Consider the following 72,089-nt stretch of genomic DNA (forward strand, 5'->3'; position numbering starts at 1 on the left):
GTAAAGAACAGAGTTTCAAAGTAAAGATTCTTCTTATAATGCATTCCCTTTTAGTCTAAAACACAATCTCTTGCCCTGAAACAGTGTTTAAGGTGAATACAAAGCTGTTTCATAGAGTGAAAAAGGTAAAGAACAGAGTTTCAAAGTAGATATTCTTCTTATAATGCATTCCCTTTTAGTCTAAAACACAATCTCTTGCCCTGAAACAGTGTTTAAGGTGAATACAAAGCTGTTTCATAGAGTGAAAAAGGTAAAGAACAGAGTTTCAAAGTAGATATTCTTCTTATAATGCATTCCCTTTTAGTCTAAAACACAATCTCTTGCCCTGAAACAGTGTTTAAGGTGAATACAAAGCTGTTTCATAGAGTGAAAAATGTAAAGAACAGAGTTTCAAAGTAGATATTCTTCTTATAATGCATTCCCTTTTAGTCTAAAACACAATCTCTTGCCCTGAAACTGTGTTTAAGGTGAATACAAAGCTGTTTCATAGTGTGAAAAAGGTGAAGAACAGAGTTTCAAAGTAAAGATTCTTCTTATAATGCTTTCCCTTTTAGTCTAAAACACAATCTCTTGCCCTGAAACAGTGTTTAAGGTGAATACAAAGCTGTTTCATAGAGTGAAAAAGGTAAAGAACAGAGTTTCAAAGTAAAGATTCTTCTTATAATGCATTCCCTTTTAGTCTAAAACACAATCTCTTGCCCTGAAACAGTGTTTAAGCTATTCAATTTGGTTAAATACAATATTTCTTGCTCTGAAACTATGTATAAGCCAATTATAATGCGTGGAAACGTTGCCTCCTTGTGGTTAGAGGTGTAAAAACAGAGTTGCAGTTACTTTCAAGGGTCACATTAGAACCATGTTAAAACAACTTGTTCTCCCCTGGATAAACTCTTTTCACTTGAAATATGTGTTTTCTTAGGATATTGTAAGTTATTCAGTTTGGTTAAAAACAAGATGTCTTACTCTGAAACGGTGTATAAGCTGATTACAAAGCATGGAAGCCCTGTTTCTTTGTGGTTAGAGGTGTACAAACAGAGTTGCAATTACTTTAATTGGTCATATTACAAACAACTTGTTTCACCCCTGTATAAACTCGTTTCACTTGAAATATGTGTTTTCTTCAGAGTTTGAAACATAGTTTCAAAGTAAAGATTCTTCTTATAATGCATTCCCTTTTAGTCTAAAACACAATCTCTTGCCCTGAAACTGTGTTTAAGGTGAATACAAAGCTGTTTTATAGTGTGAAAAAGGTGAAGAACAGAGTTACAAAGTAAAGATTCTTCTTATAATGCATTCCCTTTTAGTCTAAAACACAATCTCTTGCCCTAAAACAGTGTTTAGGGTGAATACAAAGCTGTTTCATAGTGTGAAAAAGGTAAAGAACAGAGTTTCAAAGTAAAGATTCTTCTTATAATACATTCCCTTTTAGTCTAAAACACAATCTCTTGCCCTGAAACAGTGTTTAAGGTGAATACAAAGCTGTTTCATAGTGTGAAAAAGGTAAAGAACAGAGTTTCAAAGTAAAGATTCTTCTTATAATGCATTCCCTTTTAGTCTAAAACACAATCTCTTGCCCTGAAACAGTGTTTAAGGTGAATACAAAGCTGTTTCATAGTGTGAAAAAGGTAAAGAACAGAGTTTCAAAGTAAAGATTCTTCTTATAATGCATTCCCTTTTAGTCTAAAACACAATCTCTTGCCCTGAAACAGTGTTTAAGGTGAATAAAAAGCTGTTTCATAGAGTGAAAAAGGTAAAGAACAGAGTTTCAAAGTAGATATTCTTCTTATAATGCATTCCCTTTTAGTCTAAAACACAATCTCTTGCCCTGAAACTGTGTTTAAGGTGAATACAAAGCTGTTTCACAGTGTGAAAAAGGTGAAGAACAGAGTTTCAAAGTAAAGATTCTTCTTATAATGCTTTCCCTTTTAGTCTAAAACACAATCTCTTGCCCTGAAACAGTGTTTAAGGTGAATACAAAGCTGTTTCATAGTGTGAAAAAGGTAAAGAACAGAGTTTCAAAGTAAAGATTCTTCTTATAATGCATTCCGTTTTAGTCTAAAACACTATCTCTTGCCCTGAAACAGTGTTTAAGGCGAATACAAAGCTGTTTCACAGTGTGAAAAAGGTAAAGAACAGAGTTTCAAAGTACAGATTCTTCTTATAATGCATTACCTTTTAGGCTAAAACACTATCTCTTGCCCTGAAACAGTGTTTAAGTTCAATACAAAGCTGTTTCATAGAGTGAAAAAGGTAAAGAACAGAGTTTCAAAGTAGATATTCTTCTTATAATGCATTCCCTTTTAGTCTAAAACACAATCTCTTGCCCTGAAACTGTGTTTAAGGTGAATACAAAGCTGTTTCATAGTGTGAAAAAGGTGAAGAACAGAGTTTCAAAGTAAAGATTCTTCTTATAATGCTTTCCCTTTTAGTCTAAAACACAATCTCTTGCCCTGAAACAGTGTTTAAGGTGAATACAAAGCTGTTTCATAGAGTGAAAAAGGTAAAGAACAGAGTTTCAAAGTAAAGATTCTTCTTATAATGCATTCCCTTTTAGTCTAAAACACAATCTCTTGCCCTGAAACAGTGTTTAAGGTGAATACAAAGCTGTTTCATAGAGTGAAAAAGGTAAAGAACAGAGTTTCAAAGTAGATATTCTTCTTATAATGCATTCCCTTTTAGTCTAAAACACAATCTCTTGCCCTGAAACAGTGTTTAAGGTGAATACAAAGCTGTTTCATAGAGTGAAAAAGGTAAAGAACAGAGTTTCAAAGTAGATATTCTTCTTATAATGCATTCCCTTTTAGTCTAAAACACAATCTCTTGCCCTGAAACTGTGTTTAAGGTGAATACAAAGCTGTTTCATAGTGTGAAAAAGGTGAAGAACAGAGTTTCAAAGTAAAGATTCTTCTTATAATGCTTTCCCTTTTAGTCTAAAACACAATCTCTTGCCCTGAAACAGTGTTTAAGGTGAATACAAAGCTGTTTCATAGAGTGAAAAAGGTAAAGAACAGAGTTTCAAAGTAAAGATTCTTCTTATAATGCATTCCCTTTTAGTCTAAAACACAATCTCTTGCCCTGAAACAGTGTTTAAGCTATTCAATTTGGTTAAATACAATATTTCTTGCTCTGAAACTATGTATAAGCCAATTATAATGCGTGGAAACGTTGCCTCCTTGTGGTTAGAGGTGTAAAAACAGAGTTGCAGTTACTTTCAAGGGTCACATTAGAACCATGTTAAAACAACTTGTTCTCCCCTGGATAAACTCTTTTCACTTGAAATATGTGTTTTCTTAGGATATTGTAAGTTATTCAGTTTGGTTAAAAACAAGATGTCTTGCTCTGAAACGGTGTATAAGCTGATTACAAAGCATGGAAGCCCTGTTTCTTTGTGGTTAGAGGTGTACAAACAGAGTTGCAATTACTTTAATTGGTCATATTACAAACAACTTGTTTCACCCCTGTATAAACTCGTTTCACTTGAAATATGTGTTTTCTTCAGAGTTTGAAACATAGTTTCAAAGTAAAGATTCTTCTTATAATGCATTCCCTTTTAGTCTAAAACACAATCTCTTGCCCTGAAACTGTGTTTAAGGTGAATACAAAGCTGTTTTATAGTGTGAAAAAGGTGAAGAACAGTTACAAAGTAAAGATTCTTCTTATAATGCATTCCCTTTTAGTCTAAAACACAATCTCTTGCCCTAAAACAGTGTTTAGGGTGAATACAAAGCTGTTTCATAGTGTGAAAAAGGTAAAGAACAGAGTTTCAAAGTAAAGATTCTTCTTATAATACATTCCCTTTTAGTCTAAAACACAATCTCTTGCCCTGAAACAGTGTTTAAGGTGAATACAAAGCTGTTTCATAGTGTGAAAAAGGTAAAGAACAGAGTTTCAAAGTAAAGATTCTTCTTATAATGCATTCCCTTTTAGTCTAAAACACAATCTCTTGCCCTGAAACAGTGTTTAAGGTGAATACAAAGCTGTTTCATAGTGTGAAAAAGGTAAAGAACAGAGTTTCAAAGTAAAGATTCTTCTTATAATGCATTCCCTTTTAGTCTAAAACACAATCTCTTGCCCTGAAACAGTGTTTAAGGTGAATAAAAAGCTGTTTCATAGAGTGAAAAAGGTAAAGAACAGAGTTTCAAAGTAGATATTCTTCTTATAATGCATTCCCTTTTAGTCTAAAACACAATCTCTTGCCCTGAAACTGTGTTTAAGGTGAATACAAAGCTGTTTCACAGTGTGAAAAAGGTGAAGAACAGAGTTTCAAAGTAAAGATTCTTCTTATAATGCTTTCCCTTTTAGTCTAAAACACAATCTCTTGCCCAGAAACAGTGTTTAAGGTGAATACAAAGCTGTTTCATAGTGTGAAAAAGGTAAAGAACAGAGTTTCAAAGTAAAGATTCTTCTTATAATGCATTCCGTTTTAGTCTAAAACACTATCTCTTGCCCTGAAACAGTGTTTAAGGCGAATACAAAGCTGTTTCACAGTGTGAAAAAGGTAAAGAACAGAGTTTCAAAGTACAGATTCTTCTTATAATGCATTACCTTTTAGGCTAAAACACTATCTCTTGCCCTGAAACAGTGTTTAAGTTCAATACAAAGCTGTTTCATAGAGTGAAAAAGGTAAAGAACAGAGTTTCAAAGTAGATATTCTTCTTATAATGCATTCCCTTTTAGTCTAAAACACAATCTCTTGCCCTGAAACTGTGTTTAAGGTGAATACAAAGCTGTTTCATAGTGTGAAAAAGGTGAAGAACAGAGTTTCAAAGTAAAGATTCTTCTTATAATGCTTTCCCTTTTAGTCTAAAACACAATCTCTTGCCCTGAAACAGTGTTTAAGGTGAATACAAAGCTGTTTCATAGAGTGAAAAAGGTAAAGAACAGAGTTTCAAAGTAAAGATTCTTCTTATAATGCATTCCCTTTTAGTCTAAAACACAATCTCTTGCCCTGAAACAGTGTTTAAGGTGAATACAAAGCTGTTTCATAGAGTGAAAAAGGTAAAGAACAGAGTTTCAAAGTAGATATTCTTCTTATAATGCATTCCCTTTTAGTCTAAAACACAATCTCTTGCCCTGAAACAGTGTTTAAGGTGAATACAAAGCTGTTTCATAGAGTGAAAAAGGTAAAGAACAGAGTTTCAAAGTAGATATTCTTCTTATAATGCATTCCCTTTTAGTCTAAAACACAATCTCTTGCCCTGAAACTGTGTTTAAGGTGAATACAAAGCTGTTTCATAGTGTGAAAAAGGTGAAGAACAGAGTTTCAAAGTAAAGATTCTTCTTATAATGCTTTCCCTTTTAGTCTAAAACACAATCTCTTGCCCTGAAACAGTGTTTAAGGTGAATACAAAGCTGTTTCATAGAGTGAAAAAGGTAAAGAACAGAGTTTCAAAGTAAAGATTCTTCTTATAATGCATTCCCTTTTAGTCTAAAACACAATCTCTTGCCCTGAAACAGTGTTTAAGCTATTCAATTTGGTTAAATACAATATTTCTTGCTCTGAAACTATGTATAAGCCAATTATAATGCGTGGAAACGTTGCCTCCTTGTGGTTAGAGGTGTAAAAACAGAGTTGCAGTTACTTTCAAGGGTCACATTAGAACCATGTTAAAACAACTTGTTCTCCCCTGGATAAACTCTTTTCACTTGAAATATGTGTTTTCTTAGGATATTGTAAGTTATTCAGTTTGGTTAAAAACAAGATGTCTTGCTCTGAAACGGTGTATAAGCTGATTACAAAGCATGGAAGCCCTGTTTCTTTGTGGTTAGAGGTGTACAAACAGAGTTGCAATTACTTTAATTGGTCATATTACAAACAACTTGTTTCACCCCTGTATAAACTCGTTTCACTTGAAATATGTGTTTTCTTCAGAGTTTGAAACATAGTTTCAAAGTAAAGATTCTTCTTATAATGCATTCCCTTTTAGTCTAAAACACAATCTCTTGCCCTGAAACTGTGTTTAAGGTGAATACAAAGCTGTTTTATAGTGTGAAAAAGGTGAAGAACAGAGTTACAAAGTAAAGATTCTTCTTATAATGCATTCCCTTTTAGTCTAAAACACAATCTCTTGCCCTAAAACAGTGTTTAGGGTGAATACAAAGCTGTTTCATAGTGTGAAAAAGGTAAAGAACAGAGTTTCAAAGTAAAGATTCTTCTTATAATACATTCCCTTTTAGTCTAAAACACAATCTCTTGCCCTGAAACAGTGTTTAAGGTGAATACAAAGCTGTTTCATAGTGTGAAAAAGGTAAAGAACAGAGTTTCAAAGTAAAGATTCTTCTTATAATGCATTCCCTTTTAGTCTAAAACACAATCTCTTGCCCTGAAACAGTGTTTAAGGTGAATACAAAGCTGTTTCATAGTGTGAAAAAGGTAAAGAACAGAGTTTCAAAGTAAAGATTCTTCTTATAATGCATTCCCTTTTAGTCTAAAACACAATCTCTTGCCCTGAAACAGTGTTTAAGGTGAATAAAAAGCTGTTTCATAGAGTGAAAAAGGTAAAGAACAGAGTTTCAAAGTAGATATTCTTCTTATAATGCATTCCCTTTTAGTCTAAAACACAATCTCTTGCCCTGAAACTGTGTTTAAGGTGAATACAAAGCTGTTTCATAGTGTGAAAAAGGTGAAGAACAGAGTTTCAAAGTAAAGATTCTTCTTATAATGCTTTCCCTTTTAGTCTAAAACACAATCTCTTGCCCTGAAACAGTGTTTAAGGCGAATACAAAGCTGTTTCACAGTGTGAGAAAGGTAAAGAACAGAGTTTCAAAGTACAGATTCTTCTTATAATGCATTACCTTTTAGGCTAAAACACTATCTCTTGCCCTGAAACAGTGTTTAAGTTCAATACAAAGCTGTTTCATAGAGTGAAAAAGGTAAAGAACAGAGTTTCAAAGTAGATATTCTTCTTATAATGCATTCCCTTTTAGTCTAAAACACAATCTCTTGCCCTGAAACTGTGTTTAAGGTGAATACAAAGCTGTTTCATAGTGTGAAAAAGGTGAAGAACAGAGTTTCAAAGTAAAGATTCTTCTTATAATGCTTTCCCTTTTAGTCTAAAACACAATCTCTTGCCCTGAAACAGTGTTTAAGGTGAATACAAAGCTGTTTCATAGAGTGAAAAAGGTAAAGAACAGAGTTTCAAAGTAAAGATTCTTCTTATAATGCATTCCCTTTTAGTCTAAAACACAATCTCTTGCCCTGAAACAGTGTTTAAGGTGAATACAAAGCTGTTTCATAGAGTGAAAAAGGTAAATAACAGAGTTTCAAAGTAGATATTCTTCTTATAATGCATTCCCTTTTAGTCTAAAACACAATCTCTTGCCCTGAAACAGTGTTTAAGGTGAATACAAAGCTGTTTCATAGAGTGAAAAAGGTAAAGAACAGAGTTTCAAAGTAGATATTCTTCTTATAATGCATTCCCTTTTAGTCTAAAACACAATCTCTTGCCCTGAAACTGTGTTTAAGGTGAATACAAAGCTGTTTCATAGTGTGAAAAAGGTGAAGAACAGAGTTTCAAAGTAAAGATTCTTCTTATAATGCTTTCCCTTTTAGTCTAAAACACAATCTCTTGCCCTGAAACAGTGTTTAAGGTGAATACAAAGCTGTTTCATAGAGTGAAAAAGGTAAAGAACAGAGTTTCAAAGTAAAGATTCTTCTTATAATGCATTCCCTTTTAGTCTAAAACACAATCTCTTGCCCTGAAACAGTGTTTAAGCTATTCAATTTGGTTAAATACAATATTTCTTGCTCTGAAACTATGTATAAGCCAATTATAATGCGTGGAAACGTTGCCTCCTTGTGGTTAGAGGTGTAAAAACAGAGTTGCAGTTACTTTCAAGGGTCACATTAGAACCATGTTAAAACAACTTGTTCTCCCCTGGATAAACTCTTTTCACTTGAAATATGTGTTTTCTTAGGATATTGTAAGTTATTCAGTTTGGTTAAAAACAAGATGTCTTACTCTGAAACGGTGTATAAGCTGATTACAAAGCATGGAAGCCCTGTTTCTTTGTGGTTAGAGGTGTACAAACAGAGTTGCAATTACTTTAATTGGTCATATTACAAACAACTTGTTTCACCCCTGTATAAACTCGTTTCACTTGAAATATGTGTTTACTTCAGAGTTTGAAACATAGTTTCAAAGTAAAGATTCTTCTTATAATGCATTCCCTTTTAGTCTAAAACACAATCTCTTGCCCTGAAACTGTGTTTAAGGTGAATACAAAGCTGTTTTATAGTGTGAAAAAGGTGAAGAACAGAGATACAAAGTAAAGATTCTTCTTATAATGCATTCCCTTTTAGTCTAAAACACAATCTCTTGCCCTAAAACAGTGTTTAGGGTGAATACAAAGCTGTTTCATAGTGTGAAAAAGGTAAAGAACAGAGTTTCAAAGTAAAGATTCTTCTTATAATGCATTCCCTTTTAGTCTAAAACACAATCTCTTGCCCTGAAACAGTGTTTAAGGTGAATACAAAGCTGTTTCATAGTGTGAAAAAGGTAAAGAACAGAGTTTCAAAGTAAAGATTCTTCTTATAATGCATTCCCTTTTAGTCTAAAACACAATCTCTTGCCCTGAAACAGTGTTTAAGGTGAATACAAAGCTGTTTCAAAGTGTGAAAAAGGTAAAGAACAGAGTTTCAAAGTAAAGATTCTTCTTATAATGCATTCCCTTTTAGTCTAAAACACAATCTCTTGCCCTGAAACAGTGTTTAAGGTGAATACAAAGCTGTTTCATAGAGTGAAAAAGGTAAAGAACAGAGTTTCAAAGTAGATATTCTTCTTATAATGCATTCCCTTTTAGTCTAAAACACAATCTCTTGCCCTGAAACTGTGTTTAAGGTGAATACAAAGCTGTTTCATAGTGTGAAAAAGGTGAAGAACAGAGTTTCAAAGTAAAGATTCTTCTTATAATGCTTTCCCTTTTAGTCTAAAACACAATCTCTTGCCCTGAAACAGTGTTTAAGGTGAATACAAAGCTGTTTCATAGAGTGAAAAAGGTAAAGAACAGAGTTTCAAAGTAGATATTCTTCTTATAATGCATTCCCTTTTAGTCTAAAACACAATCTCTTGCCCTGAAACTGTGTTTAAGGTGAATACAAAGCTGTTTCATAGTGTGAAAAAGGTGAAGAACAGAGTTTCAAAGTAAAGATTCTTCTTATAATGCTTTCCCTTTTAGTCTAAAACACAATCTCTTGCCCTGAAACAGTGTTTAAGGTGAATACAAGCTGTTTCATAGAGTGAAAAAGGTAAAGAACAGAGTTTCAAAGTAAAGATTCTTCTTATAATGCATTCCCTTTTAGTCTAAAACACAATCTCTTGCCCTGAAACAGTGTTTAGGGTGAATACAAGCTGTTTCATAGTGTGAAAAAGGTAAAGAACAGAGTTTCAAAGTAAAGATTCTTCTTATAATGCATTCCCTTTTAGTCTAAAACACAATCTCTTGCTCTGAAACTGTGTTGAAGGTGAATACAAAGCTGTTTCATAGTGTGAAAAAGGTAAAGAACAGAGTTTCAAAGTAAAGATTCTTCTTATAATGCATTCCCTTTTAGTCTAAAACACAATCTCTTGCCCTGAAACAGTGTTTAGGGTGAATACAAGCTGTTTCATAGTGTGAAAAAGGTAAAGAACAGAGTTTCAAAGTAAAGATTCTTCTTATAATGCATTCCCTTTTAGTCTAAAACACAATCTCTTGCCCTGAAACAGTGTTGAAGGTGAATACAAAGCTGTTTCATAGTGTGAAAAAGGTAAAGAACAGAGTTTCAAAGTAAAGATTCTTCTTATAATGCATTCCCTTTTAGTCTAAAACACAATCTCTTGCCCTGAAACAGTGTTGAAGGTGAATACAAAGCTGTTTCATAGTGTGAAAAAGGTAAAGAACAGAGTTTCAAAGTAAAGATTCTTCTTATAATGCATTCCCTTTTAGTCTAAAACACAATCTCTTGCCCTGAAACTGTGTTTAAGGTGAATACAAAGCTGTTTTATAGTGTGAAAAAGGTGAAGAACAGAGTTACAAAGTAAAGATTCTTCTTATAATGCATTCCGTTTTAGTCTAAAACACAATCTCTTGCCCTGAAACAGTGTTTAAGGTGAATACAAAGCTGTTTCATAGAGTGAAAAAGGTAAAGAACAGAGTTTCAAAGTAGATATTCTTCTTATAATGCATTCCCTTTTAGTCTAAAACACAATCTCTTGCCCTGAAACAGTGTTTAAGGTGAATACAAAGCTGTTTCATAGTGTGAAAAAGGTAAAGAACAGAGTTTCAAAGTAAAGATTCTTCTTATAATGCATTCCCTTTTAGTCTAAAACACAATCTCTTGCCCTGAAACTGTGTTTAAGGTGAATACAAAGCTGTTTTATAGTGTGAAAAAGGTGAAGAACAGAGTTACAAAGTAAAGATTCTTCTTATAATGCATTCCGTTTTAGTCTAAAACACAATCTCTTGCCCTGAAACAGTGTTTAAGGTGAATACAAAGCAGTTTCATAGAGTGAAAAAGGTAAAGAACAGAGTTTCAAAGTAAAGATTCTTCTTATAATGCATTCCCTTTTAGTCTAAAACACAATCTCTTGCCCTGAAACAGTGTTTAAGGTGTATACAAAGCTGTTTCATAGAGTGAAAAAGGTAAAGAACAGAGTTTCAAAGTAGATATTCTTCTTATAATGCATTCCCTTTTAGTCTAAAACACAATCTCTTGCCCTGAAACAGTGTTTAAGGTGAATACAAAGCTGTTTCATAGAGTGAAAAAGGTAAAGAACAGAGTTTCAAAGTAGATATTCTTCTTATAATGCATTCCCTTTTAGTCTAAAACACAATCTCTTGCCCTGAAACAGTGTTTAAGGTGAATACAAAGCTGTTTCATAGAGTGAAAAAGTTAAAGAACAGAGTTTCAAAGTAGATATTCTTCTTATAATGCATTCCCTTTTAGTCTAAAACACAATCTCTTGCCCTGAAACTGTGTTTAAGGTGAATACAAAGCTGTTTCATAGTGTGAAAAAGGTGAAGAACAGAGTTTCAAAGTAAAGATTCTTCTTATAATGCTTTCCCTTTTAGTCTAAAACACAATCTCTTGCCCTGAAACAGTGTTTAAGGTGAATACAAAGCTGTTTCATAGAGTGAAAAAGGTAAAGAACAGAGTTTCAAAGTAAAGATTCTTCTTATAATGCATTCCCTTTTAGTCTAAAACACAATCTCTTGCCCTGAAACAGTGTTTAAGCTATTCAATTTGGTTAAATACAATATTTCTTGCTCTGAAACTATGTATAAGCCAATTATAATGCGTGGAAACGTTGCCTCTTTGTGGTTAGAGGTGTAAAAACAGAGTTGCAGTTACTTTCAAGGGTCACATTAGAACCATGTTAAAACAACTTGTTCTCCCCTGGATAAACTCTTTTCACTTGAAATATGTGTTTTCTTAGGATATTGTAAGTTATTCAGTTTGGTTAAAAACAAGATGTCTTACTCTGAAACGGTGTATAAGCTGATTACAAAGCATGGAAGCCCTGTTTCTTTGTGGTTAGAGGTGTACAAACAGAGTTGCAATTACTTTAATTGGTCATATTACAAACAACTTGTTTCACCCCTGTATAAACTCGTTTCACTTGAAATATGTGTTTACTTCAGAGTTTGAAACATAGTTTCAAAGTAAAGATTCTTCTTATAATGCATTCCCTTTTAGTCTAAAACACAATCTCTTGCCCTGAAACTGTGTTTAAGGTGAATACAAAGCTGTTTTATAGTGTGAAAAAGGTGAAGAACAGAGTTACAAAGTAAAGATTCTTCTTATAATGCATTCCCTTTTAGTCTAAAACACAATCTCTTGCCCTAAAACAGTGTTTAGGGTGAATACAAAGCTGTTTCATAGTGTGAAAAAGGTAAAGAACAGAGTTTCAAAGTAAAGATTCTTCTTATAATGCATTCCCTTTTAGTCTAAAACACAATCTCTTGCCCTGAAACAGTGTTTAAGGTGAATACAAAGCTGTTTCATAGTGTGAAAAAGGTAAAGAACAGAGTTTCAAAGTAAAGATTCTTCTTATAATGCATTCCCTTTTAGTCTAAAACACAATCTCTTGCCCTGAAACAGTGTTTAAGGTGAATACAAAGCTGTTTCAAAGTGTGAAAAAGGTAAAGAACAGAGTTTCAAAGTAAAGATTCTTCTTATAATGCATTCCCTTTTAGTCTAAAACACAATCTCTTGCCCTGAAACAGTGTTTAAGGTGAATACAAAGCTGTTTCATAGAGTGAAAAAGGTAAAGAACAGAGTTTCAAAGTAGATATTCTTCTTATAATGCATTCCCTTTTAGTCTAAAACACAATCTCTTGCCCTGAAACTGTGTTTAAGGTGAATACAAAGCTGTTTCATAGTGTGAAAAAGGTGAAGAACAGAGTTTCAAAGTAAAGATTCTTCTTATAATGCTTTCCCTTTTAGTCTAAAACACAATCTCTTGCCCTGAAACAGTGTTTAAGGTGAATACAAAGCTGTTTCATAGAGTGAAAAAGGTAAAGAACAGAGTTTCAAAGTAAAGATTCTTCTTATAATGCATTCCCTTTTAGTCTAAAACACAATCTCTTGCCCTGAAACAGTGTTTAGGGTGAATACAAGCTGTTTCATAGTGTGAAAAAGGTAAAGAACAGAGTTTCAAAGTAAAGATTCTTCTTATAATGCATTCCCTTTTAGTCTAAAACACAATCTCTTGCTCTGAAACTGTGTTGAAGGTGAATACAAAGCTGTTTCATAGTGTGAAAAAGGTAAAGAACAGAGTTTCAAAGTAAAGATTCTTCTTATAATGCATTCCCTTTTAGTCTAAAACACAATCTCTTGCCCTGAAACAGTGTTTAGGGTGAATACAAGCTGTTTCATAGTGTGAAAAAGGTAAAGAACAGAGTTTCAAAGTAAAGATTCTTCTTATAATGCATTCCCTTTTAGTCTAAAACACAATCTCTTGCCCTGAAACAGTGTTGAAGGTGAATACAAAGCTGTTTCATAGTGTGAAAAAGGTAAAGAACAGAGTTTCAAAGTAAAGATTCTTCTTATAATGCATTCCCTTTTAGTCTAAAACACAATCTCTTGCCCTGAAACAGTGTTTAAGGTGAATACAAAGCTGTTTCATAGAGTGAAAAAGGTAAAGAACAGAGTTTCAAAGTAGATATTCTTCTTATAATGCATTCCCTTTTAGTCTAAAACACAATCTCTTGCCCTGAAACAGTGTTTAAGGTGAATACAAAGCTGTTTCATAGTGTGAAAAAGGTAAAGAACAGAGTTTCAAAGTAAAGATTCTTCTTATAATGCATTCCCTTTTAGTCTAAAACACAATCTCTTGCCCTGAAACTGTGTTTAAGGTGAATACAAAGCTGTTTTATAGTGTGAAAAAGGTGAAGAACAGAGTTACAAAGTAAAGATTCTTCTTATAATGCATTCCGTTTTAGTCTAAAACACAATCTCTTGCCCTGAAACAGTGTTTAAGGTGAATACAAAGCAGTTTCATAGAGTGAAAAAGGTAAAGAACAGAGTTTCAAAGTATATATTCTTCTTATAATGCATTCCCTTTTAGTCTAAAACACAATCTCTTGCCCTGAAACAGTGTTTAAGGTGAATACAAAGCTGTTTCATAGAGTGAAAAAGGTAAAGAACAGAGTTTCAAAGTAAAGATTCTTCTTATAATGCATTCCCTTTTAGTCTAAAACACAATCTCTTGCCCTGAAACAGTGTTTAGGGTGAATACAAGCTGTTTCATAGTGTGAAAAAGGTAAAGAACAGAGTTTCAAAGTAAAGATTCTTCTTATAATGCATTCCCTTTTAGTCTAAAACACAATCTCTTGCCCTGAAACAGTGTTGAAGGTGAATACAAAGCTGTTTCATAGTGTGAAAAAGGTAAAGAACAGAGTTTCAAAGTAAAGATTCTTCTTATAATGCATTCCCTTTTAGTCTAAAACACAATCTCTTGCCTGAAACAGTGTTTAAGCTATTCAATTTGGTTAAATACAATATTTCTTGCTCTGAAACTATGTATAAGCCAATTATAATGCGTGGAAACGTTGCCTCCTTGTGGTTAGAGGTGTAAAAACAGAGTTGCAGTTACTTTCAAGGGTCACATTAGAACCATGTTAAAACAACTTGTTCTCCCCTGGATAAACTCTTTTCACTTGAAATATGTGTTTTCTTAGGATATTGTAAGTTATTCAGTTTGGTTAAAAACAAGATGTCTTACTCTGAAACGGTGTATAAGCTGATTACAAAGCATGGAAGCCCTGTTTCTTTGTGGTTAGAGGTGTACAAACAGAGTTGCAATTACTTTAATTGGTCATATTACAAACAACTTGTTTCACCCCTGTATAAACTCGTTTCACTTGAAATATGTATTTTCTTCAGAGTTTGAAACATAGTTTCAAAGTAAAGATTCTTCTTATAATGCATTCCGTTTTAGTCTAAAACACTATCTCTTGCCCTGAAACAGTGTTTAAGGCGAATACAAAGCTGTTTCACAGTGTGAAAAAGGTAAAGATCAGAGTTTCAAAGTACAGATTCTTCTTATAATGCATTACATTTTAGGCTAAAACACTATCTCTTGCCCTGAAACAGTGTTTAAGTTCAATACAAAGCTGTTTCATAATGTGAAAAAGGTAAAGAACAGAGTTTCAAAGTAAAGATTCTTCTTATAATGCATTCCCTTTTAGTCTAAAACACAATCTCTTGCCCTGAAACAGTGTTTAAGGTGAATACAAAGCTGTTTCATAGTGTGAAAAAGGTAAAGAACAGAGTTTCAAAGTAGATATTCTTCTTATAATGCATTCCCTTTTAGTCTAAAACACAATCTCTTGCCCTGAAACTGTGTTTAAGGTGAATACAAAGCTGTTTCATAGTGTGAAAAAGGTGAAGAACAGAGTTTCAAAGTAAAGATTCTTCTTATAATGCTTTCCCTTTTAGTCTAAAACACAATCTCTTGCCCTGAAACAGTGTTTAAGGTGAATACAAAGCTGTTTCATAGAGTGAAAAAGGTAAAGAACAGAGTTTCAACGTAAAGATTCTTCTTATAATGCATTCCCTTTTAGTCTAAAACACAATCTCTTGCCCTGAAACAGTGTTTAAGGTGAATACAAAGCTGTTTCATAGAGTGAAAAAGGTAAAGAACAGAGTTTCAAAGTAGATATTCTTCTTATAATGCATTCCCTTTTAGTCTAAAACACAATCTCTTGCCCTGAAACAGTGTTTAAGGTGAATACAAAGCTGTTTCATAGAGTGAAAAAGGTAAAGAACAGAGTTTCAAAGTAGATATTCTTCTTATAATGCATTCCCTTTTAGTCTAAAACACAATCTCTTGCCCTGAAACTGTGTTTAAGGTGAATACAAAGCTGTTTCATAGTGTGAAAAAGGTGAAGAACAGAGTTTCAAAGTAAAGATTCTTCTTATAATGCTTTCCCTTTTAGTCTAAAACACAATCTCTTGCCCTGAAACAGTGTTTAAGGTGAATACAAAGCTGTTTCATAGAGTGAAAAAGGTAAAGAACAGAGTTTCAAAGTAAAGATTCTTCTTATAATGCATTCCCTTTTAGTCTAAAACACAATCTCTTGCCCTGAAACAGTGTTTAAGGTGAATACAAAGCAGTTTCATAGAGTGAAAAAGGTAAAGAACAGAGTTTCAAAGTATATATTCTTCTTATAATGCATTCCCTTTTAGTCTAAAACACAATCTCTTGCCCTGAAACTGTGTTTAAGGTGAATACAAAGCTGTTTCATAGTGTGAAAAAGGTGAAGAACAGAGTTTCAAAGTAAAGATTCTTCTTATAATGCTTTCCCTTTTAGTCTAAAACACAATCTCTTGCCCTGAAACAGTGTTTAAGGTGAATACAAAGCTGTTTCATAGAGTGAAAAAGGTAAAGAACAGAGTTTCAAAGTAAAGATTCTTCTTATAATGCATTCCCTTTTAGTCTAAAACACAATCTCTTGCCCTGAAACAGTGTTTAGGGTGAATACAAGCTGTTTCATAGTGTGAAAAAGGTAAAGAACAGAGTTTCAAAGTAAAGATTCTTCTTATAATGCATTCCCTTTTAGTCTAAAACACAATCTCTTGCCCTGAAACAGTGTTGAAGGTGAATACAAAGCTGTTTCATAGTGTGAAAAAGGTAAAGAACAGAGTTTCAAAGTAAAGATTCTTCTTATAATGCATTCCCTTTTAGTCTAAAACACAATCTCTTGCCTGAAACAGTGTTTAAGCTATTCAATTTGGTTAAATACAATATTTCTTGCTCTGAAACTATGTATAAGCCAATTATAATGCGTGGAAACGTTGCCTCCTTGTGGTTAGAGGTGTAAAAACAGAGTTGCAGTTACTTTCAAGGGTCACATTAGAACCATGTTAAAACAACTTGTTCTCCCCTGGATAAACTCTTTTCACTTGAAATATGTGTTTTCTTAGGATATTGTAAGTTATTCAGTTTGGTTAAAAACAAGATGTCTTGCTCTGAAACGGTGTATAAGCTGATTACAAAGCATGGAAGCCCTGTTTCTTTGTGGTTAGAGGTGTACAAACAGAGTTGCAATTACTTTAATTGGTCATATTACAAACAACTTGTTTCACCCCTGTATAAACTCGTTTCACTTGAAATATGTATTTTCTTCAGAGTTTGAAACATAGTTTCAAAGTAAAGATTCTTCTTATAATGCATTCCGTTTTAGTCTAAAACACTATCTCTTGCCCTGAAACAGTGTTTAAGGCGAATACAAAGCTGTTTCACAGTGTGAAAAAGGTAAAGATCAGAGTTTCAAAGTACAGATTCTTCTTATAATGCATTACCTTTTAGGCTAAAACACTATCTCTTGCCCTGAAACAGTGTTTAAGTTCAATACAAAGCTGTTTCATAGTGTGAAAAAGGTAAAGAACAGAGTTTCAAAGTAAAGATTCTTCTTATAATGCATTCCCTTTTAGTCTAAAACACAATCTCTTGCCCTGAAACAGTGTTTAAGGTGAATACAAAGCTGTTTCATAGTGTGAAAAAGGTAAAGAACAGAGTTTCAAAGTAGATATTCTTCTTATAATGCATTCCCTTTTAGTCTAAAACACAATCTCTTGCCCTGAAACTGTGTTTAAGGTGAATACAAAGCTGTTTCATAGTGTGAAAAAGGTGAAGAACAGAGTTTCAAAGTAAAGATTCTTCTTATAATGCTTTCCCTTTTAGTCTAAAACACAATCTCTTGCCCTGAAACAGTGTTTAAGGTGAATACAAAGCTGTTTCATAGAGTGAAAAAGGTAAAGAACAGAGTTTCAAAGTAAAGATTCTTCTTATAATGCATTCCCTTTTAGTCTAAAACACAATCTCTTGCCCTGAAACAGTGTTTAAGGTGAATACAAAGCTGTTTCATAGAGTGAAAAAGGTAAAGAACAGAGTTTCAAAGTAGATATTCTTCTTATAATGCATTCCCTTTTAGTCTAAAACACAATCTCTTGCCCTGAAACAGTGTTTAAGGTGAATACAAAGCTGTTTCATAGAGTGAAAAAGGTAAAGAACAGAGTTTCAAAGTAGATATTCTTCTTATAATGCATTCCCTTTTAGTCTAAAACACAATCTCTTGCCCTGAAACTGTGTTTAAGGTGAATACAAAGCTGTTTCATAGTGTGAAAAAGGTGAAGAACAGAGTTTCAAAGTAAAGATTCTTCTTATAATGCTTTCCCTTTTAGTCTAAAACACAATCTCTTGCCCTGAAACAGTGTTTAGGGTGAATACAAGCTGTTTCATAGTGTGAAAAAGGTAAAGAACAGAGTTTCAAAGTAAAGATTCTTCTTATAATGCATTCCCTTTTAGTCTAAAACACAATCTCTTGCCCTGAAACAGTGTTGAAGGTGAATACAAAGCTGTTTCATAGTGTGAAAAAGGTAAAGAACAGAGTTTCAAAGTAAAGATTCTTCTTATAATGCATTCCCTTTTAGTCTAAAACACAATCTCTTGCCTGAAACAGTGTTTAAGCTATTCAATTTGGTTAAATACAATATTTCTTGCTCTGAAACTATGTATAAGCCAATTATAATGCGTGGAAACGTTGCCTTCTTGTGGTTAGAGGTGTAAAAACAGAGTTGCAGTTACTTTCAAGGGTCACATTAGAACCATGTTAAAACAACTTGTTCTCCCCTGGATAAACTCTTTTCACTTGAAATATGTGTTTTCTTAGGATATTGTAAGTTATTCAGTTTGGTTAAAAACAAGATGTCTTGCTCTGAAACGGTGTATAAGCTGATTACAAAGCATGGAAGCCCTGTTTCTTTGTGGTTAGAGGTGTACAAACAGAGTTGCAATTACTTTAATTGGTCATATTACAAACAACTTGTTTCACCCCTGTATAAACTCGTTTCACTTGAAATATGTATTTTCTTCAGAGTTTGAAACATAGTTTCAAAGTAAAGATTCTTCTTATAATGCATTCCGTTTTAGTCTAAAACACTATCTCTTGCCCTGAAACAGTGTTTAAGGCGAATACAAAGCTGTTTCACAGTGTGAAAAAGGTAAAGATCAGAGTTTCAAAGTACAGATTCTTCTTATAATGCATTACCTTTTAGGCTAAAACACTATCTCTTGCCCTGAAACAGTGTTTAAGTTCAATACAAAGCTGTTTCATAGTGTGAAAAAGGTAAAGAACAGAGTTTCAAAGTAAAGATTCTTCTTATAATGCATTCCCTTTTAGTCTAAAACACAATCTCTTGCCCTGAAACAGTGTTTAAGGTGAATACAAAGCTGTTTCATAGAGTGAAAAAGGTAAAGAACAGAGTTTCAAAGTAGATATTCTTCTTATAATGCATTCCCTTTTAGTCTAAAACACAATCTCTTGCCCTGAAACTGTGTTTAAGGTGAATACAAAGCTGTTTCATAGTGTGAAAAAGGTGAAGAACAGAGTTTCAAAGTAAAGATTCTTCTTATAATGCTTTCCCTTTTAGTCTAAAACACAATCTCTTGCCCTGAAACAGTGTTTAAGGTGAATACAAAGCTGTTTCATAGAGTGAAAAAGGTAAAGAACAGAGTTTCAAAGTAAAGATTCTTCTTATAATGCATTCCCTTTTAGTCTAAAACACAATCTCTTGCCCTGAAACAGTGTTTAGGGTGAATACAAGCTGTTTCATAGTGTGAAAAAGGTAAAGAACAGAGTTTCAAAGTAAAGATTCTTCTTATAATGCATTCCCTTTTAGTCTAAAACACAATCTCTTGCCCTGAAACTGTGTTGAAGGTGAATACAAAGCTGTTTCATAGTGTGAAAAAGGTAAAGAACAGAGTTTCAAAGTAGATATTCTTCTTATAATGCATTCCCTTTTAGTCTAAAACACAATCTCTTGCCCTGAAACTGTGTTTAAGGTGAATACAAAGCTGTTTCATAGTGTGAAAAAGGTGAAGAACAGAGTTTCAAAGTAAAGATTCTTCTTATAATGCTTTCCCTTTTAGTCTAAAACACAATCTCTTGCCCTGAAACAGTGTTTAAGGTGAATACAAAGCTGTTTCATAGAGTGAAAAAGGTAAAGAACAGAGTTTCAAAGTAGATATTCTTCTAATAATGCATTCCCTTTTAGTCTAAAACACAATCTCTTGCCCTGAAACAGTGTTTAAGGTGAATACAAAGCTGTTTCATAGAGTGAAAAAGGTAAAGAACAGAGTTTCAAAGTAGATATTCTTCTTATAATGCATTCCCTTTTAGTCTAAAACACAATCTCTTGCCCTGAAACTGTGTTTAAGGTGAATACAAAGCTGTTTCATAGTGTGAAAAAGGTGAAGAACAGAGTTTCAAAGTAAAGATTCTTCTTATAATGCTTTCCCTTTTAGTCTAAAACACAATCTCTTGCCCTGAAACAGTGTTTAGGGTGAATACAAGCTGTTTCATAGTGTGAAAAAGGTAAAGAACAGAGTTTCAAAGTAAAGATTCTTCTTATAATGCATTCCCTTTTAGTCTAAAACACAATCTCTTGCCCTGAAACAGTGTTGAAGGTGAATACAAAGCTGTTTCATAGTGTGAAAAAGGTAAAGAACAGAGTTTCAAAGTAAAGATTCTTCTTATAATGCATTCCCTTTTAGTCTAAAACACAATCTCTTGCCTGAAACAGTGTTTAAGCTATTCAATTTGGTTAAATACAATATTTCTTGCTCTGAAACTATGTATAAGCCAATTATAATGCGTGGAAACGTTGCCTCCTTGTGGTTAGAGGTGTAAAAACAGAGTTGCAGTTACTTTCAAGGGTCACATTAGAACCATGTTAAAACAACTTGTTCTCCCCTGGATAAACTCTTTTCACTTGAAATATGTGTTTTCTTAGGATATTGTAAGTTATTCAGTTTGGTTAAAAACAAGATGTCTTGCTCTGAAACGGTGTATAAGCTGATTACAAAGCATGGAAGCCCTGTTTCTTTGTGGTTAGAGGTGTACAAACAGAGTTGCAATTACTTTAATTGGTCATATTACAAACAACTTGTTTCACCCCTGTATAAACTCGTTTCACTTGAAATATGTATTTTCTTCAGAGTTTGAAACATAGTTTCAAAGTAAAGATTCTTCTTATAATGCATTCCGTTTTAGTCTAAAACACTATCTCTTGCCCTGAAACAGTGTTTAAGGCGAATACAAAGCTGTTTCACAGTGTGAAAAAGGTAAAGATCAGAGTTTCAAAGTACAGATTCTTCTTATAATGCATTACCTTTTAGGCTAAAACACTATCTCTTGCCCTGAAACAGTGTTTAAGTTCAATACAAAGCTGTTTCATAGTGTGAAAAAGGTAAAGAACAGAGTTTCAAAGTAAAGATTCTTCTTATAATGCATTCCCTTTTAGTCTAAAACACAATCTCTTGCCCTGAAACAGTGTTTAAGGTGAATACAAAGCTGTTTCATAGAGTGAAAAAGGTAAAGAACAGAGTTTCAAAGTAGATATTCTTCTTATAATGCATTCCCTTTTAGTCTAAAACACAATCTCTTGCCCTGAAACTGTGTTTAAGGTGAATACAAAGCTGTTTCATAGTGTGAAAAAGGTGAAGAACAGAGTTTCAAAGTAAAGATTCTTCTTATAATGCTTTCCCTTTTAGTCTAAAACACAATCTCTTGCCCTGAAACAGTGTTTAAGGTGAATACAAAGCTGTTTCATAGAGTGAAAAAGGTAAAGAACAGAGTTTCAAAGTAAAGATTCTTCTTATAATGCATTCCCTTTTAGTCTAAAACACAATCTCTTGCCCTGAAACAGTGTTTAAGGTGAATACAAAGCAGTTTCATAGAGTGAAAAAGGTAAAGAACAGAGTTTCAAAGTATATATTCTTCTTATAATGCATTCCCTTTTAGTCTAAAACACAATCTCTTGCCCTGAAACTGTGTTTAAGGTGAATACAAAGCTGTTTCATAGTGTGAAAAAGGTGAAGAACAGAGTTTCAAAGTAAAGATTCTTCTTATAATGCTTTCCCTTTTAGTCTAAAACACAATCTCTTGCCCTGAAACAGTGTTTAAGGTGAATACAAAGCTGTTTCATAGAGTGAAAAAGGTAAAGAACAGAGTTTCAAAGTAAAGATTCTTCTTATAATGCATTCCCTTTTAGTCTAAAACACAATCTCTTGCCTGAAACAGTGTTTAAGCTATTCAATTTGGTTAAATACAATATTTCTTGCTCTGAAACTATGTATAAGCCAATTATAATGCGTGGAAACGTTGCCTCCTTGTGGTTAGAGGTGTAAAAACAGAGTTGCAGTTACTTTCAAGGGTCACATTAGAACCATGTTAAAACAACTTGTTCTCCCCTGGATAAACTCTTTTCACTTGAAATATGTGTTTTCTTAGGATATTGTAAGTTATTCAGTTTGGTTAAAAACAAGATGTCTTGCTCTGAAACGGTGTATAAGCTGATTACAAAGCATGGAAGCCCTGTTTCTTTGTGGTTAGAGGTGTACAAACAGAGTTGCAATTACTTTAATTGGTCATATTACAAACAACTTGTTTCACCCCTGTATAAACTCGTTTCACTTGAAATATGTGTTTTCTTCAGAGTTTGAAACATAGTTTCAAAGTAAAGATTCTTCTTATAATGCATTCCGTTTTAGTCTAAAACACTATCTCTTGCCCTGAAACAGTGTTTAAGGCGAATACAAAGCTGTTTCACAGTGTGAAAAAGGTAAAGAACAGAGTTTCAAAGTACAGATTCTTCTTATAATGCATTACCTTTTAGGCTAAAACACTATCTCTTGCCCTGAAACAGTGTTTAAGTTCAATACAAAGCTGTTTCATAGTGTGAAAAAGGTAAAGAACAGAGTTTCAAAGTAAAGATTCTTCTTATAATGCATTCCCTTTTAGTCTAAAACACAATCTCTTGCCCTGAAACAGTGTTTAAGGTGAATACAAAGCTGTTTCATAGTGTGAAAAAGGTAAAGAACAGAGTTTCAAAGTAGATATTCTTCTTATAATGCATTCCCTTTTAGTCTAAAACACAATCTCTTGCCCTGAAACTGTGTTTAAGGTGAATACAAAGCTGTTTCATAGAGTGAAAAAGGTAAAGAACAGAGTTTCAAAGTAGATATTCTTCTTATAATGCATTCCCTTTTAGTCTAAAACACAATCTCTTGCCCTGAAACTGTGTTTAAGGTGAATACAAAGCTGTTTCATAGAGTGAAAAAGGTAAAGAACAGAGTTTCAAAGTAAAGATTCTTCTTATAATGCATTCCCTTTTAGTCTAAAACACAATCTCTTGCCCTGAAACAGTGTTTAAGCTATTCAATTTGGTTAAATACAATATTTCTTGCTCTGAAACTATGTATAAGCCAATTATAATGCGTGGAAACGTTGCCTCCTTGTGGTTAGAGGTGTAAAAACAGAGTTGCAGTTACTTTCAAGGGTCACATTAGAACCATGTTAAAACAACTTGTTCTCCCCTGGATAAACTCTTTTCACTTGAAATATGTGTTTTCTTAGGATATTGTAAGTTATTCAGTTTGGTTAAAAACAAGATGTCTTACTCTGAAACGGTGTATAAGCTGATTACAAAGCATGGAAGCCCTGTTTCTTTGTGGTTAGAGGTGTACAAACAGAGTTGCAATTACTTTAATTGGTCATATTACAAACAACTTGTTTCACCCCTGTATAAACTCGTTTCACTTGAAATATGTGTTTTCTTCAGAGTTTGAAACATAGTTTCAAAGTAAAGATTCTTCTTATAATGCATTCCCTTTTAGTCTAAAACACAATCTCTTGCCCTGAAACTGTGTTTAAGGTGAATACAAAGCTGTTTTATAGTGTGAAAAAGGTGAAGAACAGAGTTACAAAGTAAAGATTCTTCTTATAATGCATTCCCTTTTAGTCTAAAACACAATCTCTTGCCCTAAAACAGTGTTTAGGGTGAATACAAAGCTGTTTCATAGTGTGAAAAAGGTAAAGAACAGAGTTTCAAAGTAAAGATTCTTCTTATAATGCATTCCCTTTTAGTCTAAAACACAATCTCTTGCCCTGAAACAGTGTTTAAGGTGAATACAAAGCTGTTTCATAGTGTGAAAAAGGTAAAGAAAAGAGTTTCAAAGTAAAGATTCTTCTTATAATGCATTCCCTTTTAGTCTAAAACACAATCTCTTGCCCTGAAACAGTGTTTAAGGTGAATACAAAGCTGTTTCATAGTGTGAAAAAGGTAAAGAACAGAGTTTCAAAGTAAAGATTCTTCTTATAATGCATTCCCTTTTAGTCTAAAACACAATCTCTTGCCCTGAAACAGTGTTTAAGGTGAATAAAAAGCTGTTTCATAGAGTGAAAAAGGTAAAGAACAGAGTTTCAAAGTAGATATTCTTCTTATAATGCATTCCCTTTTAGTCTAAAACACAATATCTTGCCCTGAAACTGTGTTTAAGGTGAATACAAAGCTGTTTCATAGTGTGAAAAAGGTGAAGAACAGAGTTTCAAAGTAAAGATTCTTCTTATAATGCTTTCCCTTTTAGTCTAAAACACAATCTCTTGCCCTGAAACAGTGTTTAAGGTGAATACAAAGCTGTTTCATAGAGTGAAAAAGGTAAAGAACAGAGTTTCAAAGTAAAGATTCTTCTTATAATGCATTCCCTTTTAGTCTAAAACACAATCTCTTGCCCTGAAACAGTGTTTAAGGTGAATAAAAAGCTGTTTCATAGAGTGAAAAAGGTAAAGAACAGAGTTTCAAAGTAGATATTCTTCTTATAATGCATTCCCTTTTAGTCTAAAACACAATCTCTTGCCCTGAAACTGTGTTTAAGGTGAATACAAAGCTGTTTCATAGTGTGAAAAAGGTGAAGAACAGAGTTTCAAAGTAAAGATTCTTCTTATAATGCTTTCCCTTTTAGTCTAAAACACAATCTCTTGCCCTGAAACAGTGTTTAAGGTGAATACAAAGCTGTTTCATAGAGTGAAAAAGGTAAAGAACAGAGTTTCAAAGTAAAGATTCTTCTTATAATGCATTCCCTTTTAGTCTAAAACACAATCTCTTGCCCTGAAACAGTGTTTAAGGTGAATACAAAGCTGTTTCATAGAGTGAAAAAGGTAAAGAACAGAGTTTCAAAGTAGATATTCTTCTTATAATGCATTCCCTTTTAGTCTAAAACACAATCTCTTGCCCTGAAACTGTGTTTAAGGTGAATACAAAGCTGTTTCATAGTGTGAAAAAGGTGAAGAACAGAGTTTCAAAGTAAAGATTCTTCTTATAATGCTTTCCCTTTTAGTCTAAAACACAATCTCTTGCCCTGAAACAGTGTTTAAGGTGAATACAAAGCTGTTTCATAGAGTGAAAAAGGTAAAGAACAGAGTTTCAAAGTAAAGATTCTTCTTATAATGCATTCCCTTTTAGTCTAAAACACAATCTCTTGCCCTGAAACAGTGTTTAAGGTGAATACAAAGCTGTTTCATAGAGTGAAAAAGGTAAAGAACAGAGTTTCAAAGTAGATATTCTTCTTATAATGCATTCCCTTTTAGTCTAAAACACAATCTCTTGCCCTGAAACAGTGTTTAAGGTGAATACAAAGCTGTTTCATAGAGTGAAAAAGGTAAAGAACAGAGTTTCAAAGTAGATATTCTTCTTATAATGCATTCCCTTTTAGTCTAAAACACAATCTCTTGCCCTGAAACTGTGTTTAAGGTGAATACAAAGCTGTTTCATAGTGTGAAAAAGGTGAAGAACAGAGTTTCAAAGTAAAGATTCTTCTTATAATGCTTTCCCTTTTAGTCTAAAACACAATCTCTTGCCCTGAAACAGTGTTTAAGGTGAATACAAAGCTGTTTCATAGAGTGAAAAAGGTAAAGAACAGAGTTTCAAAGTAAAGATTCTTCTTATAATGCATTCCCTTTTAGTCTAAAACACAATCTCTTGCCCTGAAACAGTGTTTAAGCTATTCAATTTGGTTAAATACAATATTTCTTGCTCTGAAACTATGTATAAGCCAATTATAATGCGTGGAAACGTTGCCTCCTTGTGGTTAGAGGTGTAAAAAAAGAGTTGCAGTTACTTTCAAGGGTCACATTAGAACCATGTTAAAACAACTTGTTCTCCCCTGGATAAACTCTTTTCACTTGAAATATGTGTTTTCTTAGGATATTGTAAGTTATTCAGTTTGGTTAAAAACAAGATGTCTTGCTCTGAAACGGTGTATAAGCTGATTACAAAGCATGGAAGCCCTGTTTCTTTGTGGTTAGAGGTGTACAAACAGAGTTGCAATTACTTTAATTGGTCATATTACAAACAACTTGTTTCACCCCTGTATAAACTCGTTTCACTTGAAATATGTGTTTTCTTCAGAGTTTGAAACATAGTTTCAAAGTAAAGATTCTTCTTATAATGCATTCCCTTTTAGTCTAAAACACAATCTCTTGCCCTGAAACAGTGTTTAAGGTGAATACAAAGCTGTTTCATAGAGTGAAAAAGGTAAAGAACAGAGTTTCAAAGTAAAGATTCTTCTTATAATGCATTCCCTTTTAGTCTAAAACACAATCTCTTGCCCTGAAACAGTGTTTAAGGTGAATACAAAGCAGTTTCATAGAGTGAAAAAGGTAAAGAACAGAGTTTCAAAGTATATATTCTTCTTATAATGCATTCCCTTTTAGTCTAAAACACAATCTCTTGCCCTGAAACTGTGTTTAAGGTGAATACAAAGCTGTTTCATAGTGTGAAAAAGGTGAAGAACAGAGTTTCAAAGTAAAGATTCTTCTTATAATGCTTTCCCTTTTAGTCTAAAACACAATCTCTTGCCCTGAAACAGTGTTTAAGGTGAATACAAAGCTGTTTCATAGAGTGAAAAAGGTAAAGAACAGAGTTTCAAAGTAAAGATTCTTCTTATAATGCATTCCCTTTTAGTCTAAAACACAATCTCTTGCCCTGAAACAGTGTTTAGGGTGAATACAAGCTGTTTCATAGTGTGAAAAAGGTAAAGAACAGAGTTTCAAAGTAAAGATTCTTCTTATAATGCATTCCCTTTTAGTCTAAAACACAATCTCTTGCCCTGAAACAGTGTTGAAGGTGAATACAAAGCTGTTTCATAGTGTGAAAAAGGTAAAGAACAGAGTTTCAAAGTAAAGATTCTTCTTATAATGCATTCCCTTTTAGTCTAAAACACAATCTCTTGCCCTGAAACAGTGTTTAAGGTGAATACAAAGCTGTTTCATAGAGTGAAAAAGGTAAAGAACAGAGTTTCAAAGTAGATATTCTTCGTATAATGCATTCCCTTTTAGTCTAAAACACAATCTCTTGCCCTGAAACAGTGTTTAAGGTGAATACAAAGCTGTTTCATAGAGTGAAAAAGGTAAAGAACAGAGTTTCAAAGTAGATATTCTTCTTATAATGCATTCCCTTTTAGTCTAAAACACAATCTCTTGCCCTGAAACTGTGTTTAAGGTGAATACAAAGCTGTTTCATAGTGTGAAAAAGGTGAAGAACAGAGTTTCAAAGTAAAGATTCTTCTTATAATGCTTTCCCTTTTAGTCTAAAACACAATCTCTTGCCCTGAAACAGTGTTTAAGGTGAATACAAAGCTGTTTCATAGAGTGAAAAAGGTAAAGAACAGAGTTTCAAAGTAAAGATTCTTCTTATAATGCATTCCCTTTTAGTCTAAAACACAATCTCTTGCCCTGAAACAGTGTTTAAGGTGAATACAAAGCAGTTTCATAGAGTGAAAAAGGTAAAGAACAGAGTTTCAAAGTATATATTCTTCTTATAATGCATTCCCTTTTAGTCTAAAACACAATCTCTTGCCCTGAAACTGTGTTTAAGGTGAATACAAAGCTGTTTCATAGTGTGAAAAAGGTGAAGAACAGAGTTTCAAAGTAAAGATTCTTCTTATAATGCTTTCCCTTTTAGTCTAAAACACAATCTCTTGCCCTGAAACAGTGTTTAAGGTGAATACAAAGCTGTTTCATAGAGTGAAAAAGGTAAAGAACAGAGTTTCAAAGTAAAGATTCTTCTTATAATGCATTCCCTTTTAGTCTAAAACACAATCTCTTGCCCTGAAACAGTGTTTAGGGTGAATACAAGCTGTTTCATAGTGTGAAAAAGGTAAAGAACAGAGTTTCAAAGTAAAGATTCTTCTTATAATGCATTCCCTTTTAGTCTAAAACACAATCTCTTGCCCTGAAACAGTGTTGAAGGTGAATACAAAGCTGTTTCATAGAGTGAAAAAGGTAAAGAACAGAGTTTCAAAGTAGATATTCTTCTTATAATGCATTCCCTTTTAGTCTAAAACACAATCTCTTGCCCTGAAACTGTGTTTAAGGTGAATACAAAGCTGTTTCATAGTGTGAAAAAGGTGAAGAACAGAGTTTCAAAGTAAAGATTCTTCTTATAATGCTTTCCCTTTTAGTCTAAAACACAATCTCTTGCCCTGAAACAGTGTTTAAGGTGAATACAAAGCTGTTTCATAGAGTGAAAAAGGTAAAGAACAGAGTTTCAAAGTAAAGATTCTTCTTATAATGCATTCCCTTTTAGTCTAAAACACAATCTCTTGCCCTGAAACAGTGTTTAAGCTATTCAATTTGGTTAAATACAATATTTCTTGCTCTGAAACTATGTATAAGCCAATTATAATGCGTGGAAACGTTGCCTCCTTGTGGTTAGAGGTGTAAAAAAAGAGTTGCAGTTACTTTCAAGGGTCACATTAGAACCATGTTAAAACAACTTGTTCTCCCCTGGATAAACTCTTTTCACTTGAAATATGTGTTTTCTTAGGATATTGTAAGTTATTCAGTTTGGTTAAAAACAAGATGTCTTGCTCTGAAACGGTGTATAAGCTGATTACAAAGCATGGAAGCCATGTTTCTTTGTGGTTAGAGGTGTACAAACAGAGTTGCAATTACTTTAATTGGTCATATTACAAACAACTTGTTTCACCCCTGTATAAACTCGTTTCACTTGAAATATGTGTTTTCTTCAGAGTTTGAAACATAGTTTCAAAGTAAAGATTCTTCTTATAATGCATTCCCTTTTAGTCTAAAACACAATCTCTTGCCCTGAAACAGTGTTTAAGGTGAATACAAAGCTGTTTCATAGAGTGAAAAAGGTAAAGAACAGAGTTTCAAAGTAAAGATTCTTCTTATAATGCATTCCCTTTTAGTCTAAAACACAATCTCTTGCCCTGAAACAGTGTTTAAGGTGAATACAAAGCAGTTTCATAGAGTGAAAAAGGTAAAGAACAGAGTTTCAAAGTATATATTCTTCTTATAATGCATTCCCTTTTAGTCTAAAACACAATCTCTTGCCCTGAAACTGTGTTTAAGGTGAATACAAAGCTGTTTCATAGTGTGAAAAAGGTGAAGAACAGAGTTTCAAAGTAAAGATTCTTCTTATAATGCTTTCCCTTTTAGTCTAAAACACAATCTCTTGCCCTGAAACAGTGTTTAAGGTGATTACAAAGCTGTTTCATAGAGTGAAAAAGGTAAAGAACAGAGTTTCAAAGTAAAGATTCTTCTTATAATGCATTCCCTTTTAGTCTAAAACACAATCTCTTGCCCTGAAACAGTGTTTAGGGTGAATACAAGCTGTTTCATAGTGTGAAAAAGGTAAAGAACAGAGTTTCAAAGTAAAGATTCTTCTTATAATGCATTCCCTTTTAGTCTAAAACACAATCTCTTGCCCTGAAACAGTGTTGAAGGTGAATACAAAGCTGTTTCATAGAGTGAAAAAGGTAAAGAACAGAGTTTCAAAGTAGATATTCTTCTTATAATGCATTCCCTTTTAGTCTAAAACACAATCTCTTGCCCTGAAACTGTGTTTAAGGTGAATACAAAGCTGTTTCATAGTGTGAAAAAGGTGAAGAACAGAGTTTCAAAGTAAAGATTCTTCTTATAATGCTTTCCCTTTTAGTCTAAAACACAATCTCTTGCCCTGAAACAGTGTTTAAGGTGAATACAAAGCTGTTTCATAGAGTGAAAAAGGTAAAGAACAGAGTTTCAAAGTAAAGATTCTTCTTATAATGCATTCCCTTTTAGTCTAAAACACAATCTCTTGCCCTGAAACAGTGTTTAAGCTATTCAATTTGGTTAAATACAATATTTCTTGCTCTGAAACTATGTATAAGCCAATTATAATGCGTGGAAACGTTGCCTCCTTGTGGTTAGAGGTGTAAAAAAAGAGTTGCAGTTACTTTCAAGGGTCACATTAGAACCATGTTAAAACAACTTGTTCTCCCCTGGATAAACTCTTTTCACTTGAAATATGTGTTTTCTTAGGATATTGTAAGTTATTCAGTTTGGTTAAAAACAAGATGTCTTGCTCTGAAACGGTGTATAAGCTGATTACAAAGCATGGAAGCCCTGTTTCTTTGTGGTTAGAGGTGTACAAACAGAGTTGCAATTACTTTAATTGGTCATATTACAAACAACTTGTTTCACCCCTGTATAAACTCGTTTCACTTGAAATATGTGTTTTCTTCAGAGTTTGAAACATAGTTTCAAAGTAAAGATTCTTCTTATAATGCATTCCCTTTTAGTCTAAAACACAATCTCTTGCCCTGAAACAGTGTTTAAGGTGAATACAAAGCTGTTTCATAGAGTGAAAAAGGTAAAGAACAGAGTTTCAAAGTAAAGATTCTTCTTATAATGCATTCCCTTTTAGTCTAAAACACAATCTCTTGCCCTGAAACAGTGTTTAAGGTGAATACAAAGCAGTTTCATAGAGTGAAAAAGGTAAAGAACAGAGTTTCAAAGTATATATTCTTCTTATAATGCATTCCCTTTTAGTCTAAAACACAATCTCTTGCCCTGAAACTGTGTTTAAGGTGAATACAAAGCTGTTTCATAGTGTGAAAAAGGTGAAGAACAGAGTTTCAAAGTAAAGATTCTTCTTATAATGCTTTCCCTTTTAGTCTAAAACACAATCTCTTGCCCTGAAACAGTGTTTAAGGTGATTACAAAGCTGTTTCATAGAGTGAAAAAGGTAAAGAACAGAGTTTCAAAGTAAAGATTCTTCTTATAATGCATTCCCTTTTAGTCTAAAACACAATCTCTTGCCCTGAAACAGTGTTTAGGGTGAATACAAGCTGTTTCATAGTGTGAAAAAGGTAAAGAACAGAGTTTCAAAGTAAAGATTCTTCTTATAATGCATTCCCTTTTAGTCTAAAACACAATCTCTTGCCCTGAAACAGTGTTGAAGGTGAATACAAAGCTGTTTCATAGTGTGAAAAAGGTAAAGAACAGAGTTTCAAAGTAAAGATTCTTCTTATAATGCATTCCCTTTTAGTCTAAAACACAATCTCTTGCCCTGAAACAGTGTTTAAGGTGAATACAAAGCTGTTTCATAGAGTGAAAAAGGTAAAGAACAGAGTTTCAAAGTAGATATTCTTCTTATAATGCATTCCCTTTTAGTCTAAAACACAATCTCTTGCCCTGAAACAGTGTTTAAGGTGAATACAAAGCTGTTTCATAGAGTGAAAAAGGTAAAGAACAGAGTTTCAAAGTAAAGATTCTTCTTATAATGCATTCCCTTTTAGTCTAAAACACAATCTCTTGCCCTGAAACAGTGTTTAAGGTGAATACAAAGCAGTTTCATAGAGTGAAAAAGGTAAAGAACAGAGTTTCAAAGTATATATTCTTCTTATAATGCATTCCCTTTTAGTCTAAAACACAATCTCTTGCCCTGAAACTGTGTTTAAGGTGAATACAAAGCTGTTTCATAGTGTGAAAAAGGTGAAGAACAGAGTTTCAAAGTAAAGATTCTTCTTATAATGCTTTCCCTTTTAGTCTAAAACACAATCTCTTGCCCTGAAACAGTGTTTAAGGTGAATACAAAGCTGTTTCATAGAGTGAAAAAGGTAAAGAACAGAGTTTCAAAGTAAAGATTCTTCTTATAATGCATTCCCTTTTAGTCTAAAACACAATCTCTTGCCCTGAAACAGTGTTTAGGGTGAATACAAGCTGTTTCATAGTGTGAAAAAGGTAAAGAACAGAGTTTCAAAGTAAAGATTCTTCTTATAATGCATTCCCTTTTAGTCTAAAACACAATCTCTTGCCCTGAAACAGTGTTGAAGGTGAATACAAAGCTGTTTCATAGAGTGAAAAAGGTAAAGAACAGAGTTTCAAAGTAGATATTCTTCTTATAATGCATTCCCTTTTAGTCTAAAACACAATCTCTTGCCCTGAAACTGTGTTTAAGGTGAATACAAAGCTGTTTCATAGTGTGAAAAAGGTGAAGAACAGAGTTTCAAAGTAAAGATTCTTCTTATAATGCTTTCCCTTTTAGTCTAAAACACAATCTCTTGCCCTGAAACAGTGTTTAAGGTGAATACAAAGCTGTTTCATAGAGTGAAAAAGGTAAAGAACAGAGTTTCAAAGTAAAGATTCTTCTTATAATGCATTCCCTTTTAGTCTAAAACACAATCTCTTGCCCTGAAACAGTGTTTAAGCTATTCAATTTGGTTAAATACAATATTTCTTGCTCTGAAACTATGTATAAGCCAATTATAATGCGTGGAAACGTTGCCTCCTTGTGGTTAGAGGTGTAAAAACAGAGTTGCAGTTACTTTCAAGGGTCACATTAGAACCATGTTAAAACAACTTGTTCTCCCCTGGATAAACTCTTTTCACTTGAAATATGTGTTTTCTTAGGATATTGTAAGTTATTCAGTTTGGTTAAAAACAAGATGTCTTACTCTGAAACGGTGTATAAGCTGATTACAAAGCATGGAAGCCCTGTTTCTTTGTGGTTAGAGGTGTACAAACAGAGTTGCAATTACTTTAATTGGTCATATTACAAACAACTTGTTTCACCCCTGTATAAACTCGTTTCACTTGAAATATGTGTTTTCTTCAGAGTTTGAAACATAGTTTCAAAGTAAAGATTCTTCTTATAATGCATTCCCTTTTAGTGTAAAACACAATCTCTTGCCCTGAAACAGTGTTGAAGGTGAATACAAAGCTGTTTCATAGTGTGAAAAAGGTAAAGAACAGAGTTTCAAAGTAAAGATTCTTCTTATAATGCATTCCCTTTTAGTCTAAAACACAATCTCTTGCCCTGAAACAGTGTTGAAGGTGAATACAAAGCTGTTTCATAGTGTGAAAAAGGTAAAGAACAGAGTTTCAAAGTAAAGATTCTTCTTATAATGCATTCCCTTTTAGTCTAAAACACAATCTCTTGCCCTGAAACAGTGTTGAAGGTGAATACAAAGCTGTTTCATAGTGTGAAAAAGGTAAAGAACAGAGTTTCAAAGTAAAGATTCTTCTTATAATGCATTCCCTTTTAGTCTAAAACACAATCTCTTGCCCTGAAACAGTGTTGAAGGTGAATACAAAGCTGTTTCATAGTGTGAAAAAGGTAAAGAACAGAGTTTCAAAGTAAAGATTCTTCTTATAATGCATTCCCTTTTAGGCTAAAACACAATCTCTTGCCCTGAAACTGTGTTTAAGGTGAATACAAAGCTGTTTTATAGTGTGAAAAAGGTGAAGAACAGAGTTACAAAGTAAAGATTCTTCTTATAATGCATTCCCTTTTAGTCTAAAACACAATCTCTTGCCCTGAAACAGTGTTTAAGGTGAATACAAAGCTGTTTTATAGTGTGAAAAAGGTGAAGAACAGAGTTACAAAGTAAAGATTCTTCTTATAATGCATTCCGTTTTAGTCTAAAACACAATCTCTTGCCCTGAAACAGTGTTTAAGGTGAATACAAAGCAGTTTCATAGAGTGAAAAAGGTAAAGAACAGAGTTTCAAAGTATATATTCTTCTTATAATGCATTCCCTTTTAGTCTAAAACACAATCTCTTGCCCTGAAACTGTGTTTAAGGTGAATACAAAGCTGTTTCATAGTGTGAAAAAGGTGAAGAACAGAGTTTCAAAGTAAAGATTCTTCTTATAATGCTTTCCCTTTTAGTCTAAAACACAATCTCTTGCCCTGAAACAGTGTTTAAGGTGAATACAAAGCTGTTTCATAGAGTGAAAAAGGTAAAGAACAGAGTTTCAAAGTAAAGATTCTTCTTATAATGCATTCCCTTTTAGTCTAAAACACAATCTCTTGCCCTGAAACAGTGTTTAGGGTGAATACAAGCTGTTTCATAGTGTGAAAAAGGTAAAGAACAGAGTTTCAAAGTAAAGATTCTTCTTATAATGCATTCCCTTTTAGTCTAAAACACAATCTCTTGCCTGAAACAGTGTTTAAGCTATTCAATTTGGTTAAATACAATATTTCTTGCTCTGAAACTATGTATAAGCCAATTATAATGCGTGGAAACGTTGCCTCCTTGTGGTTAGAGGTGTAAAAACAGAGTTGCAGTTACTTTCAAGGGTCACATTAGAACCATGTTAAAACAACTTGTTCTCCCCTGGATAAACTCTTTTCACTTAAAATATGTGTTTTCTTAGGATATTGTAAGTTATTCAGTTTGGTTAAAAACAAGATGTCTTGCTCTGAAACGGTGTATAAGCTGATTACAAAGCATGGAAGCCCTGTTTCTTTGTGGTTAGAGGTGTACAAACAGAGTTGCAATTACTTTAATTGGTCATATTACAAACAACTTGTTTCACCCCTGTATAAACTCGTTTCACTTGAAATATGTATTTTCTTCAGAGTTTGAAACATAGTTTCAAAGTAAAGATTCTTCTTATAATGCATTCCGTTTTAGTCTAAAACACTATCTCTTGACCTGAAACAGTCTTTAAGGCGAATACAAAGCTGTTTCACAGTGTGAAAAAGGTAAAGATCAGAGTTTCAAAGTACAGATTCTTCTTATAATGCATTACCTTTTAGGCTAAAACACTATCTCTTGCCCTGAAACAGTGTTGAAGGTGAATACAAAGCTGTTTCATAGTGTGAAAAAGGTAAAGAACAGAGTTTCAAAGTAAAGATTCTTCTTATAATGCATTCCCTTTTAGTCTAAAACACAATCTCTTGCCCTGAAACAGTGTTGAAGGTGAATACAAAGCTGTTTCATAGTGTGAAAAAGGTAAAGAACAGAGTTTCAAAGTAAAGATTCTTCTTATAATGCATTCCCTTTTAGTCTAAAACACAATCTCTTGCCCTGAAACAGTGTTGAAGGTGAATACAAAGCTGTTTCATAGTGTGAAAAAGGTAAAGAACAGAGTTTCAAAGTAAAGATTCTTCTTATAATGCATTCCCTTTTAGGCTAAAACACAATCTCTTGCCCTGAAACTGTGTTTAAGGTGAATACAAAGCTGTTTTATAGTGTGAAAAAGGTGAAGAACAGAGTTACAAAGTAAAGATTCTTCTTATAATGCATTCCCTTTTAGTCTAAAACACAATCTCTTGCCCTGAAACAGTGTTTAAGGTGAATACAAAGCTGTTTTATAGTGTGAAAAAGGTGAAGAACAGAGTTACAAAGTAAAGATTCTTCTTATAATGCATTCCGTTTTAGTCTAAAACACAATCTCTTGCCCTGAAACAGTGTTTAAGGTGAATACAAAGCAGTTTCATAGAGTGAAAAAGGTAAAGAACAGAGTTTCAAAGTATATATTCTTCTTATAATGCATTCCCTTTTAGTCTAAAACACAATCTCTTGCCCTGAAACTGTGTTTAAGGTGAATACAAAGCTGTTTCATAGTGTGAAAAAGGTGAAGAACAGAGTTTCAAAGTAAAGATTCTTCTTATAATGCTTTCCCTTTTAGTCTAAAACACAATCTCTTGCCCTGAAACAGTGTTTAAGGTGAATACAAAGCTGTTTCATAGAGTGAAAAAGGTAAAGAACAGAGTTTCAAAGTAAAGATTCTTCTTATAATGCATTCCCTTTTAGTCTAAAACACAATCTCTTGCCCTGAAACAGTGTTTAGGGTGAATACAAGCTGTTTCATAGTGTGAAAAAGGTAAAGAACAGAGTTTCAAAGTAAAGATTCTTCTTATAATGCATTCCCTTTTAGTCTAAAACACAATCTCTTGCCTGAAACAGTGTTTAAGCTATTCAATTTGGTTAAATACAATATTTCTTGCTCTGAAACTATGTATAAGCCAATTATAATGCGTGGAAACGTTGCCTCCTTGTGGTTAGAGGTGTAAAAACAGAGTTGCAGTTACTTTCAAGGGTCACATTAGAACCATGTTAAAACAACTTGTTCTCCCCTGGATAAACTCTTTTCACTTAAAATATGTGTTTTCTTAGGATATTGTAAGTTATTCAGTTTGGTTAAAAACAAGATGTCTTGCTCTGAAACGGTGTATAAGCTGATTACAAAGCATGGAAGCCCTGTTTCTTTGTGGTTAGAGGTGTACAAACAGAGTTGCAATTACTTTAATTGGTCATATTACAAACAACTTGTTTCACCCCTGTATAAACTCGTTTCACTTGAAATATGTATTTTCTTCAGAGTTTGAAACATAGTTTCAAAGTAAAGATTCTTCTTATAATGCATTCCGTTTTAGTCTAAAACACTATCTCTTGCCCTGAAACAGTCTTTAAGGCGAATACAAAGCTGTTTCACAGTGTGAAAAAGGTAAAGATCAGAGTTTCAAAGTACAGATTCTTCTTATAATGCATTACCTTTTAGGCTAAAACACTATCTCTTGCCCTGAAACAGTGTTGAAGGTGAATACAAAGCTGTTTCATAGTGTGAAAAAGGTAAAGAACAGAGTTTCAAAGTAAAGATTCTTCTTATAATGCATTCCCTTTTAGTCTAAAACACAATCTCTTGCCTGAAACAGTGTTTAAGCTATTCAATTTGGTTAAATACAATATTTCTTGCTCTGAAACTATGTATAAGCCAATTATAATGCGTGGAAACGTTGCCTCCTTGTGGTTAGAGGTGTAAAAACAGAGTTGCAGTTACTTTCAAGGGTCACATTAGAACCATGTTAAAACAACTTGTTCTCCCCTGGATAAACTCTTTTCACTTGAAATATGTGTTTTCTTAGGATATTGTAAGTTATTCAGTTTGGTTAAAAACAAGATGTCTTGCTCTGAAACGGTGTATAAGCTGATTACAAAGCATGGAAGCCCTGTTTCTTTGTGGTTAGAGGTGTACAAACAGAGTTGCAATTACTTTAATTGGTCATATTACAAACAACTTGTTTCACCCCTGTATAAACTCGTTTCACTTGAAATATGTATTTTCTTCAGAGTTTGAAACATAGTTTCAAAGTACAGATTCTTCTTATAATGCATTACCTTTTAGGCTAAAACACTATCTCTTGCCCTGAAACAGTGTTTAAGTTCAATACAAAGCTGTTTCATAGTGTGAAAAAGGTAAAGAACAGAGTTTCAAAGTAAAGATTCTTCTTATAATGCATTCCCTTTTAGTCTAAAACACAATCTCTTGCCCTGAAACAGTGTTTAAGGTGAATACAAAGCTGTTTCATAGAGTGAAAAAGGTAAAGAACAGAGTTTCAAAGTAGATATTCTTCTTATAATGCATTCCCTTTTAGTCTAAAACACAATCTCTTGCCCTGAAACTGTGTTTAAGGTGAATACAAAGCTGTTTCATAGTGTGAAAAAGGTGAAGAACAGAGTTTCAAAGTAAAGATTCTTCTTATAATGCTTTCCCTTTTAGTCTAAAACACAATCTCTTGCCCTGAAACAGTGTTTAAGGTGAATACAAAGCTGTTTCATAGAGTGAAAAAGGTAAAGAACAGAGTTTCAAAGTAAAGATTCTTCTTATAATGCATTCCCTTTTAGTCTAAAACACAATCTCTTGCCCTGAAACAGTGTTTAAGGTGAATACAAAGCAGTTTCATAGAGTGAAAAAGGTAAAGAACAGAGTTTCAAAGTATATATTCTTCTTATAATGCATTCCCTTTTAGTCTAAAACACAATCTCTTGCCCTGAAACTGTGTTTAAGGTGAATACAAAGCTGTTTCATAGTGTGAAAAAGGTGAAGAACAGAGTTTCAAAGTAAAGATTCTTCTTATAATGCTTTCCCTTTTAGTCTAAAACACAATCTCTTGCCCTGAAACAGTGTTTAAGGTGAATACAAAGCTGTTTCATAGAGTGAAAAAGGTAAAGAACAGAGTTTCAAAGTAAAGATTCTTCTTATAATGCATTCCCTTTTAGTCTAAAACACAATCTCTTGCCTGAAACAGTGTTTAAGCTATTCAATTTGGTTAAATACAATATTTCTTGCTCTGGAACTATGTATAAGCCAATTATAATGCGTGGAAACGTTGCCTCCTTGTGGTTAGAGGTGTAAAAACAGAGTTGCAGTTACTTTCAAGGGTCACATTAGAACCATGTTAAAACAACTTGTTCTCCCCTGGATAAACTCTTTTCACTTAAAATATGTGTTTTCTTAGGATATTGTAAGTTATTCAGTTTGGTTAAAAACAAGATGTCTTGCTCTGAAACGGTGTATAAGCTGATTACAAAGCATGGAAGCCCTGTTTCTTTGTGGTTAGAGGTGTACAAACAGAGTTGCAATTACTTTAATTGGTCATATTACAAACAACTTGTTTCACCCCTGTATAAACTCGTTTCACTTGAAATATGTATTTTCTTCAGAGTTTGAAACATAGTTTCAAAGTAAAGATTCTTCTTATAATGCATTCCGTTTTAGTCTAAAACACTATCTCTTGCCCTGAAACAGTCTTTAAGGCGAATACAAAGCTGTTTCACAGTGTGAAAAAGGTAAAGATCAGAGTTTCAAAGTACAGATTCTTCTTATAATGCATTACCTTTTAGGCTAAAACACTATCTCTTGCCCTGAAACAGTGTTGAAGGTGAATACAAAGCTGTTTCATAGTGTGAAAAAGGTAAAGAACAGAGTTTCAAAGTAAAGATTCTTCTTATAATGCATTCCCTTTTAGTCTAAAACACAATCTCTTGCCTGAAACAGTGTTTAAGCTATTCAATTTGGTTAAATACAATATTTCTTGCTCTGAAACTATGTATAAGCCAATTATAATGCGTGGAAACGTTGCCTCCTTGTGGTTAGAGGTGTAAAAACAGAGTTGCAGTTACTTTCAAGGGTCACATTAGAACCATGTTAAAACAACTTGTTCTCCCCTGGATAAACTCTTTTCACTTGAAATATGTGTTTTCTTAGGATATTGTAAGTTATTCAGTTTGGTTAAAAACAAGATGTCTTGCTCTGAAACGGTGTATAAGCTGATTACAAAGCATGGAAGCCCTGTTTCTTTGTGGTTAGAGGTGTACAAACAGAGTTGCAATTACTTTAATTGGTCATATTACAAACAACTTGTTTCACCCCTGTATAAACTCGTTTCACTTGAAATATGTATTTTCTTCAGAGTTTGAAACATAGTTTCAAAGTAAAGATTCTTCTTATAATGCATTCCGTTTTAGTCTAAAACACTATCTCTTGCCCTGAAACAGTGTTTAAGGCGAATACAAAGCTGTTTCACAGTGTGAAAAAGGTAAAGATCAGAGTTTCAAAGTACAGATTCTTCTTATAATGCATTACCTTTTAGGCTAAAACACTATCTCTTGCCCTGAAACAGTGTTTAAGTTCAATACAAAGCTGTTTCATAGTGTGAAAAAGGTAAAGAACAGAGTTTCAAAGTAAAGATTCTTCTTATAATGCATTCCCTTTTAGTCTAAAACACAATCTCTTGCCCTGAAACAGTGTTTAAGGTGAATACAAAGCTGTTTCATAGAGTGAAAAAGGTAAAGAACAGAGTTTCAAAGTAGATATTCTTCTTATAATGCATTCCCTTTTAGTCTAAAACACAATCTCTTGCCCTGAAACTGTGTTTAAGGTGAATACAAAGCTGTTTCATAGTGTGAAAAAGGTGAAGAACAGAGTTTCAAAGTAAAGATTCTTCTTATAATGCTTTCCCTTTTAGTCTAAAACACAATCTCTTGCCCTGAAACAGTGTTTAAGGTGAATACAAAGCTGTTTCATAGAGTGAAAAAGGTAAAGAACAGAGTTTCAAAGTAAAGATTCTTCTTATAATGCATTCCCTTTTAGTCTAAAACACAATCTCTTGCCCTGAAACAGTGTTTAAGGTGAATACAAAGCAGTTTCATAGAGTGAAAAAGGTAAAGAACAGAGTTTCAAAGTATATATTCTTCTTATAATGCATTCCCTTTTAGTCTAAAACACAATCTCTTGCCCTGAAACTGTGTTTAAGGTGAATACAAAGCTGTTTCATAGTGTGAAAAAGGTGAAGAACAGAGTTTCAAAGTAAAGATTCTTCTTATAATGCTTTCCCTTTTAGTCTAAAACACAATCTCTTGCCCTGAAACAGTGTTTAAGGTGAATACAAAGCTGTTTCATAGAGTGAAAAAGGTAAAGAACAGAGTTTCAAAGTAAAGATTCTTCTTATAATGCATTCCCTTTTAGTCTAAAACACAATCTCTTGCCTGAAACAGTGTTTAAGCTATTCAATTTGGTTAAATACAATATTTCTTGCTCTGAAACTATGTATAAGCCAATTATAATGCGTGGAAACGTTGCCTCCTTGTGGTTAGAGGTGTAAAAACAGAGTTGCAGTTACTTTCAAGGGTCACATTAGAACCATGTTAAAACAACTTGTTCTCCCCTGGATAAACTCTTTTCACTTGAAATATGTGTTTTCTTAGGATATTGTAAGTTATTCAGTTTGGTTAAAAACAAGATGTCTTGCTCTGAAACGGTGTATAAGCTGATTACAAAGCATGGAAGCCCTGTTTCTTTGTGGTTAGAGGTGTACAAACAGAGTTGCAATTACTTTAATTGGTCATATTACAAACAACTTGTTTCACCCCTGTATAAACTCGTTTCACTTGAAATATGTGTTTTCTTCAGAGTTTGAAACATAGTTTCAAAGTAAAGATTCTTCTTATAATGCATTCCGTTTTAGTCTAAAACACTATCTCTTGCCCTGAAACAGTGTTTAAGGCGAATACAAAGCTGTTTCACAGTGTGAAAAAGGTAAAGAACAGAGTTTCAAAGTACAGATTCTTCTTATAATGCATTACCTTTTAGGCTAAAACACTATCTCTTGCCCTGAAACAGTGTTTAAGTTCAATACAAAGCTGTTTCATAGTGTGAAAAAGGTAAAGAACAGAGTTTCAAAGTAAAGATTCTTCTTATAATGCATTCCCTTTTAGTCTAAAACACAATCTCTTGCCCTGAAACAGTGTTTAAGGTGAATACAAAGCTGTTTCATAGTGTGAAAAAGGTAAAGAACAGAGTTTCAAAGTAGATATTCTTCTTATAATGCATTCCCTTTTAGTCTAAAACACAATCTCTTGCCCTGAAACTGTGTTTAAGGTGAATACAAAGCTGTTTCATAGAGTGAAAAAGGTAAAGAACAGAGTTTCAAAGTAGATATTCTTCTTATAATGCATTCCCTTTTAGTCTAAAACACAATCTCTTGCCCTGAAACTGTGTTTAAGGTGAATACAAAGCTGTTTCATAGAGTGAAAAAGGTAAAGAACAGAGTTTCAAAGTAAAGATTCTTCTTATAATGCATTCCCTTTTAGTCTAAAACACAATCTCTTGCCCTGAAACAGTGTTTAAGCTATTCAATTTGGTTAAATACAATATTTCTTGCTCTGAAACTATGTATAAGCCAATTATAATGCGTGGAAACGTTGCCTCCTTGTGGTTAGAGGTGTAAAAACAGAGTTGCAGTTACTTTCAAGGGTCACATTAGAACCATGTTAAAACAACTTGTTCTCCCCTGGATAAACTCTTTTCACTTGAAATATGTGTTTTCTTAGGATATTGTAAGTTATTCAGTTTGGTTAAAAACAAGATGTCTTACTCTGAAACGGTGTATAAGCTGATTACAAAGCATGGAAGCCCTGTTTCTTTGTGGTTAGAGGTGTACAAACAGAGTTGCAATTACTTTAATTGGTCATATTACAAACAACTTGTTTCACCCCTGTATAAACTCGTTTCACTTGAAATATGTGTTTTCTTCAGAGTTTGAAACATAGTTTCAAAGTAAAGATTCTTCTTATAATGCATTCCCTTTTAGTCTAAAACACAATCTCTTGCCCTGAAACTGTGTTTAAGGTGAATACAAAGCTGTTTTATAGTGTGAAAAAGGTGAAGAACAGAGTTACAAAGTAAAGATTCTTCTTATAATGCATTCCCTTTTAGTCTAAAACACAATCTCTTGCCCTAAAACAGTGTTTAGGGTGAATACAAAGCTGTTTCATAGTGTGAAAAAGGTAAAGAACAGAGTTTCAAAGTAAAGATTCTTCTTATAATGCATTCCCTTTTAGTCTAAAACACAATCTCTTGCCCTGAAACAGTGTTTAAGGTGAATACAAAGCTGTTTCATAGTGTGAAAAAGGTAAAGAACAGAGTTTCAAAGTAAAGATTCTTCTTATAATGCATTCCCTTTTAGTCTAAAACACAATCTCTTGCCCTGAAACAGTGTTTAAGGTGAATACAAAGCTGTTTCATAGTGTGAAAAAGGTAAAGAACAGAGTTTCAAAGTAAAGATTCTTCTTATAATGCATTCCCTTTTAGTCTAAAACACAATCTCTTGCCCTGAAACAGTGTTTAAGGTGAATAAAAAGCTGTTTCATAGAGTGAAAAAGGTAAAGAACAGAGTTTCAAAGTAGATATTCTTCTTATAATGCATTCCCTTTTAGTCTAAAACACAATATCTTGCCCTGAAACTGTGTTTAAGGTGAATACAAAGCTGTTTCATAGTGTGAAAAAGGTGAAGAACAGAGTTTCAAAGTAAAGATTCTTCTTATAATGCTTTCCCTTTTAGTCTAAAACACAATCTCTTGCCCTGAAACAGTGTTTAAGGTGAATACAAAGCTGTTTCATAGAGTGAAAAAGGTAAAGAACAGAGTTTCAAAGTAAAGATTCTTCTTATAATGCATTCCCTTTTAGTCTAAAACACAATCTCTTGCCCTGAAACAGTGTTTAAGGTGAATAAAAAGCTGTTTCATAGAGTGAAAAAGGTAAAGAACAGAGTTTCAAAGTAGATATTCTTCTTATAATGCATTCCCTTTTAGTCTAAAACACAATCTCTTGCCCTGAAACTGTGTTTAAGGTGAATACAAAGCTGTTTCATAGTGTGAAAAAGGTGAAGAACAGAGTTTCAAAGTAAAGATTCTTCTTATAATGCTTTCCCTTTTAGTCTAAAACACAATCTCTTGCCCTGAAACAGTGTTTAAGGTGAATACAAAGCTGTTTCATAGAGTGAAAAAGGTAAAGAACAGAGTTTCAAAGTAAAGATTCTTCTTATAATGCATTCCCTTTTAGTCTAAAACACAATCTCTTGCCCTGAAACAGTGTTTAAGGTGAATACAAAGCTGTTTCATAGAGTGAAAAAGGTAAAGAACAGAGTTTCAAAGTAGATATTCTTCTTATAATGCATTCCCTTTTAGTCTAAAACACAATCTCTTGCCCTGAAACTGTGTTTAAGGTGAATACAAAGCTGTTTCATAGTGTGAAAAAGGTGAAGAACAGAGTTTCAAAGTAAAGATTCTTCTTATAATGCTTTCCCTTTTAGTCTAAAACACAATCTCTTGCCCTGAAACAGTGTTTAAGGTGAATACAAAGCTGTTTCATAGAGTGAAAAAGGTAAAGAACAGAGTTTCAAAGTAAAGATTCTTCTTATAATGCATTCCCTTTTAGTCTAAAACACAATCTCTTGCCCTGAAACAGTGTTTAAGGTGAATACAAAGCTGTTTCATAGAGTGAAAAAGGTAAAGAACAGAGTTTCAAAGTAGATATTCTTCTTATAATGCATTCCCTTTTAGTCTAAAACACAATCTCTTGCCCTGAAACAGTGTTTAAGGTGAATACAAAGCTGTTTCATAGAGTGAAAAAGGTAAAGAACAGAGTTTCAAAGTAGATATTCTTCTTATAATGCATTCCCTTTTAGTCTAAAACACAATCTCTTGCCCTGAAACTGTGTTTAAGGTGAATACAAAGCTGTTTCATAGTGTGAAAAAGGTGAAGAACAGAGTTTCAAAGTAAAGATTCTTCTTATAATGCTTTCCCTTTTAGTCTAAAACACAATCTCTTGCCCTGAAACAGTGTTTAAGGTGAATACAAAGCTGTTTCATAGAGTGAAAAAGGTAAAGAACAGAGTTTCAAAGTAAAGATTCTTCTTATAATGCATTCCCTTTTAGTCTAAAACACAATCTCTTGCCCTGAAACAGTGTTTAAGCTATTCAATTTGGTTAAATACAATATTTCTTGCTCTGAAACTATGTATAAGCCAATTATAATGCGTGGAAACGTTGCCTCCTTGTGGTTAGAGGTGTAAAAAAAGAGTTGCAGTTACTTTCAAGGGTCACATTAGAACCATGTTAAAACAACTTGTTCTCCCCTGGATAAACTCTTTTCACTTGAAATATGTGTTTTCTTAGGATATTGTAAGTTATTCAGTTTGGTTAAAAACAAGATGTCTTGCTCTGAAACGGTGTATAAGCTGATTACAAAGCATGGAAGCCCTGTTTCTTTGTGGTTAGAGGTGTACAAACAGAGTTGCAATTACTTTAATTGGTCATATTACAAACAACTTGTTTCACCCCTGTATAAACTCATTTCACTTGAAATATGTATTTTCTTCAGAGTTTGAAACATAGTTTCAAAGTAAAGATTCTTCTTATAATGCATTCCGTTTTAGTCTAAAACACTATCTCTTGCCCTGAAACAGTCTTTAAGGCGAATACAAAGCTGTTTCACAGTGTGAAAAAGGTAAAGATCAGAGTTTCAAAGTACAGATTCTTCTTATAATGCATTACCTTTTAGGCTAAAACACTATCTCTTGCCCTGAAACAGTGTTTAAGTTCAATACAAAGCTGTTTCATAGTGTGAAAAAGGTAAAGAACAGAGTTTCAAAGTAAAGATTCTTCTTATAATGCATTCCCTTTTAGTCTAAAACACAATCTCTTGCCCTGAAACAGTGTTTAAGGTGAATACAAAGCTGTTTCATAGTGTGAAAAAGGTAAAGAACAGAGTTTCAAAGTAGATATTCTTCTTATAATGCATTCCCTTTTAGTCTAAAACACAATCTCTTGCCCTGAAACTGTGTTTAAGGTGAATACAAAGCTGTTTTATAGTGTGAAAAAGGTGAAGAACAGAGTTACAAAGTAAAGATTCTTCTTATAATGCATTCCGTTTTAGTCTAAAACACAATCTCTTGCCCTGAAACAGTGTTTAAGGTGAATACAAAGCAGTTTCATAGAGTGAAAAAGGTAAAGAACAGAGTTTCAAAGTATATATTCTTCTTATAATGCATTCCCTTTTAGTCTAAAACACAATCTCTTGCCCTGAAACTGTGTTTAAGGTGAATACAAAGCTGTTTCATAGTGTGAAAAAGGTAAAGAACAGAGTTTCAAAGTAAAGATTCTTCTTATAATGCTTTCCCTTTTAGTCTAAAACACAATCTCTTGCCCTGAAACAGTGTTTAAGGTGAATACAAAGCTGTTTCATAGAGTGAAAAAGGTAAAGAACAGAGTTTCAAAGTAAAGATTCTTCTTATAATGCATTCCCTTTTAGTCTAAAACACAATCTCTTGCCCTGAAACAGTGTTTAGGGTGAATACAAGCTGTTTCATAGTGTGAAAAAGGTAAAGAACAGAGTTTCAAAGTAAAGATTCTTCTTATAATGCATTCCCTTTTAGTCTAAAACACAATCTCTTGCCTGAAACAGTGTTTAAGCTATTCAATTTGGTTAAATACAATATTTCTTGCTCTGAAACTATGTATAAGCCAATTATAATGCGTGGAAACGTTGCCTCCTTGTGGTTAGAGGTGTAAAAACAGAGTTGCAGTTACTTTCAAGGGTCACATTAGAACCATGTTAAAACAACTTGTTCTCCCCTGGATAAACTCTTTTCACTTGAAATATGTGTTTTCTTAGGATATTGTAAGTTATTCAGTTTGGTTAAAAACAAGATGTCTTGCTCTGAAACGGTGTATAAGCTGATTACAAAGCATGGAAGCCCTGTTTCTTTGTGGTTAGAGGTGTACAAACAGAGTTGCAATTACTTTAATTGGTCATATTACAAACAACTTGTTTCACCCCTGTATAAACTCGTTTCACTTGAAATATGTGTTTTCTTCAGAGTTTGAAACATAGTTTCAAAGTAAAGATTCTTCTTATAATGCATTCCGTTTTAGTCTAAAACACTATCTCTTGCCCTGAAACAGTGTTTAAGGCGAATACAAAGCTGTTTTATAGTGTGAAAAAGGTGAAGAACAGAGTTACAAAGTAAAGATTCTTCTTATAATGCATTCCCTTTTAGTCTAAAACACAATCTCTTGCCCTAAAACAGTGTTTAGGGTGAATACAAAGCTGTTTCATAGTGTGAAAAAGGTAAAGAACAGAGTTTCAAAGTAAAGATTCTTCTTATAATGCATTCCCTTTTAGTCTAAAACACAATCTCTTGCCCTGAAACAGTGTTTAAGGTGAATACAAAGCTGTTTCATAGTGTGAAAAAGGTAAAGAACAGAGTTTCAAAGTAAAGATTCTTCTTATAATGCATTCCCTTTTAGTCTAAAACACAATCTCTTGCCCTGAAACAGTGTTTAAGGTGAATACAAAGCTGTTTCATAGTGTGAAAAAGGTAAAGAACAGAGTTTCAAAGTAAAGATTCTTCTTATAATGCATTCCCTTTTAGTCTAAAACACAATCTCTTGCCCTGAAACTGTGTTTAAGGTGAATACAAAGCTGTTTCATAGTGTGAAAAAGGTGAAGAACAGAGTTTCAAAGTAAAGATTCTTCTTATAATGCTTTCCCTTTTAGTCTAAAACACAATCTCTTGCCCTAAAACAGTGTTTAGGGTGAATACAAAGCTGTTTCATAGTGTGAAAAAGGTAAAGAACAGAGTTTCAAAGTAAAGATTCTTCTTATAATGCATTCCCTTTTAGTCTAAAACACAATCTCTTGCCCTGAAACAGTGTTTAAGGTGAATACAAAGCTGTTTCATAGTGTGAAAAAGGTAAAGAACAGAGTTTCAAAGTAAAGATTCTTCTTATAATGCATTCCCTTTTAGTCTAAAACACAATCTCTTGCCCTGAAACAGTGTTTAAGGTGAATACAAAGCTGTTTCATAGTGTGAAAAAGGTAAAGAACAGAGTTTCAAAGTAAAGATTCTTCTTATAATGCATTCCCTTTTAGTCTAAAACACAATCTCTTGCCCTGAAACAGTGTTTAAGGTGAATACAAAGCTGTTTCATAGAGTGAAAAAGGTAAAGAACAGAGTTTCAAAGTAGATATTCTTCTTATAATGCATTCCCTTTTAGTCTAAAACACAATCTCTTGCCCTGAAACTGTGTTTAAGGTGAATACAAAGCTGTTTCATAGTGTGAAAAAGGTGAAGAACAGAGTTTCAAAGTAAAGATTCTTCTTATAATGCTTTCCCTTTTAGTCTAAAACACAATCTCTTGCCCTGAAACAGTGTTTAAGGTGAATACAAAGCTGTTTCATAGAGTGAAAAAGGTAAAGAACAGAGTTTCAAAGTAGATATTCTTCTTATAATGCATTCCCTTTTAGTCTAAAACACAATCTCTTGCCCTGAAACTGTGTTTAAGGTGAATACAAAGCTGTTTCATAGTGTGAAAAAGGTGAAGAACAGAGTTTCAAAGTAAAGATTCTTCTTATAATGCTTTCCCTTTTAGTCTAAAACACAATCTCTTGCCCTGAAACAGTGTTTAAGGTGAATACAAAGCTGTTTCATAGAGTGAAAAAGGTAAAGAACAGAGTTTCAAAGTAAAGATTCTTCTTATAATGCATTCCCTTTTAGTCTAAAACACAATCTCTTGCCCTGAAACAGTGTTTAAGGTGAATACAAAGCTGTTTCATAGAGTGAAAAAGGTAAAGAACAGAGTTTCAAAGTAGATATTCTTCTTATAATGCATTCCCTTTTAGTCTAAAACACAATCTCTTGCCCTGAAACAGTGTTTAAGGTGAATACAAAGCTGTTTCATAGAGTGAAAAAGGTAAAGAACAGAGTTTCAAAGTAGATATTCTTCTTATAATGCATTCCCTTTTAGTCTAAAACACAATCTCTTGCCCTGAAACTGTGTTTAAGGTGAATACAAAGCTGTTTCATAGTGTGAAAAAGGTGAAGAACAGAGTTTCAAAGTAAAGATTCTTCTTATAATGCTTTCCCTTTTAGTCTAAAACACAATCTCTTGCCCTGAAACAGTGTTTAAGGTGAATACAAAGCTGTTTCATAGAGTGAAAAAGGTAAAGAACAGAGTTTCAAAGTAAAGATTCTTCTTATAATGCATTCCCTTTTAGTCTAAAACACAATCTCTTGCCCTGAAACAGTGTTTAAGCTATTCAATTTGGTTAAATACAATATTTCTTGCTCTGAAACTATGTATAAGCCAATTATAATGCGTGGAAACGTTGCCTCCTTGTGGTTAGAGGTGTAAAAAAAGAGTTGCAGTTACTTTCAAGGGTCACATTAGAACCATGTTAAAACAACTTGTTCTCCCCTGGATAAACTCTTTTCACTTGAAATATGTGTTTTCTTAGGATATTGTAAGTTATTCAGTTTGGTTAAAAACAAGATGTCTTGCTCTGAAACGGTGTATAAGCTGATTACAAAGCATGGAAGCCCTGTTTCTTTGTGGTTAGAGGTGTACAAACAGAGTTGCAATTACTTTAATTGGTCATATTACAAACAACTTGTTTCACCCCTGTATAAACTCGTTTCACTTGAAATATGTGTTTTCTTCAGAGTTTGAAACATAGTTTCAAAGTAAAGATTCTTCTTATAATGCATTCCCTTTTAGTCTAAAACACAATCTCTTGCCCTGAAACAGTGTTTAAGGTGAATACAAAGCTGTTTCATAGAGTGAAAAAGGTAAAGAACAGAGTTTCAAAGTAAAGATTCTTCTTATAATGCATTCCCTTTTAGTCTAAAACACAATCTCTTGCCCTGAAACAGTGTTTAAGGTGAATACAAAGCAGTTTCATAGAGTGAAAAAGGTAAAGAACAGAGTTTCAAAGTATATATTCTTCTTATAATGCATTCCCTTTTAGTCTAAAACACAATCTCTTGCCCTGAAACTGTGTTTAAGGTGAATACAAAGCTGTTTCATAGTGTGAAAAAGGTGAAGAACAGAGTTTCAAAGTAAAGATTCTTCTTATAATGCTTTCCCTTTTAGTCTAAAACACAATCTCTTGCCCTGAAACAGTGTTTAAGGTGAATACAAAGCTGTTTCATAGAGTGAAAAAGGTAAAGAACAGAGTTTCAAAGTAAAGATTCTTCTTATAATGCATTCCCTTTTAGTCTAAAACACAATCTCTTGCCCTGAAACAGTGTTTAGGGTGAATACAAGCTGTTTCATAGTGTGAAAAAGGTAAAGAACAGAGTTTCAAAGTAAAGATTCTTCTTATAATGCATTCCCTTTTAGTCTAAAACACAATCTCTTGCCCTGAAACAGTGTTGAAGGTGAATACAAAGCTGTTTCATAGTGTGAAAAAGGTAAAGAACAGAGTTTCAAAGTAAAGATTCTTCTTATAATGCATTCCCTTTTAGTCTAAAACACAATCTCTTGCCCTGAAACAGTGTTTAAGGTGAATACAAAGCTGTTTCATAGAGTGAAAAAGGTAAAGAACAGAGTTTCAAAGTAAAGATTCTTCTTATAATGCATTCCCTTTTAGTCTAAAACACAATCTCTTGCCCTGAAACAGTGTTTAAGGTGAATACAAAGCTGTTTCATAGAGTGAAAAAGGTAAAGAACAGAGTTTCAAAGTAGATATTCTTCTTATAATGCATTCCCTTTTAGTCTAAAACACAATCTCTTGCCCTGAAACTGTGTTTAAGGTGAATACAAAGCTGTTTCATAGTGTGAAAAAGGTGAAGAACAGAGTTTCAAAGTAAAGATTCTTCTTATAATGCTTTCCCTTTTAGTCTAAAACACAATCTCTTGCCCTGAAACAGTGTTTAAGGTGAATACAAAGCTGTTTCATAGAGTGAAAAAGGTAAAGAACAGAGTTTCAAAGTAAAGATTCTTCTTATAATGCATTCCCTTTTAGTCTAAAACACAATCTCTTGCCCTGAAACAGTGTTTAAGGTGAATACAAAGCAGTTTCATAGAGTGAAAAAGGTAAAGAACAGAGTTTCAAAGTATATATTCTTCTTATAATGCATTCCCTTTTAGTCTAAAACACAATCTCTTGCCCTGAAACTGTGTTTAAGGTGAATACAAAGCTGTTTCATAGTGTGAAAAAGGTGAAGAACAGAGTTTCAAAGTAAAGATTCTTCTTATAATGCTTTCCCTTTTAGTCTAAAACACAATCTCTTGCCCTGAAACAGTGTTTAAGGTGAATACAAAGCTGTTTCATAGAGTGAAAAAGGTAAAGAACAGAGTTTCAAAGTAAAGATTCTTCTTATAATGCATTCCCTTTTAGTCTAAAACACAATCTCTTGCCCTGAAACAGTGTTTAGGGTGAATACAAGCTGTTTCATAGTGTGAAAAAGGTAAAGAACAGAGTTTCAAAGTAAAGATTCTTCTTATAATGCATTCCCTTTTAGTCTAAAACACAATCTCTTGCCCTGAAACAGTGTTGAAGGTGAATACAAAGCTGTTTCATAGAGTGAAAAAGGTAAAGAACAGAGTTTCAAAGTAGATATTCTTCTTATAATGCATTCCCTTTTAGTCTAAAACACAATCTCTTGCCCTGAAACTGTGTTTAAGGTGAATACAAAGCTGTTTCATAGTGTGAAAAAGGTGAAGAACAGAGTTTCAAAGTAAAGATTCTTCTTATAATGCTTTCCCTTTTAGTCTAAAACACAATCTCTTGCCCTGAAACAGTGTTTAAGGTGAATACAAAGCTGTTTCATAGAGTGAAAAAGGTAAAGAACAGAGTTTCAAAGTAAAGATTCTTCTTATAATGCATTCCCTTTTAGTCTAAAACACAATCTCTTGCCCTGAAACAGTGTTTAAGCTATTCAATTTGGTTAAATACAATATTTCTTGCTCTGAAACTATGTATAAGCCAATTATAATGCGTGGAAACGTTGCCTCCTTGTGGTTAGAGGTGTAAAAACAGAGTTGCAGTTACTTTCAAGGGTCACATTAGAACCATGTTAAAACAACTTGTTCTCCCCTGGATAAACTCTTTTCACTTGAAATATGTGTTTTCTTAGGATATTGTAAGTTATTCAGTTTGGTTAAAAACAAGATGTCTTACTCTGAAACGGTGTATAAGCTGATTACAAAGCATGGAAGCCCTGTTTCTTTGTGGTTAGAGGTGTACAAACAGAGTTGCAATTACTTTAATTGGTCATATTACAAACAACTTGTTTCACCCCTGTATAAACTCGTTTCACTTGAAATATGTGTTTTCTTCAGAGTTTGAAACATAGTTTCAAAGTAAAGATTCTTCTTATAATGCATTCCGTTTTAGTCTAAAACACTATCTCTTGCCCTGAAACAGTCTTTAAGGCGAATACAAAGCTGTTTCACAGTGTGAAAAAGGTAAAGATCAGAGTTTCAAAGTACAGATTCTTCTTATAATGCATTACCTTTTAGGCTAAAACACTATCTCTTGCCCTGAAACAGTGTTTAAGTTCAATACAAAGCTGTTTCATAGTGTGAAAAAGGTAAAGAACAGAGTTTCAAAGTAAAGATTCTTCTTATAATGCATTCCCTTTTAGTCTAAAACACAATCTCTTGCCCTGAAACAGTGTTTAAGGTGAATACAAAGCTGTTTCATAGTGTGAAAAAGGTAAAGAACAGAGTTTCAAAGTAGATATTCTTCTTATAATGCATTCCCTTTTAGTCTAAAACACAATCTCTTGCCCTGAAACTGTGTTTAAGGTGAATACAAAGCTGTTTTATAGTGTGAAAAAGGTGAAGAACAGAGTTACAAAGTAAAGATTCTTCTTATAATGCATTCCGTTTTAGTCTAAAACACAATCTCTTGCCCTGAAACAGTGTTTAAGGTGAATACAAAGCAGTTTCATAGAGTGAAAAAGGTAAAGAACAGAGTTTCAAAGTATATATTCTTCTTATAATGCATTCCCTTTTAGTCTAAAACACAATCTCTTGCCCTGAAACTGTGTTTAAGGTGAATACAAAGCTGTTTCATAGTGTGAAAAAGGTAAAGAACAGAGTTTCAAAGTAAAGATTCTTCTTATAATGCTTTCCCTTTTAGTCTAAAACACAATCTCTTGCCCTGAAACAGTGTTTAAGGTGAATACAAAGCTGTTTCATAGAGTGAAAAAGGTAAAGAACAGAGTTTCAAAGTAAAGATTCTTCTTATAATGCATTCCCTTTTAGTCTAAAACACAATCTCTTGCCCTGAAACAGTGTTTAGGGTGAATACAAGCTGTTTCATAGTGTGAAAAAGGTAAAGAACAGAGTTTCAAAGTAAAGATTCTTCTTATAATGCATTCCCTTTTAGTCTAAAACACAATCTCTTGCCTGAAACAGTGTTTAAGCTATTCAATTTGGTTAAATACAATATTTCTTGCTCTGAAACTATGTATAAGCCAATTATAATGCGTGGAAACGTTGCCTCCTTGTGGTTAGAGGTGTAAAAACAGAGTTGCAGTTACTTTCAAGGGTCACATTAGAACCATGTTAAAACAACTTGTTCTCCCCTGGATAAACTCTTTTCACTTGAAATATGTGTTTTCTTAGGATATTGTAAGTTATTCAGTTTGGTTAAAAACAAGATGTCTTACTCTGAAACGGTGTATAAGCTGATTACAAAGCATGGAAGCCCTGTTTCTTTGTGGTTAGACGTGTACAAACAGAGTTGCAATTACTTTAATTGGTCATATTACAAACAACTTGTTTCACCCCTGTATAAACTCGTTTCACTTGAAATATGTGTTTTCTTCAGAGTTTGAAACATAGTTTCAAAGTAAAGATTCTTCTTATAATGCATTCCCTTTTAGTCTAAAACACAATCTCTTGCCCTGAAACTGTGTTTAAGGTGAATACAAAGCTGTTTTATAGTGTGAAAAAGGTGAAGAACAGAGTTACAAAGTAAAGATTCTTCTTATAATGCATTCCCTTTTAGTCTAAAACACAATCTCTTGCCCTAAAACAGTGTTTAGGGTGAATACAAAGCTGTTTCATAGTGTGAAAAAGGTAAAGAACAGAGTTTCAAAGTAAAGATTCTTCTTATAATGCATTCCCTTTTAGTCTAAAACACAATCTCTTGCCCTGAAACAGTGTTTAAGGTGAATACAAAGCTGTTTCATAGTGTGAAAAAGGTAAAGAACAGAGTTTCAAAGTAAAGATTCTTCTTATAATGCATTCCCTTTTAGTCTAAAACACAATCTCTTGCCCTGAAACAGTGTTTAAGGTGAATACAAAGCTGTTTCATAGTGTGAAAAAGGTAAAGAACAGAGTTTCAAAGTAAAGATTCTTCTTATAATGCATTCCCTTTTAGTCTAAAACACAATCTCTTGCCCTGAAACAGTGTTTAAGGTGAATAAAAAGCTGTTTCATAGAGTGAAAAAGGTAAAGAACAGAGTTTCAAAGTAGATATTCTTCTTATAATGCATTCCCTTTTAGTCTAAAACACAATATCTTGCCCTGAAACTGTGTTTAAGGTGAATACAAAGCTGTTTCATAGTGTGAAAAAGGTGAAGAACAGAGTTTCAAAGTAAAGATTCTTCTTATAATGCTTTCCCTTTTAGTCTAAAACACAATCTCTTGCCCTGAAACAGTGTTTAAGGTGAATACAAAGCTGTTTCATAGAGTGAAAAAGGTAAAGAACAGAGTTTCAAAGTAAAGATTCTTCTTATAATGCATTCCCTTTTAGTCTAAAACACAATCTCTTGCCCTGAAACAGTGTTTAAGGTGAATAAAAAGCTGTTTCATAGAGTGAAAAAGGTAAAGAACAGAGTTTCAAAGTAGATATTCTTCTTATAATGCATTCCCTTTTAGTCTAAAACACAATCTCTTGCCCTGAAACTGTGTTTAAGGTGAATACAAAGCTGTTTCATAGTGTGAAAAAGGTGAAGAACAGAGTTTCAAAGTAAAGATTCTTCTTATAATGCTTTCCCTTTTAGTCTAAAACACAATCTCTTGCCCTGAAACAGTGTTTAAGGTGAATACAAAGCTGTTTCATAGAGTGAAAAAGGTAAAGAACAGAGTTTCAAAGTAAAGATTCTTCTTATAATGCATTCCCTTTTAGTCTAAAACACAATCTCTTGCCCTGAAACAGTGTTTAAGGTGAATACAAAGCTGTTTCATAGAGTGAAAAAGGTAAAGAACAGAGTTTCAAAGTAGATATTCTTCTTATAATGCATTCCCTTTTAGTCTAAAACACAATCTCTTGCCCTGAAACTGTGTTTAAGGTGAATACAAAGCTGTTTCATAGTGTGAAAAAGGTGAAGAACAGAGTTTCAAAGTAAAGATTCTTCTTATAATGCTTTCCCTTTTAGTCTAAAACACAATCTCTTGCCCTGAAACAGTGTTTAAGGTGAATACAAAGCTGTTTCATAGAGTGAAAAAGGTAAAGAACAGAGTTTCAAAGTAAAGATTCTTCTTATAATGCATTCCCTTTTAGTCTAAAACACAATCTCTTGCCCTGAAACAGTGTTTAAGGTGAATACAAAGCTGTTTCATAGAGTGAAAAAGGTAAAGAACAGAGTTTCAAAGTAGATATTCTTCTTATAATGCATTCCCTTTTAGTCTAAAACACAATCTCTTGCCCTGAAACAGTGTTTAAGGTGAATACAAAGCTGTTTCATAGAGTGAAAAAGGTAAAGAACAGAGTTTCAAAGTAGATATTCTTCTTATAATGCATTCCCTTTTAGTCTAAAACACAATCTCTTGCCCTGAAACTGTGTTTAAGGTGAATACAAAGCTGTTTCATAGTGTGAAAAAGGTGAAGAACAGAGTTTCAAAGTAAAGATTCTTCTTATAATGCTTTCCCTTTTAGTCTAAAACACAATCTCTTGCCCTGAAACAGTGTTTAAGGTGAATACAAAGCTGTTTCATAGAGTGAAAAAGGTAAAGAACAGAGTTTCAAAGTAAAGATTCTTCTTATAATGCATTCCCTTTTAGTCTAAAACACAATCTCTTGCCCTGAAACAGTGTTTAAGGTGAATACAAAGCTGTTTCATAGAGTGAAAAAGGTAAAGAACAGAGTTTCAAAGTAGATATTCTTCTTATAATGCATTCCCTTTTAGTCTAAAACACAATCTCTTGCCCTGAAACTGTGTTTAAGGTGAATACAAAGCTGTTTCATAGTGTGAAAAAGGTGAAGAACAGAGTTTCAAAGTAAAGATTCTTCTTATAATGCTTTCCCTTTTAGTCTAAAACACAATCTCTTGCCCTGAAACAGTGTTTAAGCTATTCAATTTGGTTAAATACAATATTTCTTGCTCTGAAACTATGTTTAAGCCAATTATAATGCGTGGAAACGTTGCCTCCTTGTGGTTAGAGGTGTAAAAACAGAGTTGCAGTTACTTTCAAGGGTCACATTAGAACCATGTTAAAACAACTTGTTCTCCCCTGGATAAACTCTTTTCACTTGAAATATGTGTTTTCTTAGGATATTGTAAGTTATTCAGTTTGGTTAAAAACAAGATGTCTTACTCTGAAACGGTGTATAAGCTGATTACAAAGCATGGAAGCCCTGTTTCTTTGTGGTTAGAGGTGTACAAACAGAGTTGCAATTACTTTAATTGGTCATATTACAAACAACTTGTTTCACCCCTGTATAAACTCGTTTCACTTGCAATATGTGTTTTCTTCAGAGTTTGAAACATAGTTTCAAAGTAAAGATTCTTCTTATAATGCATTCCCTTTTAGTCTAAAACACAATCTCTTGCCCTGAAACTGTGTTTAAGGTGAATACAAAGCTGTTTTATAGTGTGAAAAAGGTGAAGAACAGAGTTACAAAGTAAAGATTCTTCTTATAATGCATTCCCTTTTAGTCTAAAACACAATCTCTTGCCCTGAAACTGTGTTTAAGGTGAATACAAAGCTGTTTCATAGTGTGAAAAAGGTAAAGAACAGAGTTTCAAAGTAAAGATTCTTCTTATAATGCATTACCTTTTAGGCTAAAACACTATCTCTTGCCCTGAAACAGTGTTTAAGTTCAATACAAAGCTGTTTCATAGTGTGAAAAAGGTAAAGATTCTTCTTATAATGCATTCCCTTTTAGTCTAAAACACAATCTCTTGCCCTGAAACAGTGTTTAAGGTGAATACAAAGCTGTTTCATAGAGTGAAAAAGGTAAAGAACAGAGTTTCAAAGGAGATATTCTTCTTATAATGCATTCCCTTTTAGTCTAAAACACAATCTCTTGCCCTGAAACTGTGTTTAAGGTGAATACAAAGCTGTTTCATAGAGTGAAAAAGGTAAAGAACAGAGTTTCAAAGTAAAGATTCTTCTTATAATGCATTCCCTTTTAGTCTAAAACACAATCTCTTGCCCTGAAACAGTGTTGAAGGTGAATACAAAGCTGTTTCATAGTGTGAAAAAGGTAAAGAACAGAGTTTCAAAGTAAAGATTCTTCTTATAATGCATTCCCTTTTAGTCTAAAACACAATCTCTTGCCTGAAACAATGTTTAAGCTATTCAATTTGGTTAAATACAATATTTCTTGCTCTGAAACTATGTATAAGCCAATTATAATGCGTGGAAACGTTGCCTCCTTGTGGTTAGAGGTGTAAAAACAGAGTTGCAGTTACTTTCAAGGGTCACATTAGAACCATGTTAAAACAACTTGTTCTCCCCTGGATAAACTCTTTTCACTTGAAATATGTGTTTTCTTAGGATATTGTAAGTTATTCAGTTTGGTTAAAAACAAGATGTCTTGCTCTGAAACGGTGTATAAGCTGATTACAAAGCATGGAAGCCCTGTTTCTTTGTGGTTAGAGGTGTACAAACAGAGTTGCAATTACTTTAATTGGTCATATTACAAACAACTTGTTTCACCCCTGTATAAACTCGTTTCACTTGAAATATGTGTTTTCTTCAGAGTTTGAAACATAGTTTCAAAGTAAAGATTCTTCTTATAATGCATTCCCTTTTAGTCTAAAACACAATCTCTTGCCCTAAAACAGTGTTTAGGGTGAATACAAAGCTGTTTCATAGTGTGAAAAAGGTAAAGAACAGAGTTTCAAAGTAAAGATTCTTCTTATAATGCATTCCCTTTTAGTCTAAAACACAATCTCTTGCCCTGAAACAGTGTTTAAGGTGAATACAAAGCTGTTTCATAGTGTGAAAAAGGTAAAGAACAGAGTTTCAAAGTAAAGATTCTTCTTATAATGCATTCCCTTTTAGTCTAAAACACAATCTCTTGCCCTGAAACAGTGTTTAAGGTGAATACAAAGCTGTTTCATAGTGTGAAAAAGGTAAAGAACAGAGTTTCAAAGTAAAGATTCTTCTTATAATGCATTCCCTTTTAGTCTAAAACACAATCTCTTGCCCTGAAACTGTGTTTAAGGTGAATACAAAGCTGTTTTATAGTGTGAAAAAGGTGAAGAACAGAGTTACAAAGTAAAGATTCTTCTTATAATACATTCCGTTTTAGTCTAAAACACAATCTCTTGCCCTGAAACAGTGTTTAAGGTGAATACAAAGCTGTTTCATAGAGTGAAAAAGGTAAAGAACAGAGTTTCAAAGTAGATATTCTTCTTATAATGCATTCCCTTTTAGTCTAAAACACAATCTCTTGCCCTGAAACAGTGTTTAAGGTGAATACAAAGCTGTTTCATAGAGTGAAAAAGGTAAAGAACAGAGTTTCAAAGTAAAGATTCTTCTTATAATGCATTCCCTTTTAGTCTAAAACACAATCTCTTGCCCTGAAACAGTGTTTACGGTGAATACAAGCTGTTTCATAGTGTGAAAAAGGTAAAGAACAGAGTTTCAAAGTAAAGATTCTTCTTATAATGCATTCCCTTTTAGTCTAAAACACAATCTCTTGCCCTGAAACAGTGTTGAAGGTGAATACAAAGCTGTTTCATAGTGTGAAAAAGGTAAAGAACAGAGTTTCAAAGTAAAGATTCTTCTTAAAATGCATTCCCTTTTAGTCTAAAACACAATCTCTTGCCCTGAAACAGTGTTTAAGGTGAATACAAAGCTGTTTCATAGTGTGAAAAAGGTAAAGAACAGAGTTTCAAAGTAAAGATTCTTCTTATAATGCATTCCCTTTTAGTCTAAAACACAATCTCTTGCCCTGAAACAGTGTTTAGGGTGAATACAAAGCTGTTTCATAGTGTGAAAAAGGTAAAGAACAGAGTTTCAAAGTAAAGATTCTTCTTATAATGCATTCCCTTTTAGTCTAAAACACAATCTCTTGCCTGAAACAGTATTTAAGCTATTCAATTTGGTTAAATACAATATTTCTTGCTCTGAAACTATGTATAAGCCAATTATAATGCGTGGAAACGTTGCCTCCTTGTGGTTAGAGGTGTAAAAACAGAGTTGCAGTTACTTTCAAGGGTCACATTAGAACCATGTTAAAACAACTTGTTCTCCCCTGGATAAACTCTTTTCACTTGAAATATGTGTTTTCTTAGGATATTGTAAGTTATTCAGTTTGGTTAAAAACAAGATGTCTTGCTCTGAAACGGTGTATAAGCTGATTACAAAGCATGGAAGCCCTGTTTCTTTGTGGTTAGAGGTGTACAAACAGAGTTGCAATTACTTTAATTGGTCATATTACAAACAACTTGTTTCACCCCTGTATAAACTCGTTTCACTTGAAATATGTGTTTTCTTCAGAGTTTGAAACATAGTTTCAAAGTAAAGATTCTTCTTATAATGCATTCCGTTTTAGTCTAAAACACTATCTCTTGCCCTGAAACAGTGTTTAAGGCGAATACAAAGCTGTTTCACAGTGTGAAAAAGGTAAAGAACAGAGTTTCAAAGTACAGATTCTTCTTATAATGCATTACCTTTTAGGCTAAAACACTATCTCTTGCCCTGAAACAGTGTTTAAGTTCAATACAAAGCTGTTTCATAGTGTGAAAAAGGTAAAGAACAGAGTTTCAAAGTAAAGATTCTTCTTATAATGCATTCCCTTTTAGTCTAAAACACAATCTCTTGCCCTGAAACAGTGTTTAAGGTGAATACAAAGCTGTTTCATAGAGTGAAAAAGGTAAAGAACAGAGTTTCAAAGTAGATATTCTTCTTATAATGCATTCCCTTTTAGTCTAAAACACAATCTCTTGCCCTGAAACTGTGTTTAAGGTGAATACAAAGCTGTTTCATAGTGTGAAAAAGGTGAAGAACAGAGTTTCAAAGTAAAGATTCTTCTTATAATGCTTTCCCTTTTAGTCTAAAACACAATCTCTTGCCCTGAAACAGTGTTTAAGGTGAATACAAAGCTGTTTCATAGAGTGAAAAAGGTAAAGAACAGAGTTTCAAAGTAAAGATTCTTCTTATAATGCATTCCCTTTTAGTCTAAAACACAATCTCTTGCCCTGAAACAGTGTTTAGGGTGAATACAAGCTGTTTCATAGTGTGAAAAAGGTAAAGAACAGAGTTTCAAAGTAAAGATTCTTCTTATAATGCATTCCCTTTTAGTCTAAAACACAATCTCTTGCCCTGAAACAGTGTTTAAGGTGAATACAAAGCTGTTTCATAGAGTGAAAAAGGTAAAGAACAGAGTTTCAAAGTAGATATTCTTCTTATAATGCATTCCCTTTTAGTCTAAAACACAATCTCTTGCCCTGAAACTGTGTTTAAGGTGAATACAAAGCTGTTTTATAGTGTGAAAAAGGTGAAGAACAGAGTTACAAAGTAAAGATTCTTCTTATAATGCATTCCGTTTTAGTCTAAAACACAATCTCTTGCCCTGAAACAGTGTTTAAGGTGAATACAAAGCTGTTTCATAGAGTGAAAAAGGTAAAGAACAGAGTTTCAAAGTAGATATTCTTCTTATAATGCATTCCCTTTTAGTCTAAAACACAATCTCTTGCCCTGAAACTGTGTTTAAGGTGAATACAAAGCTGTTTCATAGTGTGAAAAAGGTGAAGAACAGAGTTTCAAAGTAAAGATTCTTCTTTTAATGCTTTCCCTTTTAGTCTAAAACACAATCTCTTGCCCTGAAACAGTGTTTAAGGTGAATACAAAGCTGTTTCATAGTGTGAAAAAGGTAAAGAACAGAGTTTCAAAGTAGATATTCTTCTTATAATGCATTCCCTTTTAGTCTAAAACACAATCTCTTGCCCTGAAACTGTGTTTAAGGTGAATACAAAGCTGTTTCATAGTGTGAAAAAGGTGAAGAACAGAGTTTCAAAGTAAAGATTCTTCTTATAATGCATTCCCTTTTAGTCTAAAACACAATCTCTTGCCCTGAAACAGTGTTGAAGGTGAATACAAAGCTGTTTCATAGTGTGAAAAAGGTAAAGAACAGAGTTTCAAAGTAAAGATTCTTCTTATAATGCATTCCCTTTTAGTCTAAAACACAATCTCTTGCCTGAAACAATGTTTAAGCTATTCAATTTGGTTAAATACAATATTTCTTGCTCTGAAACTATGTATAAGCCAATTATAATGCGTGGAAACGTTGCCTCCTTGTGGTTAGAGGTGTAAAAACAGAGTTGCAGTTACTTTCAAGGGTCACATTAGAACCATGTTAAAACAACTTGTTCTCCCCTGGATAAACTCTTTTCACTTGAAATATGTGTTTTCTTAGGATATTGTAAGTTATTCAGTTTGGTTAAAAACAAGATGTCTTGCTCTGAAACGGTGTATAAGCTGATTACAAAGCATGGAAGCCCTGTTTCTTTGTGGTTAGAGGTGTACAAACAGAGTTGCAATTACTTTAATTGGTCATATTACAAACAACTTGTTTCACCCCTGTATAAACTCGTTTCACTTGAAATATGTGTTTTCTTCAGAGTTTGAAACATAGTTTCAAAGTAAAGATTCTTCTTATAATGCATTCCCTTTTAGTCTAAAACACAATCTCTTGCCCTAAAACAGTGTTTAGGGTGAATACAAAGCTGTTTCATAGTGTGAAAAAGGTAAAGAACAGAGTTTCAAAGTAAAGATTCTTCTTATAATGCATTCCCTTTTAGTCTAAAACACAATCTCTTGCCCTGAAACAGTGTTTAAGGTGAATACAAAGCTGTTTCATAGTGTGAAAAAGGTAAAGAACAGAGTTTCAAAGTAAAGATTCTTCTTATAATGCATTCCCTTTTAGTCTAAAACACAATCTCTTGCCCTGAAACAGTGTTTAAGGTGAATACAAAGCTGTTTCATAGTGTGAAAAAGGTAAAGAACAGAGTTTCAAAGTAAAGATTCTTCTTATAATGCATTCCCTTTTAGTCTAAAACACAATCTCTTGCCCTGAAACTGTGTTTAAGGTGAATACAAAGCTGTTTTATAGTGTGAAAAAGGTGAAGAACAGAGTTACAAAGTAAAGATTCTTCTTATAATACATTCCGTTTTAGTCTAAAACACAATCTCTTGCCCTGAAACAGTGTTTAAGGTGAATACAAAGCTGTTTCATAGAGTGAAAAAGGTAAAGAACAGAGTTTCAAAGTAGATATTCTTCTTATAATGCATTCCCTTTTAGTCTAAAACACAATCTCTTGCCCTGAAACAGTGTTTAAGGTGAATACAAAGCTGTTTCATAGAGTGAAAAAGGTAAAGAACAGAGTTTCAAAGTAAAGATTCTTCTTATAATGCATTCCCTTTTAGTCTAAAACACAATCTCTTGCCCTGAAACAGTGTTTACGGTGAATACAAGCTGTTTCATAGTGTGAAAAAGGTAAAGAACAGAGTTTCAAAGTAAAGATTCTTCTTATAATGCATTCCCTTTTAGTCTAAAACACAATCTCTTGCCCTGAAACAGTGTTGAAGGTGAATACAAAGCTGTTTCATAGTGTGAAAAAGGTAAAGAACAGAGTTTCAAAGTAAAGATTCTTCTTAAAATGCATTCCCTTTTAGTCTAAAACACAATCTCTTGCCCTGAAACAGTGTTTAAGGTGAATACAAAGCTGTTTCATAGTGTGAAAAAGGTAAAGAACAGAGTTTCAAAGTAAAGATTCTTCTTATAATGCATTCCCTTTTAGTCTAAAACACAATCTCTTGCCCTGAAACAGTGTTTAGGGTGAATACAAAGCTGTTTCATAGTGTGAAAAAGGTAAAGAACAGAGTTTCAAAGTAAAGATTCTTCTTATAATGCATTCCCTTTTAGTCTAAAACACAATCTCTTGCCTGAAACAGTATTTAAGCTATTCAATTTGGTTAAATACAATATTTCTTGCTCTGAAACTATGTATAAGCCAATTATAATGCGTGGAAACGTTGCCTCCTTGTGGTTAGAGGTGTAAAAACAGAGTTGCAGTTACTTTCAAGGGTCACATTAGAACCATGTTAAAACAACTTGTTCTCCCCTGGATAAACTCTTTTCACTTGAAATATGTGTTTTCTTAGGATATTGTAAGTTATTCAGTTTGGTTAAAAACAAGATGTCTTGCTCTGAAACGGTGTATAAGCTGATTACAAAGCATGGAAGCCCTGTTTCTTTGTGGTTAGAGGTGTACAAACAGAGTTGCAATTACTTTAATTGGTCATATTACAAACAACTTGTTTCACCCCTGTATAAACTCGTTTCACTTGAAATATGTGTTTTCTTCAGAGTTTGAAACATAGTTTCAAAGTAAAGATTCTTCTTATAATGCATTCCGTTTTAGTCTAAAACACTATCTCTTGCCCTGAAACAGTGTTTAAGGCGAATACAAAGCTGTTTCACAGTGTGAAAAAGGTAAAGAACAGAGTTTCAAAGTACAGATTCTTCTTATAATGCATTACCTTTTAGGCTAAAACACTATCTCTTGCCCTGAAACAGTGTTTAAGTTCAATACAAAGCTGTTTCATAGTGTGAAAAAGGTAAAGAACAGAGTTTCAAAGTAAAGATTCTTCTTATAATGCATTCCCTTTTAGTCTAAAACACAATCTCTTGCCCTGAAACAGTGTTTAAGGTGAATACAAAGCTGTTTCATAGAGTGAAAAAGGTAAAGAACAGAGTTTCAAAGTAGATATTCTTCTTATAATGCATTCCCTTTTAGTCTAAAACACAATCTCTTGCCCTGAAACTGTGTTTAAGGTGAATACAAAGCTGTTTCATAGTGTGAAAAAGGTGAAGAACAGAGTTTCAAAGTAAAGATTCTTCTTATAATGCTTTCCCTTTTAGTCTAAAACACAATCTCTTGCCCTGAAACAGTGTTTAAGGTGAATACAAAGCTGTTTCATAGAGTGAAAAAGGTAAAGAACAGAGTTTCAAAGTAAAGATTCTTCTTATAATGCATTCCCTTTTAGTCTAAAACACAATCTCTTGCCCTGAAACAGTGTTTAGGGTGAATACAAGCTGTTTCATAGTGTGAAAAAGGTAAAGAACAGAGTTTCAAAGTAAAGATTCTTCTTATAATGCATTCCCTTTTAGTCTAAAACACAATCTCTTGCCCTGAAACAGTGTTTAAGGTGAATACAAAGCTGTTTCATAGAGTGAAAAAGGTAAAGAACAGAGTTTCAAAGTAGATATTCTTCTTATAATGCATTCCCTTTTAGTCTAAAACACAATCTCTTGCCCTGAAACTGTGTTTAAGGTGAATACAAAGCTGTTTTATAGTGTGAAAAAGGTGAAGAACAGAGTTACAAAGTAAAGATTCTTCTTATAATGCATTCCGTTTTAGTCTAAAACACAATCTCTTGCCCTGAAACAGTGTTTAAGGTGAATACAAAGCTGTTTCATAGAGTGAAAAAGGTAAAGAACAGAGTTTCAAAGTAGATATTCTTCTTATAATGCATTCCCTTTTAGTCTAAAACACAATCTCTTGCCCTGAAACTGTGTTTAAGGTGAATACAAAGCTGTTTCATAGTGTGAAAAAGGTGAAGAACAGAGTTTCAAAGTAAAGATTCTTCTTTTAATGCTTTCCCTTTTAGTCTAAAACACAATCTCTTGCCCTGAAACAGTGTTTAAGGTGAATACAAAGCTGTTTCATAGTGTGAAAAAGGTAAAGAACAGAGTTTCAAAGTAGATATTCTTCTTATAATGCATTCCCTTTTAGTCTAAAACACAATCTCTTGCCCTGAAACTGTGTTTAAGGTGAATACAAAGCTGTTTCATAGTGTGAAAAAGGTGAAGAACAGAGTTTCAAAGTAAAGATTCTTCTTATAATGCTTTCCCTTTTAGTCTAAAACACAATCTCTTGCCCTGAAACAGTGTTTAAGGTGAATACAAAGCTGTTTCATAGTGTGAAAAAGGTAAAGAACAGAGTTTCAAAGTAAAGATTCTTCTTATAATGCATTCCCTTTTAGTCTAAAACACAATCTCTTGCCCTGAAACTGTGTTTAAGGTGAATACAAAGCTGTTTCATAGTGTGAAAAAGGTGAAGAACAGAGTTTCAAAGTAAAGATTCTTCTTATAATGCTTTCCCTTTTAGTCTAAAACACAATCTCTTGCCCTGAAACAGTGTTTAAGGTGAATACAAAGCTGTTTCATAGTGTGAAAAAGGTAAAGAACAGAGTTTCAAAGTAAAGATTCTTCTTATAATGCATTCCCTTTTAGTCTAAAACACAATCTCTTGCCCTGAAACAGTGTTTAAGGTGAATACAAAGCTGTTTCATAGAGTGAAAAAGGTAAAGAACAGAGTTTCAAAGTAGATATTCTTCTTATAATGCATTCCCTTTTAGTCTAAAACACAATCTCTTGCCCTGAAACAGTGTTTAAGGTGAATACAAAGCTGTTTCATAGTGTGAAAAAGGTAAAGAACAGAGTTTCAAAGTAAAGATTCTTCTTATAATGCATTCCCTTTTAGTCTAAAACACAATCTCTTGCCCTGAAACAGTGTTTAAGGTGAATACAAAGCTGTTTCATAGAGTGAAAAAGGTAAAGAACAGAGTTTCAAAGTACATATTCTTCTTATAATGCATTCCCTTTTAGTCTAAAACACAATCTCTTGCCCTGAAACTGTGTTTAAGGTGAATACAAAGCTGTTTCATAGTGTGAAAAAGGTGAAGAACAGAGTTTCAAAGTAAAGATTCTTCTTATAATGCTTTCCCTTTTAGTCTAAAACACAATCTCTTGCCCTGAAACAGTGTTTAAGGTGAATACAAAGCTGTTTCATAGAGTGAAAAAGGTAAAGAACAGAGTTTCAAAGTAAAGATTCTTCTTATAATGCATTCCCTTTTAGTCTAAAACACAATCTCTTGCCCTGAAACAGTGTTTAGGGTGAATACAAGCTGTTTCATAGTGTGAAAAAGGTAAAGAACAGAGTTTCAAAGTAAAGATTCTTCTTATAATGCATTCCCTTTTAGTCTAAAACACAATCTCTTGCCCTGAAACAGTGTTGAAGGTGAATACAAAGCTGTTTCATAGTGTGAAAAAGGTAAAGAACAGAGTTTCAAAGTAAAGATTCTTCTTAAAATGCATTCCCTTTTAGTCTAAAACACAATCTCTTGCCCTGAAACAGTGTTTAAGGTGAATACAAAGCTGTTTCATAGTGTGAAAAAGGTAAAGAACAGAGTTTCAAAGTAAAGATATTTCTTATAATGCATTCCCTTTTAGTCTAAAACACAATCTCTTGCCCTGAAACTGTGTTTAAGGTGAATACAAAGCTGTTTTATAGTGTGAAAAAGGTGAAGAACAGATTTACAAAGTAAAGATTCTTCTTATAATGCATTCCCTTTTAGTCTAAAACACAATCTCTTGCCCTGAAACAGTGTTTAGGGTGAATACAAGCTGTTTCATAGTGTGAAAAAGGTAAAGAACAGAGTTTCAAAGTAAAGATTCTTCTTATAATGCATTCCCTTTTAGTCTAAAACACAATCTCTTGCCTGAAACAGTGTTTAAGCTATTCAATTTGGTTAAATACAATATTTCTTGCTCTGAAACTATGTATAAGCCAATTATAATGCGTGGAAACGTTGCCTCCTTGTGGTTAGAGGTGTAAAAACAGAGTTGCAGTTACTTTCAAGGGTCACATTAGAACCATGTTAAAACAACTTGTTCTCCCCTGGATAAACTCTTTTCACTTGAAATATGTGTTTTCTTAGGATATTGTAAGTTATTCAGTTTGGTTAAAAACAAGATGTCTTGCTCTGAAACGGTGTATAAGCTGATTACAAAGCATGGAAGCCCTGTTTCTTTGTGGTTAGAGGTGTACAAACAGAGTTGCAATTACTTTAATTGGTCATATTACAAACAACTTGTTTCACCCCTGTATAAACTCGTTTCACTTGAAATATGTGTTTTCTTCAGAGTTTGAAACATAGTTTCAAAGTAAAGATTCTTCTTATAATGCATTCCCTTTTAGTCTAAAACACAATCTCTTGCCCTGAAACAGTGTTTAAGGTGAATACAAAGCTGTTTCATAGAGTGAAAAAGGTAAAGAACAGAGTTTCAAAGTAGATATTCTTCTTATAATGCATTCCCTTTTAGTCTAAAACACAATCTCTTGCCCTGAAACTGTGTTTAAGGTGAATACAAAGCTGTTTCATAGTGTGAAAAAGGTGAAGAACAGAGTTTCAAAGTAAAGATTCTTCTTTTAATGCTTTCCCTTTTAGTCTAAAACACAATCTCTTGCCCTGAAACAGTGTTTAAGGTGAATACAAAGCTGTTTCATAGTGTGAAAAAGGTAAAGAACAGAGTTTCAAAGTAGATATTCTTCTTATAATGCATTCCCTTTTAGTCTAAAACACAATCTCTTGCCCTGAAACTGTGTTTAAGGTGAATACAAAGCTGTTTCATAGTGTGAAAAAGGTGAAGAACAGAGTTTCAAAGTAAAGATTCTTCTTATAATGCTTTCCCTTTTAGTCTAAAACACAATCTCTTGCCCTGAAACAGTGTTTAAGGTGAATACAAAGCTGTTTCATAGTGTGAAAAAGGTAAAGAACAGAGTTTCAAAGTAAAGATTCTTCTTATAATGCATTCCCTTTTAGTCTAAAACACAATCTCTTGCCCTGAAACTGTGTTTAAGGTGAATACAAAGCTGTTTCATAGTGTGAAAAAGGTGAAGAACAGAGTTTCAAAGTAAAGATTCTTCTTATAATGCTTTCCCTTTTAGTCTAAAACACAATCTCTTGCCCTGAAACAGTGTTTAAGGTGAATACAAAGCTGTTTCATAGTGTGAAAAAGGTAAAGAACAGAGTTTCAAAGTAAAGATTCTTCTTATAATGCATTCCCTTTTAGTCTAAAACACAATCTCTTGCCCTGAAACAGTGTTTAAGGTGAATACAAAGCTGTTTCATAGAGTGAAAAAGGTAAAGAACAGAGTTTCAAAGTAGATATTCTTCTTATAATGCATTCCCTTTTAGTCTAAAACACAATCTCTTGCCCTGAAACAGTGTTTAAGGTGAATACAAAGCTGTTTCATAGTGTGAAAAAGGTAAAGAACAGAGTTTCAAAGTAAAGATTCTTCTTATAATGCATTCCCTTTTAGTCTAAAACACAATCTCTTGCCCTGAAACAGTGTTTAAGGTGAATACAAAGCTGTTTCATAGAGTGAAAAAGGTAAAGAACAGAGTTTCAAAGTACATATTCTTCTTATAATGCATTCCCTTTTAGTCTAAAACACAATCTCTTGCCCTGAAACTGTGTTTAAGGTGAATACAAAGCTGTTTCATAGTGTGAAAAAGGTGAAGAACAGAGTTTCAAAGTAAAGATTCTTCTTATAATGCTTTCCCTTTTAGTCTAAAACACAATCTCTTGCCCTGAAACAGTGTTTAAGGTGAATACAAAGCTGTTTCATAGAGTGAAAAAGGTAAAGAACAGAGTTTCAAAGTAAAGATTCTTCTTATAATGCATTCCCTTTTAGTCTAAAACACAATCTCTTGCCCTGAAACAGTGTTTAGGGTGAATACAAGCTGTTTCATAGTGTGAAAAAGGTAAAGAACAGAGTTTCAAAGTAAAGATTCTTCTTATAATGCATTCCCTTTTAGTCTAAAACACAATCTCTTGCCCTGAAACAGTGTTGAAGGTGAATACAAAGCTGTTTCATAGTGTGAAAAAGGTAAAGAACAGAGTTTCAAAGTAAAGATTCTTCTTAAAATGCATTCCCTTTTAGTCTAAAACACAATCTCTTGCCCTGAAACAGTGTTTAAGGTGAATACAAAGCTGTTTCATAGTGTGAAAAAGGTAAAGAACAGAGTTTCAAAGTAAAGATATTTCTTATAATGCATTCCCTTTTAGTCTAAAACACAATCTCTTGCCCTGAAACTGTGTTTAAGGTGAATACAAAGCTGTTTTATAGTGTGAAAAAGGTGAAGAACAGATTTACAAAGTAAAGATTCTTCTTATAATGCATTCCCTTTTAGTCTAAAACACAATCTCTTGCCCTGAAACAGTGTTTAGGGTGAATACAAGCTGTTTCATAGTGTGAAAAAGGTAAAGAACAGAGTTTCAAAGTAAAGATTCTTCTTATAATGCATTCCCTTTTAGTCTAAAACACAATCTCTTGCCTGAAACAGTGTTTAAGCTATTCAATTTGGTTAAATACAATATTTCTTGCTCTGAAACTATGTATAAGCCAAGTATAATGCGTGGAAACGTTGCCTCCTTGTGGTTAGAGGTGTAAAAACAGAGTTGCAGTTACTTTCAAGGGTCACATTAGAACCATGTTAAAACAACTTGTTCTCCCCTGGATAAACTCTTTTCACTTGAAATATGTGTTTTCTTAGGATATTGTAAGTTATTCAGTTTGGTTAAAAACAAGATGTCTTGCTCTGAAACGGTGTATAAGCTGATTACAAAGCATGGAAGCCCTGTTTCTTTGTGGTTAGAGGTGTACAAACAGAGTTGCAATTACTTTAATTGGTCATATTACAAACAACTTGTTTCACCCCTGTATAAACTCGTTTCACTTGAAATATGTGTTTTCTTCAGAGTTTGAAACATAGTTTCAAAGTAAAGATTCTTCTTATAATGCATTCCCTTTTAGTCTAAAACACAATCTCTTGCCCTGAAACAGTGTTTAGGGTGAATACAAGCTGTTTCATAGTGTGAAAAAGGTAAAGAACAGAGTTTCAAAGTAAAGATTCTTCTTATAATGCATTCCCTTTTAGTCTAAAACACAATCTCTTGCCCTGAAACAGTGTTTAAGGTGAATACAAAGCTGTTTCATAGAGTGAAAAAGGTAAAGAACAGAGTTTCAAAGTAGATATTCTTCTTATAATGCATTCCCTTTTAGTCTAAAACACAATCTCTTGCCCTGAAACTGTGTTTAAGGTGAATACAAAGCTGTTTTATAGTGTGAAAAAGGTGAAGAACAGAGTTACAAAGTAAAGATTCTTCTTATAATGCATTCCGTTTTAGTCTAAAACACAATCTCTTGCCCTGAAACAGTGTTTAAGGTGAATACAAAGCTGTTTCATAGAGTGAAAAAGGTAAAGAACAGAGTTTCAAAGTAGATATTCTTCTTATAATGCATTCCCTTTTAGTCTAAAACACAATCTCTTGCCCTGAAACTGTGTTTAAGGTGAATACAAAGCTGTTTCATAGTGTGAAAAAGGTGAAGAACAGAGTTTCAAAGTAAAGATTCTTCTTTTAATGCTTTCCCTTTTAGTCTAAAACACAATCTCTTGCCCTGAAACAGTGTTTAAGGTGAATACAAAGCTGTTTCATAGTGTGAAAAAGGTAAAGAACAGAGTTTCAAAGTAGATATTCTTCTTATAATGCATTCCCTTTTAGTCTAAAACACAATCTCTTGCCCTGAAACTGTGTTTAAGGTGAATACAAAGCTGTTTCATAGTGTGAAAAAGGTGAAGAACAGAGTTTCAAAGTAAAGATTCTTCTTATAATGCTTTCCCTTTTAGTCTAAAACACAATCTCTTGCCCTGAAACAGTGTTTAAGGTGAATACAAAGCTGTTTCATAGTGTGAAAAAGGTAAAGAACAGAGTTTCAAAGTAAAGATTCTTCTTATAATGCATTCCCTTTTAGTCTAAAACACAATCTCTTGCCCTGAAACTGTGTTTAAGGTGAATACAAAGCTGTTTCATAGTGTGAAAAAGGTGAAGAACAGAGTTTCAAAGTAAAGATTCTTCTTATAATGCTTTCCCTTTTAGTCTAAAACACAATCTCTTGCCCTGAAACAGTGTTTAAGGTGAATACAAAGCTGTTTCATAGTGTGAAAAAGGTAAAGAACAGAGTTTCAAAGTAAAGATTCTTCTTATAATGCATTCCCTTTTAGTCTAAAACACAATCTCTTGCCCTGAAACAGTGTTTAAGGTGAATACAAAGCTGTTTCATAGAGTGAAAAAGGTAAAGAACAGAGTTTCAAAGTAGATATTCTTCTTATAATGCATTCCCTTTTAGTCTAAAACACAATCTCTTGCCCTGAAACAGTGTTTAAGGTGAATACAAAGCTGTTTCATAGTGTGAAAAAGGTAAAGAACAGAGTTTCAAAGTAAAGATTCTTCTTATAATGCATTCCCTTTTAGTCTAAAACACAATCTCTTGCCCTGAAACAGTGTTTAAGGTGAATACAAAGCTGTTTCATAGAGTGAAAAAGGTAAAGAACAGAGTTTCAAAGTACATATTCTTCTTATAATGCATTCCCTTTTAGTCTAAAACACAATCTCTTGCCCTGAAACTGTGTTTAAGGTGAATACAAAGCTGTTTCATAGTGTGAAAAAGGTGAAGAACAGAGTTTCAAAGTAAAGATTCTTCTTATAATGCTTTCCCTTTTAGTCTAAAACACAATCTCTTGCCCTGAAACAGTGTTTAAGGTGAATACAAAGCTGTTTCATAGAGTGAAAAAGGTAAAGAACAGAGTTTCAAAGTAAAGATTCTTCTTATAATGCATTCCCTTTTAGTCTAAAACACAATCTCTTGCCCTGAAACAGTGTTTAGGGTGAATACAAGCTGTTTCATAGTGTGAAAAAGGTAAAGAACAGAGTTTCAAAGTAAAGATTCTTCTTATAATGCATTCCCTTTTAGTCTAAAACACAATCTCTTGCCCTGAAACAGTGTTGAAGGTGAATACAAAGCTGTTTCATAGTGTGAAAAAGGTAAAGAACAGAGTTTCAAAGTAAAGATTCTTCTTAAAATGCATTCCCTTTTAGTCTAAAACACAATCTCTTGCCCTGAAACAGTGTTTAAGGTGAATACAAAGCTGTTTCATAGTGTGAAAAAGGTAAAGAACAGAGTTTCAAAGTAAAGATATTTCTTATAATGCATTCCCTTTTAGTCTAAAACACAATCTCTTGCCCTGAAACTGTGTTTAAGGTGAATACAAAGCTGTTTTATAGTGTGAAAAAGGTGAAGAACAGATTTACAAAGTAAAGATTCTTCTTATAATGCATTCCCTTTTAGTCTAAAACACAATCTCTTGCCCTGAAACAGTGTTTAGGGTGAATACAAGCTGTTTCATAGTGTGAAAAAGGTAAAGAACAGAGTTTCAAAGTAAAGATTCTTCTTATAATGCATTCCCTTTTAGTCTAAAACACAATCTCTTGCCTGAAACAGTGTTTAAGCTATTCAATTTGGTTAAATACAATATTTCTTGCTCTGAAACTATGTATAAGCCAATTATAATGCGTGGAAACGTTGCCTCCTTGTGGTTAGAGGTGTAAAAACAGAGTTGCAGTTACTTTCAAGGGTCACATTAGAACCATGTTAAAACAACTTGTTCTCCCCTGGATAAACTCTTTTCACTTGAAATATGTGTTTTCTTAGGATATTGTAAGTTATTCAGTTTGGTTAAAAACAAGATGTCTTGCTCTGAAACGGTGTATAAGCTGATTACAAAGCATGGAAGCCCTGTTTCTTTGTGGTTAGAGGTGTACAAACAGAGTTGCAATTACTTTAATTGGTCATATTACAAACAACTTGTTTCACCCCTGTATAAACTCGTTTCACTTGAAATATGTGTTTTCTTCAGAGTTTGAAACATAGTTTCAAAGTAAAGATTCTTCTTATAATGCATTCCCTTTTAGTCTAAAACACAATCTCTTGCCCTAAAACAGTGTTTAGGGTGAATACAAAGCTGTTTCATAGTGTGAAAAAGGTAAAGAACAGAGTTTCAAAGTAAAGATTCTTCTTATAATGCATTCCCTTTTAGTCTAAAACACAATCTCTTGCCCTGAAACAGTGTTTAAGGTGAATACAAAGCTGTTTCATAGTGTGAAAAAGGTAAAGAACAGAGTTTCAAAGTAAAGATTCTTCTTATAATGCATTCCCTTTTAGTCTAAAACACAATCTCTTGCCCTGAAACAGTGTTTAAGGTGAATACAAAGCTGTTTCATAGTGTGAAAAAGGTAAAGAACAGAGTTTCAAAGTAAAGATTCTTCTTATAATGCATTCCCTTTTAGTCTAAAACACAATCTCTTGCCCTGAAACTGTGTTTAAGGTGAATACAAAGCTGTTTCATAGTGTGAAAAAGGTGAAGAACAGAGTTTCAAAGTAAAGATTCTTCTTATAATGCTTTCCCTTTTAGTCTAAAACACAATCTCTTGCCCTAAAACAGTGTTTAGGGTGAATACAAAGCTGTTTCATAGTGTGAAAAAGGTAAAGAACAGAGTTTCAAAGTAAAGATTCTTCTTATAATGCATTCCCTTTTAGTCTAAAACACAATCTCTTGCCCTGAAACAGTGTTTAAGGTGAATACAAAGCTGTTTCATAGTGTGAAAAAGGTAAAGAACAGAGTTTCAAAGTAAAGATTCTTCTTATAATGCATTCCCTTTTAGTCTAAAACACAATCTCTTGCCCTGAAACAGTGTTTAAGGTGAATACAAAGCTGTTTCATAGTGTGAAAAAGGTAAAGAACAGAGTTTCAAAGTAAAGATTCTTCTTATAATGCATTCCCTTTTAGTCTAAAACACAATCTCTTGCCCTGAAACAGTGTTTAAGGTGAATACAAAGCTGTTTCATAGAGTGAAAAAGGTAAAGAACAGAGTTTCAAAGTAGATATTCTTCTTATA

This window comes from Electrophorus electricus, chromosome 18, assembly GCF_041902795.1.
Source record: "Electrophorus electricus isolate QZ-2024a chromosome 18, ASM4190279v1, whole genome shotgun sequence".
Taxonomy (NCBI): domain Eukaryota; kingdom Metazoa; phylum Chordata; class Actinopteri; order Gymnotiformes; family Gymnotidae; genus Electrophorus; species Electrophorus electricus.